Source organism: Mesoplodon bidens (genome assembly GCF_964165515.1).
Source record: "Mesoplodon bidens genome assembly, chromosome: 16".
Lineage (NCBI taxonomy): Eukaryota > Metazoa > Chordata > Mammalia > Artiodactyla > Ziphiidae > Mesoplodon > Mesoplodon bidens.
In genome coordinates, this window is record NC_138173.1 from 76,718,400 (window position 1) to 76,785,690 (window position 67,291).

At 60.2% G+C, this 67,291-nt stretch overlaps 5 protein-coding genes and 1 long non-coding RNA gene across 7 annotated transcripts in view; 2 read left to right on the plus strand and 4 right to left on the minus strand.

The window, feature by feature from the left end:
* The window catches only part of LOC308630374, a 6,832-nt gene extending 6,084 nt beyond the window's left edge, over window positions 1-748 (minus strand). Inside the window, exon 1 of the long non-coding RNA XR_014017834.1 lies at window positions 1-748. This exon is cut by the window's left edge and continues 3,600 nt beyond it. This is a non-coding gene — a long non-coding RNA (uncharacterized lncRNA).
* A 1,854-nt stretch (window positions 749-2,602) lies between these two features.
* Window positions 2,603-9,422, minus strand: JRK (Jrk helix-turn-helix protein). The gene is made up of 2 exons (XM_081258590.1): window positions 9,372-9,422; window positions 2,603-5,708 (listed from the first exon to the last, which is right to left on the minus strand). Exon 2 carries the CDS (start codon window positions 5,333-5,335, stop codon window positions 3,749-3,751), a length of 1,587 nt encoding a protein of 528 aa, XP_081114716.1. The 5' UTR covers window positions 5,336-5,708; window positions 9,372-9,422; the 3' UTR covers window positions 2,603-3,748.
* Window positions 9,423-10,212: 790 nt separating this feature from the next.
* Window positions 10,213-18,203, plus strand: PSCA (prostate stem cell antigen). Of its 2 annotated transcripts, XM_081258847.1 has the most exons (4): window positions 10,213-10,278; window positions 10,405-11,177; window positions 16,848-16,955; window positions 17,211-18,203. In XM_081258847.1, exons 2-4 carry the CDS (start codon window positions 11,051-11,053, stop codon window positions 17,423-17,425), a joined length of 450 nt encoding a protein of 149 aa, XP_081114973.1. In that variant the 5' UTR covers window positions 10,213-10,278; window positions 10,405-11,050; the 3' UTR covers window positions 17,426-18,203. The 2 variants fall into 2 exon arrangements, with proteins under 2 accessions (XP_081114973.1, XP_081114974.1); XM_081258848.1 differs by lacking the exons at window positions 10,213-10,278; window positions 10,405-11,177 and adding an exon at window positions 14,242-15,787.
* Window positions 18,204-23,256: 5,053 nt separating this feature from the next.
* THEM6 (thioesterase superfamily member 6) lies at window positions 23,257-26,277 on the plus strand. The gene is made up of 2 exons (XM_081258703.1): window positions 23,257-23,866; window positions 26,070-26,277. Exons 1-2 carry the CDS (start codon window positions 23,354-23,356, stop codon window positions 26,181-26,183), a joined length of 627 nt encoding a protein of 208 aa, XP_081114829.1. The 5' UTR covers window positions 23,257-23,353; the 3' UTR covers window positions 26,184-26,277.
* Window positions 26,278-38,857: 12,580 nt separating this feature from the next.
* On the minus strand, window positions 38,858-41,778 carry LYNX1 (Ly6/neurotoxin 1). Its single transcript, XM_081258532.1, has 4 exons — window positions 41,691-41,778; window positions 40,452-40,653; window positions 40,136-40,237; window positions 38,858-39,932 (listed from the first exon to the last, which is right to left on the minus strand). Exons 2-4 carry the CDS (start codon window positions 40,501-40,503, stop codon window positions 39,742-39,744), a joined length of 345 nt encoding a protein of 114 aa, XP_081114658.1. The 5' UTR covers window positions 40,504-40,653; window positions 41,691-41,778; the 3' UTR covers window positions 38,858-39,741.
* A 5,825-nt stretch (window positions 41,779-47,603) lies between these two features.
* On the minus strand, window positions 47,604-48,994 carry LY6D (lymphocyte antigen 6 family member D; the record flags this gene model as incomplete). The annotated part of the gene is made up of 3 exons (XM_081258627.1): window positions 47,604-47,839; window positions 48,055-48,153; window positions 48,943-48,994. 3 exons carry the CDS (start codon window positions 48,992-48,994, stop codon window positions 47,604-47,606), a joined length of 387 nt encoding a protein of 128 aa, XP_081114753.1.
* Window positions 48,995-67,291: the final 18,297 nt, after the last annotated feature.

The following is a 67,291-nucleotide window of genomic DNA, read 5'->3' on the forward strand; positions in this document are numbered from 1 at the left end:
GACGTCCGGTTTCTGACAGCAGCCTTGGGCTTGCACTTCTCCACACTGCAGCAAACGAAGTCAGCCCCTTAGCAGAGGGGCTAGGAGCTCTGTCCCACGGCCCACTCCTCCCCGGGAAGAGCCTCTGAGCACAGCTCTGGGGCTGGGGGTGAGTGACAGCCCTGCTTCCGGAGCTGAGTGGTAGGTGGAAGGGGCAGCAATCCAGGCCTCCCGGGCCTGCCACACAGGTGGAGCACCCTCACCCACAACCTGGGCTCCCCTCAGCAACGTGCCCCGCGTCCTCACAGACACGGCGTCTGCGACCCGGGAACGCAACTGCCGGACAGGGTGGCCGCCCCAGCAGCCCTTCTCGGGAGACCTGTGCTCCCTGGAAGCAGGACAGGGACTTTGTCTGACCACCCTCTGGCCTCAAGCTGAGCCCAACGCCCAGCACGCGGCAGGTGCTGAGCAACGCTACGCATGGCTGAAACAGAAGCACGTTTACGAACCAAGAAAACCCACTGAAGCTGGTGCCTGTGGATGCCTCCTCCCTGGGGCTGCCCAGGCGGGTCCTGTTTGCCCAAAATTCTGCTGCCCCTGTGCCACAGCCTCCCAGGAACAGAAGCAGCGTGTGTCCCTGCCACCGACCTCCATCCCTCCAGAAACATCTGGCTACGGTGGCCCCGAGCTGCCTCCAAAGGGCTCTGCCTTCCGACCTGGGTAATCCTGGCCAAAAAAGGTCCAAGCAGAGGCTGGAACTGCCTGCCTTCCTTTCTTCATTCAACTGCCCACCACCCACCCACCCTCCAATCCCCCTACCCCACCACCTGGCCCACCAGAGGTGTGAGTGCTACCACGTGGACACGCCCAGGGCAGGGCCTCAGCTGCCTCCCCCCGCCCCCGCCCCCCCGCAGGAAACACTGGTGAGGCGGGGCGGTTCACCCCAGACCCCTACGCAGGCTCAGCCTTCCCCAACTGGATGACCTCCAGGACCTCCCACACCGTGGGTCTAACCTGGGGTGCCTGCAGACCCCCCAGCACTGGGGAGCAGGCACTGCAGGCAGCGGATCCAAAGCAAAAGAGACTGTGAAGGACCACCGACCCACCCAGCCCCCTGGCAGATGCCTGCATTCCATCTACAACCTGCGAGTCCAGCCTCTGCTCGGGGCAACCCCGGCGGAGGCTGCCTGTCCTGAGTCGGGGGCCCCAGGCCTCCCAGCAGACTCTGGTCTCCTCTCCCTGGATCCCGGCACTGCGGGCAGTGCCCAGGAACGGTCCCTTATCCACCACAGGCAGGGCTGACAACTGCTGCCCGTCCAGCTCCGGGGACGCCCCGATTCCTCCCGCGTTGGGAAGGAGAGGCTGAGGACACGGTGAGGCCGCAGGCGGCTTCCTCCCAGCTCGGGGTCTGCCAGGTCGTGTTGACCACCGAGAAGGGGGAAGGTCAAGGTGGGCAAACAGACCGGAAGGGGCCCGCAGAGTCCCGACAGGGACGACTCCAGGCTTATCCCAGGGCACCGGTGCTGCCTGCCTGGGGTGCGAGGAGTGTGCGCCACTCCCGCTGTGCCTGAGCTCGCGGCCCCTGCAGGGTGAGCAGGGGGCTTGGAAGAGGCTCTGCCAGCGGGACAGAGACCCCACTGCCCCTGGGGGCTTCAGGAGAGGAGACAGTGGGGCCGATGCACGGGCGGATGAGGCGGCCTTCCCACCCAGCTCCGATTTCGCACCCAGTCCAGTGGGGCCCCCAAGACCGTTCAGGAAGGATTCTGAGACCAGAACATTCTGACCCCTTGAGCCTCTCAGAAACTGGATGGTGAGTGAAGAGCAAAGCCCCAGGGGTGGGCACCCCGGGGCGGGGCAGAGGCGGGGGCAGCCACGGGCAGCTGGGCGCTGCCAGGCTCTGGTCCTCCCCGTGCACGCGCACCTCACGCTGCACCCCGAGAAACCTCGCACCGCCTGGGATCTCCAGCACTGAGGCCATGAGGAGGGGGCGTGCTGGCTCGTTAGGGGAGAGGGAAGCAGGCAGGGCCGAGTCCTGCCTCCTGAAGAACGCAGCACAGGGGGCGCGTCTGGTCCTGGAAGGAGGACAGACGCCCTCAGCCGGTCGGCTGTGAGGGCAGGACAGGAGTCTGGCCTGGGGTCTACAGTCTGGTGGGGACAGTGCACCCCCGGGAGGTCCAGGAGAGCCGGTTCCCCCCGCCCCCGCCCCCAGCACAGTCCTGCTGCTCCAGAACCGCTGGGCTGCAGTCAGGGGCTGACAGTGGGGAGGGAGCCTCTCCGCGTGTCCGTCCATCTCCACGCTGCCGCCCCTGACATCTAACCCTGTCAACACCTCAAGCAGCTGCAATTCAACCGCACAGGGGACACACAGGAGTCCAAAAGTGGCACAAAAGGACACGGTGCACAGATGTCGCCCCAAACACGGGAAGGAAACCGGTGTGACAACACAGCAGGGGGCAATCTGGCCCACAGAATCAGCAGCGACACTTTGAAAATGATCTCTGCTTCTTTCACAATCTTCATACGCGCATTTAAGGCAGGAAACACACGGTCCACAGAGCAGTGCCAGGCCAGCCATGCCTGTCACCTCCATTGTCTGGAAAGATGTAAGAACACCAGCGAAACCGACGGCGAACCAAGCCCTCACCTCCGCTCGGCTCTCACAGGAACAACACAGGAATGAAAACTATGTGCCCATTCAGCTACCCAGGAAGGGGATGCAACTGACAGCGAAGCAGTGAAGAGCACAGAAAAGCACACCCATTTCACGTACATTCAGAGAGGGCGACCACTGCCGATAAGGGGCTCTCTGTCCTACGGCTGTGCTGATGAGCGACATGGCCGGGAATCAGCTGCAACACAGGAAACACAGCCGCGTCATCCCGCAATCGGCCTTTACGAGACCACCAGCACAGCCAGCTTTCCCCGCGTGAATCACTGCGGGGCCAACAGCTGAAAATAGGAGTTCAAATACTGCTAGACAGCTCAGCTGTGTGTTTTACTGTTTTTGTTATAGCGTCTAAGGCTAATTTCTGAACATTTGGTCAAAGTTTATTAATGCAGAGGCTGTAAGTGTGAAATTCTGGGGAACGAGGCCTGGAGGTTGGACTCGGAGCCAAGATGCTCGAATCACTGGCAGTGCCCTGTAGCCCCACATCGGGGTGGTGGGCACCCCAGCCGCCCGCTCCTGCTGGCTTTAACGGAGCAATTCTACCACATCAAGTCGGCGTGCAGCCTGCTGCATCTTGGGGTCCGAGCCTGAGAGGTGGGGTGTGCTGGCAACACGGAGAAACTCTGAGAGACTTGTGCTGCCACGTGAGCTCACGACTGAAGGGGGACACGTGGCCTGTAAAGCCACAGGCAGGGGCCACGCCGACTCTTATTCTCATTGAGTCCCACCCTCGGTGACCTGCCCGACTCAGGGCTGTGGCCCCCAGACCAGCAGACTGAGTCCCGGTGGAGGGGAGCGGTGGGCCACAGGAAGTGCCAGCCCCGTCAAGTGGCAGCGGGTACCACCATCGGTCGGCTGAAGGAGGCTCTTCCCCACCTGGACAGAGAGACATCTCCACCCTCGGACACAGCAAGGCTCAGCCAGTGAACACGAGGCTGGCTTCCGGCCACCAGAGGCTCCGGTACGTTGCGGGTCTGGGTGGGCCCTTCAGGAAGACCCCCTGGCGCCCATGTGGCAGGACAGGCCACACGGCAAAACCCCGACGGGGCGGACCGTCCTGAGGGACGTGACCCCTGAGACCGCAGGTCGGGCCCCACTGCCTCAGGCCTCACCCGCTGTGGACGAGCCAGGAAGAGGGGAGCGAGGTGGGGCGCCGCGAGGCCCAGTGTGCTCCCAGGGCGCCTCGAGCTTGACTGCGGCCCTGAGGGCCCTGCGCCGCTGTGCCTGCTGCCGCCTGCTGAACACGGAGCGCAGCGCGCGCAGCTGGTCCACCTCCTGTGCCGAGAAGCAGGGCTGCCCCTCCGCAAAGCGCACCACAGCGTCGAAGGATGCAGCCGCCCGCTCCCAGGCCTCCTCGTCACCCACCCCGGCCTCAGCCAGCTTGGGACTCCCCGTGGCCGCGCTCCCAAGGTGGGCCGGGGCGCCTGCTCCGAGCCCGGGAATGTGCACGAAGGTCTGGTCGGGAGGCTTCGTCCTGAGGCGCTCGGGCTCCTCCTCTGAAGACGAGCCTTCGACGAGCGTGACCTCGGGCCACAGCTTCCTCCAGGCCCGGCTGAAGACGGAGCCCGGCACTGCGTTCCAGGCGCAGGCCACGTCGAGCACGGCGTCGTGCACGCTGCAGCGGGGGGTGAAGGCCTGCAGCGTGCCGCGAGGGGTGACGAAGTTCCTCATGAAATCCCTGCGAATGCCCTGGTCCATGGGCTGGATCAGGGAGGTGACGGTGGCGGGCAGGAAGATGGTGAAAATGTTCTCCGAAACCAACTCGGCCTCCCGCGGGTGGGCGCGGGAGCCGTCCAGCAGGAGGATGGCCTTGCTGTCTTCGGGCAGAGCCACGGCTCGGAAGTGCTCCTTCACCGCGGGCACAAAGATGTGATGGAACCAGTCAGTAAAAATCTCCTTGTCCACCCACGCATTACCTTGGGCCTTGTACACGACAGGCAGGTGCTGGATGCCCTGGACCGCCTTGGGGCCACCGCATTTCCCGACCACCAAGGGTTTGATCCTGTGGGAGCCCGTGGCGTTGGCGCACATGAGGACGGTCAGCCTGTCCTTGTTCTGCTTGGGGCCGGGCACGGCCCCGCCCTCCGGGCTGGGACTGGGCGAGCTGCGCCAGAAGAGGCCGGTCTCGTCGGCGTTGTACACCTGCTCGGGGGACAGGCCGTGCTCGGCGGTTAAGCTCCGGAAGAAGCCGCAGAACTGCTCTGCAGCCTGGTGGTCGGCCACCTGTTTCTCGCTGGACGCGTCCAGCTTCTTGATGCCGTGTCTGGCCTTAAAACGCCAGAGCCAGCCGCCAGAAAACACGCAGGGCTCGGTCAGCTGCATCTGCTCGTAGAAGTCCTTGGCCTTTTCAATGAGCATGGGGCCCGAGACGGGCACGCCCTCGGCGCGCTTCACCAGGAACCACTCGTACAGCACGCGGTCCAGGTGCTCGAGCTTGGGCGTGTGCAGCGTGCGCCGGTGTGCCAGGGCCTTGTCCGAGTCGGAGTTGGCGAAGAAGCGGAGCAGCTGGGCCTTGTGGGCCCTGATGTCGTACAGCGTGGACATGCCCACGTTGTACTCCTGCATCAGCGCCTTCCTGCTCTCCCCCTTCTCCAGGCGCCGGCAGATGTCCATCTTCTCCTTCAGGGTCAGCACCACCCTCTTGCGCTTCTCCCCCGGGCTCCTCCCGGCAGCCGGCTTGGAGGCCATGAGGAGGGGGCTCGTCCCGGCCGACAGGGGTCGCACCTGAGCCAGTACTGGAGGCCTTTCCACCCCTCCCTCCCCTCCCACCACCCTCGCCCACCGGCGTCCTGCTGATGCTGATGCTGATGCGGTGCCGCCGCGACCCAAGGCCCCTTCTCGGCTCCGGCAGCTTCCTGGGCCTCTCTGCAGGGGGGACCAGCGTCAGCCACCCGAGGCTTCCACGGCTGGAACCTCCAGCCTTCTTTGCAGGGACGGTGGCAGCTTCTCCCTTCAAACACGGACCGGAGGGTAAAGGGGCCCCGGGAGCTGGTTTACGGCAAATCGAGCTTTCACCGTCTGAGCCGTGGGTGCCTCTCTCACGTACATGGTGCTTTAGCAGCTGGAAAGCAAAAGGGGGAAGAAAGAAAAACGTTACGGAGCCCTGCCTCGGCCACTGTAGGCACATCCTCGTTACTTTCGACGTGCTGGGGAGTGGCAGGGGGCGGTGTCGTAGAGGCGACGAATGCGCGAGCTGGCCGGCAGGTGGCGCAGGGAAGAGGCCTGCCCGGCGTAGGGGGGCTGCCTGGCGCGCTGGGCACACTGGCTCTTCTCAGCTTCCATAGTGACCTCTGAGTCGCTCCCTACGGCTCCAAATTAAAAGTGGCTCTCTTGGAAGCAACCTGGCCTCCCGGGAAAAACGCCAAGGGCGATGCCACTGAACGAAGCAAGGAAGCCATAGGCGCTGGGCGACCTGAGAGCCACGTCCCACCTGCAGAACCAACCTTCCCGCTGTAGCTGCTCACAGCCACCTGACCTATCCACCTTCGCGAAGCCCTTGTTCCTTTTTTTTTTTTTTTTTTTCTTTTTGCGGTATGCGGGCCTCTCACTGCTGTGGCCTCTCCCGTTGCGGAGCATAGGCTCCGGACGCACAGGCCCAGCGGCCACGGCTCACGGGCCCAGCCGCTCCACGGCATATGGGATCCTCCCAGACCAGGGCACGAACCCGTATCCCCTGCATCGGCAGGCGGACTCTCAACCACTGCGCCACCAGGGAGGCCCGCCCTTGTTCCTTTGAGGCAGGCAGCCGAGGCAGGGGATGGAGGCGCTGCAGGGGGCAGGGATTCCTCTAGACTTCCGGGGATGAGGAGCCTGCAAACCTCTTCTGAAACAAGGTCCCCTCAAACCCTCTCTTTGAAAGCAGGGCCCAAACTGCTTCTAGAAAACCAGGCCTTGGTAGGCCTCGGGCTCCTCCCAGAGCTGGGAGGGGCTGCCAGTCTCTCAGCTACTGGTCAGCGACAGCGACATGCTCAGACGCCAAGGACGCCTCTGGACGCAAAGTCACGCGTGAGCGTGCAAACACTCACACGCACCCTCCCTCCCTTACACACACACAGGACACTGGAAAGGGCCAGGCCAGAGCGGGCTTCCTGAATACTTGTTGACCGAGAACACCCTATGAATAAATTACTAATTCATGCTGGAAACAAAAATACGAGAACTGTCTTCTGGCCCCACTGGGAGCAGTGTGGTCTCTCTGCATCAGTTAGGTATCCTTGTAAGTAGTAAACTTCGTGTTGAAGTTGACATACACGTCTTTGGTTAAAGCTAGTAAGAGAACATAAAGGAAAAGTGACTTATATAAACCCCACAGCTCTGGTCTAACTTGTCTTTCATCATCATCCATCTTTCATCCTCATAAAGATCTGGGTCATTATGGTCCCTTCCAGCTGGTCACATCTATCCCTTTATGACAATTTCCCCAAATGCCCCCCACCCCTCCCTGCTCCGTGGAGCAGACATGTAGGACTTAGCAGATGGTCCTGGCTGACCTGGGCAGCCTGTGAGAATCACAGCCCTGTCACATGTCACCTGGTAAAACGCCAACTTCCTCCAGCCCCTGAGGAGTGAAGAGCTGTTATCCCCACACTGACCAGCCCTGGCTGGTCTGCTCGGGCCGTGTGGCGAGTCTGCCACGAGTCCTGTCTTCTCCCTCCCGGCCAGCTGTGTCCCGTGGCTTCCCTCTGACCCGGGAGGTACTGCCAGTCACCGAGGCACCACCACAGGCAGCTGACGGCATCCGCCGCCAGGTCCCAGCGTGGAAAGACAGCAACTCCCACCTCACCTCCCTCCCAAACCCTCACACTCAGCTCTGTCGGACCTCACGCCACGGGTGAGGCCACAGGACTACTCACGTGTGCAACATAAAAAGGTAGCCCCTTGAGACCACAGCTCAACAGAAATGAAGTTTATTCAGATGTAGCAAGAGTCCCAAAGACAAATCCTAGGCACGTCAGCAGCCAGCCCAAGGTATGTCCTTTAACCCTTCTGAGTCAGTCTCCTGGTCTGCAAAGTGCAGGTGCTGGGCCTGCTGGGACCTATTTTCATCCTACTGGGTTGGCTATAAAGTTTGTTCAGGCTTTTCCATAAGATGTTACGGAAAATCCCGAATGACCTTTCCGGCCAACGCAATATTTACTGGGTGACGGTGTGATTGTGCACTGCTTGGCCCTGTGGAGAGCAGAGGGAAGTAAAGGCCATAATCCATCCTTAAGGAAACATTTAATATAAAACCACCGTAAAGGGGCTTCCCTGGTGGCGCAGTGGTTGAGAGTCCGCCTGCCGATGCAGGGGACACGGGTTTGTGCCCGGGTCCGGGAGGATCCCGCATGCCGTGGAGCGGCTAGGCCCTTGAGCCATGGCCGCTGGGCCTGCGCGTCCGGAGCCTGTGCTCCGCAACAGGAGAGGCCACAACAGTGAGAGGCCCGCTTACCGCAAAAAAATAATAAAAATAAAAAAAATAAAACCACCGTAAAAACCAGGAGGAAATAGGGGACCCCTGGTCACTTGCGAGGGACTGACTCTAAGCACAAAAGGAGGGCTTCCCTGGTGGCGCAGTGGTTGGGAGTCCGCCTGCCGATGCAGGGGACACGGGTTCGTGCCCCGGTCCGGGAAGATCCCACATGCCGCGGAGCAGCTGTGCCCGTGAGCCATGGCCGCTGAGCCTGCGCGTCCGGAGCCTGTGCTCCGCAACGGGAGAGGCCACAACAGTGAGAGACCACGTACCGCAAAAAAAAAAAAAAAAAAAAAAAAAAAGCACAAAAGGAAGGAGGAAGGGCCAGACGTGGCGCCGGGAGGAGGCTCAGCGCCAGACACGGGCTCACTGTGGACGCCTCCTCACGTCTGAGCCTTATACAGGGGAGATGGGAACACCGGTCCCGATGGAGAGACAAAAATTTCCTTCAAAAGTGAAATTCAGATATTACTTCTGAAACAATTTCTTAAACCAAAAGGAAACAACACGGCCAAAAAATTAAGACGGTTTGAAGCCTTGCCACTGATATCCTCTTGGGCCATAGGGGACGGTAGGAGGGGGCAGAGTTGGGGCAGGAGAGAGAAGAGTGGGGCACCACCTGCATTCTGCCCCTTCCCGCAGGCGGGGAGATGCTCTTCCTTAGAGGAGAGCCTGAGGAATTTAGGAGGAGGATGTGAGAAACCACGATTCCTCGGCAGTACCCAGTAATGTGCAAGGGCGTGTGTGGGGAGCGGGGCGACTATCAGAAAAATACTCCAGACACAAGTGTTCCGGCCTGAGGAAGGGCTGGATTAAGTCTTGAGGGGCAAGAGGGACTGGGGAGGGGTCCTGGGTCAGGGGCGGACATGGGGGTGCGCAACCTGCAAAGAGGGGAAGCGGGCAGTTAGTTACCCACGCAGACCCCTCCTTCGTGGGCGCAGGTGCGGGGCCGTGGGCAGCCCGAAGCAGGGGGACGGCTCGGGTTAGGGGAGAGGCTTGTTTTGATAGCGTTTCTAACGCCGGGGGCCACGTCTGGGGCAGAAAGGCAAAAACCAAAAAGAAAAGAAAGCAGCCAGGTCTCAGGCCGGCTCCTTCCTGGCGAAGGGACCTCGGGGGCTGGTCCTTACTCGGGGGGAAGCCCCGGCCAGGCTCGGAGGGAGGCTGCGGAGAGACCAGCTCGGCTTCGGGGGCCCGGGGGAGGCTCCGCACCAGCAGCTCGGCCCCTGCCCCAGCGGCCCGCCCGGCCCCCCCGCAGGCCTGGACCCCACTCACCTGCGGACCCGGAGCCGCCACCGCCGGCCGGAAGCGCCCCCGCCCCCCGCCGGTCCGCGCCGCTCCGCCTTCCCCCAGCCACTTCCGGGACGCTCTAGGCGGCCCGGGGGACTCGGCGTTTCTGTGGCTCCGCGGGTGGCGGCGGGCGCGCGGTGACCGTAGGCTCGGGTTCGGAGATGGGTGCATCTCTGCGCCGAAAAGGCGGGGGCTCTTGTCTTGGGCAGGGGTGGCAGCAGGGCAGGGTGGGCCCGGCGCCCCCGGCCGGGAGGCCTCGGGTGGGGACGTTCCTGATGGAGGAAGGCAGTGCTTGAGCCCCTCCCTTTGCGAAGTCCACCGGCCAACGCTGTTTTCCTCCTCCCTGGCCTCATCCACCCCTAATTTAGATGATTTGGGTGATGAGATTTGAAACTGCTGAGCTGGGGAGACCTGGATGAGATTCAGACTTGAGTTGATGCTGTAATGAGTTGAGATTTGGGGGATCTTCGGACGGGGTGCATGTATTTTGAATGAGGGGCAGAGGACGTCCAAGCTCGAATCCCCAGAACCTGTGACTGGGTCACCTCACATGGCATCAGGGACTGATGACATCAGGGCATCAGGGACTTTGCAGATGCAATTGAGTTACGATGTCTGAGATGGGAGATTATCCCGATTATGAGGATGGACCCGGCGTCATCACAGGGTCCTCATAAGAGGGAGGAAGGAGGCACAGAGCCGGAGAAGGATGAGAGGATGCAGGCAGAGGGAGAAAAGACGATGCACAGCAGACGCAGGATGGAGTGTGCGCCTAGAGGGTGGAGGAAGGGGCCACCAGCCAAGGAATGCAGAGCTGCAGGAGGATCAGCTCTGTGGACACCTTGATCTTTAGCTCCGTAGGGCCGGCGTCAGACTTCTGACCTCCAGAACTGTAAGATGATAAATGTGTGCTGTTTTAAGCCCAGTTTATGGTCATCTGTTGCAGCAGCAACAGGGCACTAGGACAGATTTTCGTAGTTCTCTCCCTCTTCGTTCACCTTCTTCCCTTGGCTCCCAGGACGCGACCACCCCTGGCCCTCCTTCCTCACCCTCCCCTGCTGATTCGCAACGGGCCAGCTTCACCCCTCGGCTCTCTCCTCTCTGTCCACGCCCCCTCCTGGGATCTCCTCCAGTCTCGTGCTGTGCCTACCAGCAAAGGCAGGCAGCTCCCAAATGTATGCCTCCTGCCAGGACCCCGCCTGCAAACTCTAGCCGCCTGTGCCCTACCCAGCGTCCCGACCGACGTACGTAGCCTTCTAACCCTCGAGCCGGCATTTCTACACCTGGGCTCGCACCCCTCCCCCGGCCGGGCTCCAGCTTCACACCACCCACCGCAGTGAGTGGCGGCTCCACGTCTCCATCGCCCCGGCCAAAAACGCGGAGTCGTCCCTGACTCTCTGTCCCCCCACCCCCACGCTCTGCCCTCCACGTCCAGGCAGCGTCTGGCCTCTGCTCACTCCCCCCAGGCCGCCCTGAACCCGCTGTTGCCTCCCCTGGCCCTGGCTTCTGCCCTTGCCCCCGGCGGACTGGAGGGCCCTTAGCCAGCGGGGTCTCCGGGGATGGTGAGGTTGACCCCAGGAAGGCCGCCTTCATCCCCGCGTGGCACTCTGCTGCCACCTGGTGGGCACCGGATCTCTTGCGCCCCCTAGAACCTGCTGGGGCCGATGCTCCCACGATCACGCTGGGAGCCTCGGGCCTCGTTTTCAGGACTGAGTCCACTCCGGCAGAGAGGAAGGGATCGGGAAGAGACAAGGAGAAGGAAGACCACCCCCGGGTGTCACATGAAGCCTGGTATGGAGGGCCCCTCCCCCAAGTATCCCCCCAATGCACAGAGTCAGGCCCCCCACCAGGCCAGACTGTCCACAGCCCAAAGGCCTTGGAGACGGTCTGGCTGAGCGGACGCCCCCTTGCCGCCCCTTCCCATGGCATCCCACGTGCCCCAGAAAGGTCCTCCTGGGCCACCAGGACTGGCGAGGTCCTGCTCTCACTGTCTTCCAAGCCCATGGGGCTCTGAGTGCTGTGGTCCCTCTGTCCATGGCCCTTGGCCTGGGCCACGCTGGGCACCCAGCCCAGGTTCCAGACCCTCGGGTGGAGAGATGTCCGGTCCCCCGAGAGCCAGGGCGAGGGTTTCTCACAGCAGAGGGGACTTTACTTGGGGGCTGGGGGTGTGGCCGGAGCTCCTGGCTCCCCGACTTCACTCGGGGAGGGAGGAGTGGACAGGAGAAGGGGGGCCAGCTAGGGACTCAGTCCTAAGAGGCACCGAGGCCCTGAGGACTCGGGAACACACAGGAGGGGCACCTCTGCTACCAGGGCTCTCTGGGGACAGAGACCCCTGAGCCCAGGACGGACGGTGTGGGGCTGGCGCACCGATCAGGTGGATGGGGTCTCAGTGCCCCGCGTGCACACTCAGCTGTGGGACATGCATTTACACACGCCCTCCACGGGCACTGCTCACCCAGGAACACACCCTCACACATGCATTCGACACGGTCGCTCCTACATGCAGTTCTCACACACACACAGAGACACCCTCACAGAGCTGGAGCTTGCAAGGCACGGCTTTAATTCGGAGAACCTGCAATGGGGAGCCCGGCACTGTGGACTCCCCCCGGTCTATCAGGGATCTGGCAATGCACCAGTTACCCTCCTGGCGAGGCATCTGCACTTTTCTAAAGGAGCATGTCTACGGGCGGGCGGGGAAGAGAATTCAGTTGCGGTTTGGCAGGAATACCCCAGCTTTATTGTGTTAAATTAATTCTGCATAAAATAATGAATTCACCCAAAACTGATGTCCGTGAAAGTGTGGAACCACGTGGCAGCCCCAGGAGGTGGCCGTGGCCCGTTGGTAAGGAACCCCTGTGAGGTGGGTCTACCCTGCACAGCCCGCCTCCCCCCAGTGCCCCGCCCCAGCACCAGTCCTAGCAGCCCCGGCTTCACACTGGCAGGATCAGGGAAATCCCTGAGCTATGTGAACAGGCAGGATTTCCCGGGAACCCAACCGGTCTGGGTGGGCAGGTGGAGGGCCAAGAGAGAACAGGAAAATCTGGAGTCCTAGGAGGTGGCCGCAGAGCAGAGGTAAGGAAGGGGGCTAAGGGCAAGTCACATCGAAGCCACACCTCGACCCCAGTCCTGTATGAGGGACTGCAGGGAGTCACAGCCCCGCAGGCCTTCCCGGAAAGCTGGGTCCCACCAAAGGATCCAGGCTCAATTCAGGCTCACTGCGTGCCCGGTGCATACGTGACGGCATGGGGCTCAGCACGGGACCAGGGTCGGGGCTTAGACGTTGACCCCAGTGAGAGCTCAGTTTGGGGCCCAGGTCTGAGCTCAGACTGTGATTAGGAGTGGAATTTAATAACTCCACAGGGCCTCACAGCCGTGGTCTTCTATATTTGAGTCATGTCCATTAGGTCATCTATCTTGGTCAGCTTGGGCTGTCGTAACAAAATACCAAAGTCTGGGTGACGTAAACAAGAGAATTTGTTTCTCTCCCAGTTCTGGAGCCCGGCAGTCTGCGATCAGGGTTCCTGGGTGGGCAGGTTCTGGTGGGGACTCTGTTCCTGGTTTGCAGGTGGCTGTCTCACACTGTATCCTCGCGGGGCAGAGAGAGAGCTGGTGCCACATCTTCTCAGGTCACCGAATCCCATCGTGAGGGCCCCAGCCTCATGACCTCATCCAACCCTGAGGCCCCCTCTCTGAAAACCATCAGGTTGCGGGTTAGGGCTTCAACATATGAATTAGGGGAGGGCACAGTTCAGCCTATAGCACTGCGCCCTTGGCCCTCAAAATTCATGTCCTTCTCACATGCACGGTGCATTCCCGTCATCCCAATAAGCCCAGGAGTCTTAACTCATTACAGGGTCCACACTAACCCCTAAAGCCCAAAGTCTCCTCCAGACCCTCTCTACATAGACATGGCCGGGTATGATTCATCCCGGCAAATTCCTCTCTGGCTGTGGATCTGTGCAACCAAATTACGTGCCTCCAAAACACAGCAGTGGGGGGCCTCCCTGGTGGCGCAGTGGTTGAGAGTCCGCCTGCCGATGCAGGGGATACGGGTTCGTGCCCCGGTCTGGGAGGATCCCATATGCCGCGGAGCGGCTGGGCCCGTGAGCCATGGCCGCTGGGCCTGCGCATCCGGAGCCTGTGCTCCGCAACGGGAGAGGCCACAGCAGTGAGAGGCCCGCATACCGCAAAAAAAAAAAAAAAAAAAAAAAAAAAAAAAAACACAGCAGTGGGACAGGCTGAGGACAGAGATTCCCACCCAAAGGGAAAAGTTGTAAGGGAGAGTGGCGGGTCCCAACCCCAGCAAAGCAGCGCCATCGCTGGGGCTCCAGGCGGTCCTGCCTGCGTCAGCCGAGGACTCTGTGGTGCTGTGCTGTGCACGGCAGGGTGTGGAGCGGCATTCTCGGCCTGCACCCCTGGACCCCAGGAGCACCCCCGTTAGGGCAACTGAAAATGTCTTCAGGCCCCGCCAAACGTCCCCTGGGCCACGGAAACGCCCCCATCTGAGAACCACTGCCTTACAGTAACCACTTCATATCAAATCACATCAACGAACACACGGGCAACTGTCAATATTTGAAGAATGAGTGCTCCAGGCTGGTGCTAGGTGCTGGGTGCCTTGAACACAAAACAGATAAGAAAGGCCCCAGCCCAGGGCACCGCAGCTCCCAGTGAACTGGGGTGGGGGAGGGGCGCAGACGGGCAGCCCCACAAGGGAACGGTGAAGGCACAAACATTTTACTTCCCACGTGAGGCAGCTGAGCTGAGGGGGCGGGGGGCGGGGGGGCGTGTTCAGAGAGAAAGTACCAGGCGTGTGGCGTGGGCAAGGAAGGTGCGCCGGTGCAGGGGACACGCTCACCTCTGTGTGACCTTGAGCAAGTTCCTCCCTCTCTGGGCCCCAGGCTCCAAGGGACAGAGCCCGGCCTGGGGGGACTCGGGGTACACCCCAGGAGTGCTGTGAATCCCGGGAGCGCTGGGTCTCAGGGCACCCCTGGCCCACGCCGCCCTGTCACCGTGCTCCCGGCTGCCCCCCACTGCGAGGCATCCACTGCCCCTCGGCCTTCCCCGCGGCCCAGGGAGCCCCTTCCCCTAGTGCTGCTGCGCCTGGCAACATCCTTTCCACCCCTGACGTGCCCTGGGCCTTTTTCTGGGGTGTAAATCAAGGAGGGGAGTGAGATGTGCTCCACGAGGCCATCCACACACAGGGCCGGGAAGATCTGAGGAAATGAAAGGCCCTCTCCCGCTATGGGAGGAGCTCGTCGCCCCCAGACACACCCTGGGGCCAGGAGGCAGTGGGTGCAGCCTGTGCCTGCCACCACCTGGCCGACCTTCCAAGAGGTCCCAGGGAGACCGGGCACAAAGGGAGGGTCAGGTTGAGAGGGCAACAGGGACCACTCATGGCCCCCAGGGCAACAGCAGCCGGGAGCCACTGGCCCTCCCCTGTGCAGAGGAATGACAGGAAGGGCCAGTCCCAGAGGCTGGCTGGAGCTGGCTGGTGACATGGATGCAGCTGCTGCCATGGTGGCCCAGGCGTCAGGTGTGGCAGAACAGGTGGCCTGACTGCTGAGCCTCTCACCCTCAGGTCTTGGCCAGTGGAAGCCTTTATAGGATCCTTATGGGACCCAGGACACAAACAGGGAGGAGAGGGGGCCTGGGTCTGGATGGAGAATGTCTAGCCCAGTGCCAAGCTCTTGTCACCTCCTCGTCCTGCAGAGGCCGCTGACACGGCACTTCCTGGACTCTCTTGCAGCTAAAGTGCCACGGTGTGGTGGGGTATTGAGTAAGGTCATGAGGGTGAGGCCCGCAGCTCCAGCCCGTATGCTGTGCTCCACACCCTTGCGCCCTGGCAGCCTCCCCAGAAGGTCCCCACCAGGCCCCCTCTCTGCAGCCCACATTTCCTTCCTGCTGATTGTGCCTTCTGGTCAAGGCCTGTCACCCCAGTGGGACTCAGCCACAGGGGTCAGCATGGCTCCCACACAGAGCACAGTGGGGCCGAGGGAGGGGCCCTCAACCTGGGCTCAAAGACAGAAGGAGTGACTGAATCTGGGGAATACGGTCTCCTTTCTCTGGCCTCAGTGCCCCTCTGAGGTGGTGGAGATGTGGTCTGGGGCCTCGTCCTGGGGTGGCTGAGAAATGGCCCCTGCCCCCCTGCCCGAAGCAGAAAGAAGGCCAAAGGGAGTGGGAGGGTGCAGCCCGGTGGGGGCTGGAGATTGGGACCTGCCCTGCCCCGGGGCCCTGCGGCCAGGAAGCCACTGGTGTTGACCGTGGGCGGCCACCCCCCCCTCCCCCAGCCAGCAGAGCCATATAAAGCCGCCCGAGGTCTGCTCCCCGCTGCCCGCCCGCCACCATGAAGGCTGTCCTCCTTGTCCTGCTAGCCGCTGTCTTGGCCCTGCAGCCAGGTGAGACCGCAGGGGGCCACGGGGCAGGGTGGGGGGAGCAGGGGCGGGAGGGATGATCGAGGACGGCCAGAGGGGAAGAGAGGAAGGAGGGGGGGGCAGGCTGGGCGGAAGGACACGACGCAGAGGCGGGGAGAAGGGGCCTTGACCCCACCCAGCTCCCCCTGGGGCAGCTGTTAGTGCGGCCAGGATACCGGCTCATCTCCTAGCTGTCCCCCGAGGCGGGAGCAGGCCGGGCAGCACGGGGGTCTCTCCTCTAGCGCCGTGGGGCCAGCCTGACTGCTGGAGGGATGCACAGAGAGCCTGTGGGGTGGGCGGGGGGCACAGGGGCAAAGAGCCTCACGTGAAGAAGGGCCACAGAGGGACGGAGGGACGAGTGACCGGATCCGTCTCCCCAGGCCCAGCCCCGGCTTCTGACGGGAGCAGCAGGGCTAGGCTGAGGGCCTGCACTGCTCCAGTCGGGACTCGGGCCTGGCGGGGACTCTCCCGGCCCAGGGCCCCGGATGATCAGTAAAGCTCTCAGAGCCTCAGCTCCCTCTTCTGGAAAGCAGGGATCATGGTGGTGCCCGCGAGAACACACGGGTCGGCCGGCGTGTGTGGTGCCCGAGCACAGGCTGGCCACGGGGAACGTGTTGGCACTGGGGTGACGTGGATCCCAGCTTCATCACTGTTTTACCCAGAGGAGGCCTAATCATCATGACAGCTGGGGCCACTGCCCCCAGGGACAGAGCAGGGCCGGGCCAGGGGTGCACCTACGGGCTCACAGCTCTGGGTCGGGGGGAGGGGGATGCTGAGAGGGAGTGTGAAGGGTCCTGTCCATCCTGCCCTTACCTGCCTGGTGTGCGTCCCTCTCAGGAGCATGGGCATCGTAACAGGGCCTGACAAGCAAGGGGGTGGGTGTGGCGCCCTCCCTGTGAGGGGCCCCCAGTTTGTGGCTCTTGTGCACCAGACAGTGCTCTCTACTCTGTGTGTCCTGTGAGAAAAAGAGGTTCCCCCCATACCCCCGCAGCATGGCAGGGCAGGCTGGGCAGCCTCTGAGCTCCACCCCACCCCCACCTCGCAGGCACCGCCCTGCAGTGTTACTCCTGCCAGGCCGAGGTCAGCAACAAGGACTGCCAGCATGTGCAGAACTGCAGCCACTCTGAGACCCAATGCTGGACTGAGCGCATCCGTAAGTGGCCCTGCTGTGCCCGCGGGCCTCCCTGTGCCCCTGCCCTGCCCCCTGCACCTTCCCTCCACGGGTGGGGGTTCAAAGGGCCTGGGATTAGGCCTCTGAGCTGAACTCTTCATCCACCTGTCCACCTGTCCACCTGCCCACTTGTTCTCCTGTCCACACATAAACATAGATGCTCAGCTTCCCATCTATATTTGGTGGGTGAGTATCCAGGGCCCGGCCCTCGCCCAGTGGTCCCCATGCCTCGCCCAGGTGCTGTTGATGTCCTGATCTACATCAGCAAGGGCTGCAGCTCGCACTGTGTGGAGGGCTCAGAGAACTACAACCTGGGAGAGAAAAACGTCACATGCTGCTCTACTGACCTGTGCAACGCCACCGGGGCCCACGCCCCGCAGCCGGCCATTGTCACCCTGACGCTGCTCGCCACTCTTGGCGTGCTGCTGTTCTGGGACCCCGGGCAGCTGTAGGATCCAGGAGGACCCTGTTGTGTCCCATGCTGGGCAGTGGTGCCCAGGGGCCCGGGGGGCACTCCTCACACACGCCCAGTCCAGTCATGGCCCCTTTTGAACCCTAACTCAGGTCGGGCGATGCCCCTCTGCCCTTTCCAGCCCTCCCTGGCTCCCTCCAGGACTCCTGCCCAGCTCCCACTGCCCAGCAGGCTGCGCTCTGTGATGTGGAACAGCGTGCAGATGGCCCATCAGACCCCTTCCCAATATTCCGACCCACCCCTTAACCTTCATTCAGGCACCTCTTCCTCCAGGAAGCCTTCCCTGCCTGCCCCCTCCACGAGCTGAGCCAGGTCCTGCCCGTGGTGTCCCCCGCACACAGCATGAAGCAGGCTCTCAGGAGGGTCCCGAAAAGGCTGAGAGGAAACGTTCCGAGTAGAATTAGGGTCAGGGGTGTGAGGTCCTGGGAGCCCCAAGAGATGAAGCTTGGAGGGGTGACCAGCTCCCCATGTTCATAGGGGTCCTGGGGCATCAACCCCAGCACACAGTAGGCCCTTAATAAAGGCCCATGGGCTTGGTTGCAGAGAGCCTGTCCTTGCATGCCCGCAGACTGAGGTCAAGGTTGGGATCCAGGGCTGTGAAGGGTTGCCACCTGGGGCCACGTCTGTGGCTGTGGCTGTGCCCTTGGCTCCAGCCAGGGCAGGAGCAAATGTCTGACACCTGGAAGGGAGGACATCGCTGCAAGGCCACGTCCCTGGGACCTCCTGGCTCTTGCTGTGTGGCCTCGCACATGTTGCTCAACCTCTCTGAGCCTCAGGTGCTCACTGGGACCCATCTCTGCTGTGAGGACTGACCCAGAGACTTCAAGGCATGGAGACATTTCTGGGTGGGAGGGGCTGCTGCTGCTGCATGAGGCCGCCAGAACCCCTGCCCCATCCTCCCCCTTCAGCTTGAGGACAGCACCTCTGTCTGTTTCTCCAATTTCTTATTTTGTTTGTTGTAAGGGCTTCACACCCAGAGCAAAAAATTCAGACTGTACAAGAGGGTCTCCAGTGCTGAGCCAGTTCCCCAACCCAGACCGCGGGCCCCTCCCCTCTCTAGGACGGTCCCATCGCATGCTTGGGGCTCCTTCCAGGGTAACTAACTGTGAGGCCTGGGGGAGTCCCAGGGGACACGGCCCCTGCCTGGCCTTTTTCATACCTGGGAAAGTTCTTTTGAAAACCCAGCTAGCCCCTGCCCTCGGGCGCCAGGGCTCAGGGAGGGCCGGGCCCTGGGTGAGACCTGCCTGCACAGGATGGTGCTTCCAGCCCACACCAGGCGCTGGGTGGTGGATTAGGCAGGATTAGAACCCGGGTACTGGAGAGACCCTCTAGGTTGGCACAGCAGCAGGTGGGGTGGGGTCACGCTCACCAGAGTCCAGGCCAGGGCACAGGGAGCCCCAGGCAGCCCAGTGTTGCGGGTGGTGACGTCGGGAGGGCAGAGGAGACCAGAGGTCCCCGCACTCACAGCCCATGACAACCCTCACCTTAGCGCCTCCCTGTGGAGGGATGCTCCGCCCTGGGGCTGAGGCTCATGGAGGTGAGGTGCCCTGGGCCCCAGTGGTTTGAATTCTTTGGGTCAACATGAGAGGAGAGAGACGGCGGGTGGGAGGCCTGACGACGCTCCCCATGCCCTGTAACCCGGGACCTCCTCTCGCCTCCTGAGCCGTCCCTGAGGTCACACAGCCTTGAGCCCCCAGAACAGGGACAGGCCCCGGGAGGCGCAGCAGCCTCCGCTCCCGACCCAGCACCTCGGGGCAGAAGTCTCCCCCTCCCGCAGGATGGAGGGCTGACGGGGGCCCGGCCTCTCCAAGGGTGAGGACAGCATGGGGGCCACCTGCAGGGGCAGCCCAGGGTCCCTGAGCCGGCCCAACGCAGGGTCTGGACTGGGATCCCCGCCCGCTCCACCCCACACCATTTCATCGTCAGAAGCTATGGGAAAGCAAGAAAGAGGAAGCGCAGAACCCTCTCCCCAAGCCCCAGGATGGTATCCGTCCCCATTTTCACCCTCATGGTGAGGCTTCTTGTGCAAGAATAAGGAGCATCCTGTGAGTTTACACACCTGGTCACACTCTCTTCAGGAAACCGCTTTTTTTTTAAACCTCTATCTCTCGTTGGTAAGGACTAGACACCCTGTGGTGGCTGAGGTGACCCTCCAGGCAGACCGACGTGTTTCTGTTTTTAAGATGCCACTTGCTGAGCATCTTCCGTGGGAGAGATACTGCCCTGGTCTGTCTGCATCTATAGTAATAGGTGACGACAAGAGCAGACACGGTGTCGCGCTCACCACGGGCCGGCACTCCTCTGCCGGCACTCCTCTGCCGCCTCCCACGCAGTCATCCATTCATTCCTCCCCCCTTGGGGGCAGGGCCGTGCAGAGGAGGAAGCCGAGGCAGAGAGAGGTGAGGCAACTTGCCCAGGATCACACAGTTAGAACTGGTGAGGCTGCATTCCAACCCCGGTAGAAAGAGGCTCAGAGAGGTGAAGGAGCTGACCTGGGGTCACAGAGGGCTCCTGCCCACCCCAAATCAGGCCCCTGAGTGGGCATCTCCCGCCCTGGCCCCAGCTCCCAGCCACACCCAGTCCCCTGAGGACTCTGGCTCCGCCGGACCGTCTCTCCGGCGGCCCCTCCGGGGCTGAGGTTGATGACTGGTCTGGCTCCCTGGGGATGTCCCGACCCTCCCCACTGGACTCCAGCTGCGGCAGGGAGTCAAGCTAGATGGGAAGGAGAGTGGGTCTCCAGTAGGTGCTGTGCAGTCCTGGAGTACCCCCGGGGGCCCCTCCTGAGTCAGAAGAGATGCAGAGTTCTTGCCCAAGCGCCCACAGCTGCAGGGCGCAGAGCTGGGATCCCATCCATCCACCCCACAAAAGCTGTGGGGTGTTGGGGCAGCCCTCAGGTGAGCAGTTCGCCTGTGCCCAATGCTTGGAGCACCACCGTGGCCCGCTGCCTGAATGTCAGCACATGCCCTGGGGGCCCAGGCCTGCCTCTCCAGGGACGCTGGCTCGGGGACTCGCCCTGGGCAGACAGCACCCAGAAAAGAACCCCAGCACAGGAGTAATCGAGTCGGTCTCCCCCAGGGCTGCGATAGAGCTACCCTCTGTTAGGGAGACCGCCCCTTTTTACGGAACTGAGTTTCAGGTCCACGATGGGCCGGCCCCGCAGCTCGCACTGCGGACAAACAGGTCTGCGCCCTCGCGACCCTGCTTCTGGCCCGCCCGCAGGCTAGCCCTTCGTGGCACTGTAGTGGTGACCACGGCGTGCGCGGACCCATGCGAGCCCTCGGACGTGGACAGGCTGGGCCAAAAGGGCCCGCAGAGATGCTGCCTGCAGGATCCGTGCCCCGCGCGGAGCACTGCCGGGGTCCGGGGGCGACTCTGGGGGCGGGGCTGGGCGGGGCCGAGGTTGGGTCCCGGTCCAGGGGCTGCCCGCCGCGTTCCAGCCACTCGCACTGCTGCTCCTGTTTTGCCGGGCGGCATCCTGAGCCCCTGCTCCTCTGGGGTCTGGAGCCTCGAATCCAAGCAGGCAGCCGCTAGAACTTAGGCTGCGGGCCTGCCTCTGGCGGTGACGCCCGGTGCTACCCAGACACGAGAGTCCTTGAGGAGCCAAGGGGACCCAGAAGTACCCCTCCGCTGCTCCTCCACCCTGCTGGATACTCCAAGCCAGGGCCGCGGGAAGGGATCAAGGTTCCGCGCCCAGGACTCCTTCCAGCCTCCCAATAAACTGCCAGTGACCCATCACAAGATGCCTGCGTCCACTGTGTGGGACTGAAGCGGCCCGATCGTGGGGGGAGGGGGGCAGAGAGGGCGCTGGTTCTTACAGCATTCACGTTTTGAGCGCCCTCGGTGCACCGGGCATCCCGCTGGCCCTGGGATTTGGCAATCAACGAGACAGACCAGGCCCTGGCCTCCCGGCCTCAAGGTCCAGCAGGGAGAGAGCACCCCCTGCCTACGGATCATATCTGTGAGTAAAAGTGGAGTGAGACCAGGGCTCTGGGGATCTAGCCCAGTCCGGGATTCAGGAAAGGGGTAGATGGGGCAGGGAGGGTCCCCTGGCAGAGACAACAGCGCGCGTGTGTGTGTGTGTGTGTGTGTGTGTGTGTGTGGTGTTGGGTGGCCTCCTGGATAGCAGAAGCTCAGAAGGAAGCCAGGTGGGCGGGGCGATGGGGGGAGCACAGGCTGTGAGGAAGTTGGGGGCAGGGGTTCTCATTCACCAAACTTCACTGACATCTCCAGAACCAGGTCTCTAGCTTCGGGGCCCTCCCCTGGGGGGACGGGACAAGGTGGGTGACAAGGAGGCTGTGTTCTCAGAGGAGCAGCCACGCGGGGCTCCAAGAACATGTCATTCTTCTATTCGCCCTGAGAAGCTAGCTCACCCGCGGACAGACAGCTCAGAGCCAAGCCAGGGCAGGGAGAGCATTACAGGGACACGTGTGAGCAATGTGCGGGAAGGGCCTTCTTACCGCCAGGGCTTCCTAGGGCAGCTGGGCCTGCCCTGATAGGAAACGAGTTCCCTGTCCCTGGGAGTATCCAAGCAGATCCAGGGACCCAGGAAAACCCAGACCCCACTCTGCCCAGCTGCTGGCCCCAGAAGCAAAGCCAGAAAAGCAAAAAACTCAGCCTCTGCCCTGACATTGAACGTGGTGGCATGGGAGGCCGCCCAGCCCCAGCGTGGACTGTGGAACAGGACTACCCCAGAATCTCCTTCTTCAGGGGCTTTCAAGAACCCCGCCACCCGAGCCCAGGCTGGGTGTGGACTGGATGAAAGCCCAGTTGCCTCAGTCCAGCTGCTGTCAGATGCGTTCTCAGAGCCTCAGGACCTCAGCGATCACTCCTTAAACCCACCCATCCCGGGACTCCAGTACTGACCTAAGGAGGCGGCCTCCGGGGTCACTGGCAAACGCTGTCGTTGGAGAGGCCTGGAGGCCGGCCGGGCCTTCTCTGGGCCTTCCCTCCCGGCCTCGCAGAAAAGAGGGACAGGACGCCTACTGTGCGTGGCAGTCCGCCAGGCCAGGCGTCCCAAGTGCCTAAGGCAAGGCCTTTGAATCGATTGCTGAGTCATTTACATTTACTGACTCCTCCCTCTCCATCCAGGACGTTATTTGCTCCCTCTTCAAAAAATGCAAAGGGTGGGAATGCTTGGAAATGAGGTTGCGGTTATCAGGACCTTTGGGGAGGAAGGGGTGAATGTGGGGGGAGGGGTAATGAGGTTACAGGCTGAGACTGAAAAGGTGTATTGGGGCCAGACTGAGATACTCCCTGAACCCGCCGCATATGGGGCTGTCGCCCTGCGAAAGTGGGGAGCCAGCCCCTGGTGGTTCTGGAGTGGAGGAGGGTCGGTTTCCAGCAGCCTCCAAGCAGCGCCGCTAGGGACTGGCCTATGTCCCTGTGTCCTGCCAAATTCCACAGCCTAGGCCGGGGAAGTGCTGGAGACTCTGACCCTCCCAGATCAGAGGCGGAATCTCCGGGGTCACTCCAAGTCTTCAAGAGCCAGGGAAAGGCGCGAGGTGCTCGCGCTCCCAGAGGGCGGGCAACGCTGCGGAACACCCGGAACGCTCCTGCGCCTGCAGCGCGGGGCGTCACCGCCAGATGCCGCTGTGGTGCTCGGCGCGCCGCCCTGTGCCCCGCCCGCTCCGGGGAAAGCAAAAGTGGCGCGGGCTGCCGGGGTGGGACGGACCACTGAGAGCGGGGAGGGGGGGCCCGGGGCAGGGGGCGGGGCTCCGCGCAGGCCTCCGGCGCGTCTTCCCCCTTTGCCAGCCTCGCGAGATGGTTCGCTCCGGCCGCGCTGCGCTCAACGGTTCCCAGGCTGGCCGGCAGAGCTGGGGCATCAGGGCTGCAACGCCGCGCGCACTGTCGGCACCAGCGCCGAGGGCTCCGCAGCACCCCTGCGCCCGCCGCTGCCGCCGCCGCCGCGATGCTGGGGCTGCTCATGGCGGTACTGGCCCTGGCGCTCGCCTACTTCGCGCTGCTGGACGGCTGGTACCTGGTGCGCGTGCCGTGCGCCGTACTGCGCGCGCGCCTGCTGCAGCCCCGCGTCCGTGACCTGCTGGCTGAGCAGAGCTACTCGGGCCGCGTGCTGCCTTCGGACTTGGACCTGCTGCTGCACATGAACAACGCGCGCTACCTGCGCGAGGCCGACGTGGCGCGCGCCGCGCACCTGGCCCGCTGCGGCGTGCTCGGGGCTCTGCGCGCGCTCGGGGCGCGCGCCGTGCTGGCCGCTTCGTGCGCGCGCTACCGCCGCTCGCTGCGTCTGCTCGAGCCGTTCGAGGTGCGCACCCGCCTGCTGGGCTGGGACGACCGCGCCTTCTACTTGGAGGCGCGCTTCATCAGCCTGCGCGACGGCTTCGTATGCGCGCTGCTGCGCTCCCGCCAGCACGTGCTGGGCACCTCGCCGGAGCGCGTCGTGCAGCACCTGTGCAAGCGCAGGGTAAGCGTACCCCGCCCCGAGCGCACTCCTCCCGCTGGACCCTGAGGACTCCTGGTCCCTGCCCTCCGCCCCTGGGGAAGGCCTGCCGCCTACCCCTTTTGGGGTGCCCCTGTCCGGCCGAGTACCGCTCCAGCCCTTTTCTTTGGACCCAGGGCCTTCTTCACTGATGCCATTCCTCTTGGGACCTCTCAGGGTCCCCTCATCAACTCTCCGTAGTCGGACTCAGCATGCTCCCCTCCTGCCATCCCTTATTAACCCCTCAAGGCTCCCTGCCCCACGCTACGCCTTTTCCAGAACAGGGAAGGCCAGACCAGGCGTCTCCCAAAGAGTCTAAGTGTGGCTTGGATTGCGGAGCCGGCCTCACTGGTCCTTGGTTCTGAATGTAGCATGGAAGCTGGGTGGGGCTGGGGTGGGGAGATGGGGGCTGAGGGCGTTAGTGAGAGGAGGTTGCTGGGAGTTCTCAAGGACCTGAGACCCCCTTCACCCAGCTTAGACCTGAGGGGCTGGGTCACCATCACCTGGGTTAGGGGTGAGCCCTGAGCCCTATAGAGCTGCAAGCCCTTCTGCCTTTTCCAGTTGGAGAAAAGAAGCCTGCAGCACCTGCCTGGGGCTCAAGGCCCCTCCCCAGGGCCTGCTCCTCCCAGCACAGCCTGCTGCTGCATCATGGCCCCTGGGCCCTGGGGATGCTGCTGCGGTGCTGGTTGCCAGGGCAGGCTCCTGCTTCAGGCACGTTCCTAAAAACATGCTTGGAGCCTCCATGCCAAAGCCAGGGCCCGCTGGGCCCCTAGGTGCCCTCAGGCAGGGTGCTGCCCTCTCTGGCCCTGGACAGGAGCAGAGGAGGGACACAGCCGCACGTTAGTGACAAGAGGCCCTTCCTTTATATGGAGGTGGGGAAGCTGAGCCTCGGGGGCAATGCGAACCGCTTGAGGCTGCACAGTGGGCCACAGGCCAGTCCCCTGGTGTTCTGTCTCTCTGAGTCAGGGACGCCCCCAAAGGGCCGGGATGCCTCCCACCCCTCACCCACAGAGGTGCTCTGTATGTCCCTTCACGCGTCAGGAGGCTGGGAAGGATAGCCATCGAGGCTTTAAATCGACGGGCTGAGAGCTGCGAGCAGAAGGCGGAGGAGAGGGAGCCAGGGCCACTGTCCTGCAGGGGAGGGGGGTAAGGCGGGGGCTGATGGGTGAGACCCACATGAGAGGCGGCGGGGGGGCCCATACCATGGCAGGCGAGGACACTCAGCCACAGATAGCCAGGGGTCACCCAGCCTGATCCCCTGGGTCGGGAGGGTCCCGGGTGCAGTCCTGGGTTTAGTGTGGAACAGGCTGAGCCCAGTGCCCAGAGATCTGCATGCTGAAAGGCTGGTGTGGTGCAGCACGGCCTTGCAGGGAGGGCTGGGCTACAGCCAAGTCTGGATCTGGTGATTCCAGCTGGGCTGGGAGGAGGATACTTCCAAGAGCCAGGCCTGGACGTTGAGCAGAGCCAGGCCCAGCTCTGCCCAGACTTACCCTGTGACCCGGCTCTGAGCACCTCTGCCCAGCCTCCCTGGTGCCCTGAGGTGGGTGGGCATTCACCCTCATCCCTGAGAGTCCCGCAAGTCCTTGGACCCCTCCAGCCTGGCCCAGCCCCTTGCCCCGTGACAAAATGGTGGCCGAGTTTGCAGGGAGGCGGCTGGTGTGGCTGAGCAGGAGGGCGCAGGAACGCGGTGCTGAGCTGGGAGGTGGCGTCCAGCTCCTGTTGGCGCGCTGAGAGGGGGCCTCAGGCCTGGCCCTGTCCTGGGCTCTCCCGGCAGAGCCGCTCCGACGCCGCTTCTGCCCCTCCATCCCCTGCCCTGCCCCTGGCCGCTCTGGGTCTCCCGTCTCCTGTCGCCCCCTCCAACCAGCCGGCCTCAAGAGGCGTTTGCCCCGGACCTGGGAATGTGCAGTGGGCTTAGTCGCGACCCAGTGGGGGAGACAGGCCTGGTGAGGGGCGTGGTGCCCTGAGAGCGGGGGAGACACAGGCCTGGTGAGGGGCGTGGCACCCTGAGAGCTGGATGGGGAGGAGCCCGCACTGCGGGCGCCCGGGAGGGGCTGGGGCTGGGGAACCGTGTGAGCCGAGGTCCAGAGGTGTGAAGGCAGCAGCCTGGCTGTCCCCCCAACCCCCGGCCCTGCTGGTCCCCACGGCAGCGGGTGGCTGGTGGGAGTCTCACCCTCGTCTTCCCCTGCAGGTGGAGCCCCCTGAGCTGCCAGCCGACCTGCAGCACTGGATCGCCTACAACGAGGCCAGCAGCCAGCTGCTCCGGGCCGAGAGCGGGCTCGGCAATGTTGTAAAGGACCAGTGAGCACCACAGCCTACCCGCCCTGCCCACCAGCCTTGACTTGGGGGCAGTTGCCCACCCTTCCCCGCCTGCCAGGAGGCAGAGTGCACAGAATGGGCTGGCCTTGGGACCGGCCCAGCCCCCTTCACACGCTCAAGGCCCTCCCCCGCCCCCATTATTGATGCCCCTCTACGCCCCATCCCACGCGGAGCACGGGGTGCGGGTGACACAGGCACCCAGACCAGCTCTGCGCTCAGGATGATGACGACGGGCAAACTGGGAGGCCCAGGGCCCTTGGCATGCAGGCAGCGGGGTTTGGGGGTGGCCCACCCAGCAGGTGCAGCCCCGTGTCCGTGTGTCGAGTTGGGGGAGAGTGCCGGAGCAGGGGACTGGCTAGAGTTGCCCTGAGCACCAGAGCCTGGAGTCCGAGCTGCCGTGGGGGTGAGGCCGAAGCAGTCCTGGAGGCAGGGCTGGGCGGGCCTGGGGGCCTGATTCGGGCATGGCAAGGAGCTGGGAAGGATCCGAGCAGCATTTCAAGGCAGATCCCTCTGGCTGCGAGCGACGGAAGGGGGGGCCCAGGGCAGAGTCTGGCAGACCAGGGGTCAGGGAGACTGACCCAAGGGCACTCAGGAGGGAGGCCTGGCCACCGGGCTCCTGGGATGGGGCAGGTCCTGCAGCAGAGGCTCGTGGCCCTGGAGAGTGCTGGGGCCGGTGCCAGTCAGATGGCGCAGGGGCGCCAGTGGAGGGGTGAGCTGTCGTAGCTGGGGGTGTCCTAGTCGGGGCCTGCTGCTGGGGAGGGATTGGGGCGTGGGGTTCTGCCTGGGTGCCCTCACCCATCTGCACCCTTCAGTGCCCATAGGACTGTGCTGTGTGACGCTGGGGGGGGTGTCCTGCCCTCTCTGGGCCTACAGCACCTCTTGTCTGCCCTCCTGCTGGGGCTGTCCCTGCCTGACTTTCTGCCCCGCTGTTGACTTTTTTCCTTCCTGTGCAGAGCTGCTTCCCTCAGTGGGCTGAGGCTGGAGAGGGTCTTCTTGGTTTTGCTTGAGTGGCTCTGTCCTGGCAGCTGCTCTTGGGGCTCCCTGATGGTGTCACCGGCCAAGGGCTCCCACTCCTGCCCAGTCTCCCGCCTTGCAGCTGGGGAAGGGAGGCCTGGAGAGAAGCAGGCACTGGCCCGGAGCCTCCAGGAGCGCTGAGGGCAAAGCAGGTGGGCCTTGTCCCTGGCTGGCTGGGGACAGAGGTCAGGGCTCTGGGTGTGGGATTGCTGCTTTCCCGTGGGGGGGAGGGGCTGCCCAGGGCAGGGTGCCTGCTCACCTGTGCCCCTGAAGCTGCCCGCTCCGGCCCACGGGGCAGGCCAGAGCAGCTGGGGCCCAGGACTGCCCCCTTGCCACCCAGTCCACGACCCGCTGCCAGCTGGAGCCAGGAGCACAGCCACACCCCTCATGCCTCCCCTGTCCCCACAGTGTCATCTGCCTCACAGCCACCGTGGGAACACTGCAGTATTTCTGTTTTATTTAAAGAAAGCCCGAGAGTAAAGGGTCTTAAACGTGAGCTTGCTGGGGAGTCCTCATTTCCGAAGCCCTGGTCCCCCAGGGGTGTTTTCTGGCGTGGGGGGCTGTCGGGCTTGTTGGGTGAGGTTGGGGACCACGCTGGCAGGCAGGGATGCTGTCCCCATTCCACAGAACATGGGGTCGAGGCCAGAAAGGAGTTGCCCCAAGCCCCTCCAGCCCTGGTCCTCTCGTCTGCAGTTTTCCACAGGGACTTGGGAGGTCATGCCCCAGACTCTGGGTCTGGGCCCCCAGGCTCCTGGGGTCACTGCGCAGGGTGTGGGTGCCAGGGGGTCAGACGTCAGTGGGCCTTGATGCGTGGGGGCCAGGGGGAGCATAGGGGCTGTTCCGCAGGCTGCTCCAAGAGGGCAGGGAGTGGGACCCCTGGGATGTAAGGCAGGTGAGTGATGGAGGTGTGGGTGGTGTCCATGCTCTGACCACATGCCCAGGAGGGCCCGGCACCGGGACCTGGAAAAGAAGGGCAGTTGGAAGCAGCTGGGTTTGCAGGAGGCGTTCAGCGACGGGGCAGGGGAGCTGGAGAGGCAGGGAGCAGGTCAGCGGTGTGCTGCCAGGGTGGTCGGCTGGGGCCTCGGCCCTTTCCACCTTTCCGGGCAGCCTGAGGGCCTTGGGGACTGACGGGCCGTGCCTCATGCCTGTCCTGAGCCAGTGGCCACGTGGGGGGCAGTTGGGCACCCGCACAGAATGTCTGTTTCTCTTCGTGTAAGAGGTGTTTGCACAGGTCCTGAGAGGTCGGGGGCAGGGGAGGTTGGGGGATCGTATTCGGTGTCTGAGCTGAGCATTGCCAGACAGGACAAGTTCCGGGGTGGGACCACAGATAGGAAATGGTGCACGCGATGATCTGGGCCTGGGCAGGTCCAGCCAGTGGTCCGTTGTGCAGCACTCGTGGTGATTTGCTCCGGATGCCCCGCGGGATGAGGCCACTCCTCCCCTAGCGACTCCACAGCCAGGCTAAAATTGTTCCCTTTGCAGGAAGGACAGGGAGGAAGGAGGGAGGGAGGGAGGCCCGGCTGCTTGGACCCAAAGCCTTTTCTGGAATTGACGAAGGTGGCGACTGCTCTCTGCCCACGGGCTGCCTGGCCTGGAGGCAGCTCTGCCCCTGGGACCCCGGCCCCGCCCTACCCGGCCCCACTGCCCCATCTCCAGGGAGCGGAGCGTGGTCTTGCACATGGTGCTGTGGGCACTGCAGGTCGTGGTGACTCAGCTGGACACGCTGGTGGGCTCAGGACAGGTGTAACATCGCAAGGCCAACAGTGGGGAAGGAGTGGAGAGGGATGGGTCAGGCAGGCCCCAGTCCTCCCAAGCCCTCTGACCAGAAGGCCCAGGTTTGAGGGGGACAGCTCCACCCCGGGTCCAGTCGCCCACCGACCAAAACTCAGGGAAGATTCAAGAGCTTCGAGCTGGGGTCCCTGAGGCCTGAGGCCGATAATGCCCCTGGAGGAGCCAAGGCCAGGCAGGGATGAAGCAGCTTTGGGAGCACGGGGGGGGCACTGGGGCCCCTGCAGTAAAGGGCCTGGCAGGGGCAGGCGGGTCACCCCTGGTGTCCTCATCAGCAAAATGCAGGACCTGAAGGGCTGCAGAGGGGATCAGGGATCAGGTAAGGAGGTATGTGGCGTGCAGGGTGGGCCGGGCTGGGCCCGGTGTGCCCGCTGGTGGAAGCTTAACAAGGGAGGGGAGAAGAGCCACAGCCCAGTGAGGCCCAGGCCGGTCAGGGCACAGGCTGGTGGGGTGGTGGGGGCGCTTAGGGCACACAGGCTCCTCTTCCCTCCAGCCCCAGTGCCCCACCCCTACCATGGCAGCCCGGGCCGCCCGTGTGCACAGTGAGGCCCCTCCACCCCCGCTGACTCTTGCTGTGTCTCTCAGGATGACCTCAGTTTTCCCCTCTGGGAAATGGGCAGAACCATCTGGCTAGGGCCCACCCAACCGAGCTCCTTTTCTGGTTGGGTGTGGGCCCCCCAAGGGCCTGGGATGTCTCTCAGACCCCGAGTCTCCCAGTATGTCTGGTTTGCTTCCCTCTTCTCCACCTCCTGCTCCCCCAACCCCCAGGGCCTCCCTGGTGTCCACAAGTCCCCTCCTGAGACCTGCCCCCACACCACGGCCCGGGAGCAGGGAGCATGATTCTGACCCTGCCCGCCCGCCCCAGCGGAAAGCCCTTCTCTGGCGCCTCATGCGCCCCTCTGGCGGCCCCGCACCCCTCACCAAGCTCACAGCTGGCGGCCAGCGCCAGCAGCGCCAGCCGTGTGCCCCCCAGAGCCTGGTCCCTGCAGCGCGCGGTCCTGGGCCTGCCGCGCAGGGATGGTGAACACCCGCTGCAGCCACCAGACCGGTCAGCTGAGCAGATCAGGGGACTGGTTTTCCCGTGGGTGGCAGAGGTACGGAGACCCGCCCCCCCGCCCACTGGGGCCCACCCGCCTCCAGCTGGACACCCGCTCCTCCCTCATGCCTCCACCTCCCGCAGTCTGGGCCCCTCCCCGCACCCTCACGACCCCCCCTTAGGACTGGGGTTTCCTCACTCGCCTCTGCAACTCCCTCGGTGGGGCTCTCTACCTTGTCCCCCCACCCCAACCTGAGACATCCCTGCACCTGAGGAAGACCCCCCAGGCTACCTGGAAGGGAGCAGCAGAGGGTGAGGGCTCTCCTGCACCCTGACTCCTGCCTCAGTCAGGCACCTGTCTGGCCTGGGGTCCCCACTCCTTTCTCCAGGGTGGATTCCTGGTCTAGTGGTTCCACGTTCGAATCCTCCCAGGGCACCCCAGGCCCCAGCACCCAGCTTCTTTGAGGTGGTCATGTGGAACGCAGTGATGGGGAATGGCCGCCAGGACAACCAGCCAAAATGTGCTCACAGGCTTAAGGGGACAAAGACAGGAAAAGTGCTGGGTCAACAGGAAGGTCCTGGATAGTGGGAGGGGGAACGGGCAGGGTCGTCTTGGGATGCTAATCCTGACATCCCCTGGAGGGGCAGGCACACCTGGGTCAGGGCCGAGGGGGCTGCCCCTCAGGCAGGGCTCCCCTGGCCCAACTGCAGGTCACGAAGTGGACAGGCAGGCCCTTGCCCCGGCTCAGATGGGGAAGATGTGGATTTGGGCCCTAGATTCAAGCGGCTCCAGGCACTGCTCCCCCTCCCCGCCCCAGGGCGGCCTGCACCTCAGCCTCGCCAGGTGTGCCCCACCTGTGACCCTGTCACCCCCTCCTCCAGGCCCCATGCTGCCGGAACACTCGCTGGGAGCGTAGGGGCGGGTTGTTGACAGGGCTGCGCGCAGACGCACTTGGGGCTCTGCTGCGGCCTCGTTCAACCCTCCGTCTTCTACCGAAGGCTCCAGATCTCACTCCCCAGTTCGACCCCCCGTCTTCTACCGAAGGCTCCAGATCTCACTCCCCAGTTCGACCCTCCGTCTTCTACCGAAGGCTCCAGATCTCACTCCCCAGTTCGACCCTCCGTCTTCTACCGAAGGCTCCAGATCTCACTCCCCAGACTCCGCCCCCACTCTTCCTGCACCAGGGATGCCCTCCCCACCCCTGCCTCTCGTGGTTGAAGTTCTGTCTTGGGACCGCCTGCCTCGCCCCGCCGCCACCCCACGGCCTTTTCTAGCCTCCGGGCATCAGCTCCATTTGGCATCTGGTCTTTGACCCCGAGACTGGGAGGGCCTATGTCCCCCTGGGCACTGGGTCGGGGGACACCTAGCCTTCCTTAACACCCAGAATGTGTCAGACACTCCGCCTGCTGGATCTTATTTTCCTCACTACAGCCAGCGATGGTACCCAGTGCTAATGCCTGGATTTTGGATGCAGGATGGGAGGCTCTAGCAGCGAGCTGACAGGCTGGTCATCCAGGGAGGGCTGGGCAAAAGCCAAGACAGCAGCTGGGCGTGTCTGATTCTGCTCTTCACCAGGCTGCCAGGCTTGATGCTGGGCGCAGCTGGTCCTGGTGGTGCAGACACCACACGCGCAGCCGAGGTTCCTCCTCGGGTTGAGCCCGCTTCCTTTGCTGTGCCTGGCCCACCGCCCTCCTGCCCTCAGACCCAGGGCCCCCACCTGTTCTTTCCTTCCGGAACATGCCTGGCCCTTGGGCATTAGTTCCTCCTAGAGTTTCTGCATGACCCCTGCTGGGGAGACACAGGCTGAACCTTTCTGCCAAGTTGCTACCTACTTAGGGTGAGGAGGAATGTGCCCCAGCCAGCACCTGGGCTGCTCTGCTTAGGATGCCTCCCTGATAAGAGGTCTACATCCCTCTCTCTGTTTCTCCAGGAGCCTCCGGATCAGAGATCAGCATGCCACCAGGCTCAGGGCTTAGCCTGTGACCAGGCTCAGGGCTCAGAGTGTGACCAGGGCCAGGGCTCAGAATGGGACCAGCATCAGGGCTCAGAGTGTGACCAGGCTCAGGGCTCAGAGTGGGACCAGCATCAGGGCTTAGCCTGTGACCAGGGTCAGGGCTCCGCTGCTCTGTCTGCCTGGCATGGCCTCCTACCCAGCCTGCCTGTGGGGTTGTCTCCTCAGAGCAGGCTCTGTGGATCCCCAAGTAGGCCAAGGGGTTTCCCTACCTGGGTTTCCACTTACCTGTGCCCCTCTTGTGTCCGGCAGAGCAGACTGAGGGCCCTTAAACCCATGTTTCTAAGATGTGAAGAAACTGCGCAGACAGTGTGAAGGGCTCCTGGGGCTGTGGCTGCTGCCTGTTTCTTCTAACTGCAGCACCCAGTGGGACGCCCTAATGGATTCTTCCCTGTCCTAGTGGGCACTCAGGCTGCTCAGTCTGTGCTCAAAACACTGCTGTGAGCCTCCTCCTCTGCAGTCTTCACGGCCTTTAGCCACAGGCAATGGGACACACACACGGGGGCCAGATCAGTCCCTCGAGCACCGTGCCGTCTCCCTCACGGGCAGGGCCCTCCTGGTCCAGTGGTTAGGGCTTCTTACCCCACGTCCCTCCCGTCCCAGGTGTCTGGGTGACCTCTCGGGAGCCTGCACTCAACAACACTCCAGGGACATCTTACAGCTTCACAGACGGCACCTCCAAGAGGCTGCGCGATACCCGCAAGGGCACACAGCGGGCGGGGTCCCTGCCGCCTTGGCATCATTGTCCTGCCATTTTTTTGCTCAAGGATTTAAAATGCTACTTCCTTCATTTTGCTCCTCTCTGGGAGTGTGGTTGAATGTCTTTTTCTCTGAATGTGGATTTGTAGTTTTCTTTATATAGGAAAGGAATCCACCTCTTTTTCACATATAGCAAATGTTTCCCACCTTGTCTTCTAGTTTTGTTTATGGCATTTTTCACGCATTTCTTTTTAGATTTTTATGTCATCATGAATCTTTCTCAATCGAATTTTGAGTCTTGTTTTTCCTAAAATGATTTTTCTTTTTTTTCTTTTTAACAGCTTTATTGGGTGTATTTCCCATACCATGCAGTTCACCCTTGTGAAATGTTTTTGGCATATTTAGAGATATGTGCAACCATCAGAGTCGGTTTTTGAATACTTTCATCGTCTCAAAAAGAAACCCCTACCCTTTGGCCGTCACCCCCAAACCCCCTGATGGGAGCCCCTGGGGGCGGAGGGTCAGCCCCCCACCTGGGTGGACATGGTCCCCTCTCTCAGGCCTTCTGGGCTGAGGCCAGTGGGTTCTCTCCCTGTCCTGCTCCTGACTTACTGTACGCCTGGGTCAGGCTCTGCCCCTCTGAGCCTGGCTCTCCCCACCTGGGCCAGGAGGGTGTGGCCAGCCCACTCTGCACCCCCTACCCATGGGTGGCAATAGTGATACAGTGGCTGGAGCCTGCTGGGCATCTGGACTTGTGGGAGCATCCTCCAAAGCCCTTGCACTGGTGACACTGCAAGGCTTGGACTGCAGCCACAGGCATAGGGACAGACAGATGGACACACAGACAGGGACAGAGCTGAGGGCACCTCCTGCACAATGGCACCCTCTCTTTCCACTCAGTGACGCCTCAGTGGACACTCAGCACCCGGCGGGGCTCCCATGATCCCCTGGCCATAGGCTGAACCGGGGGAGGGAGAGGAGACCGCCCAACCCCCGTGACCCAGCCCTGGCTGTGATGAGGGCTTTCTCTGCATTGAGCTCAGATCCCCCTGTCTTCCTGTCCTCATCCATACACCCTGATGACGCAGGGGCCGTTCTTGGGGGTCATTGGTGAGGCCTGGGCCCCGAGCCTCACAGTCTTTTCCCACAGGGCAGAGACCCCCCTTCCCCAGGGTCCCTGCAAGGGGATACAGTGGGCAGATCCCAGAAACAGTTGGGAGGGGGTGGGCTGGGGCTGTTCAGATGCTTCCTCTGTCCATCTCATTTAGGGCCATGGGGCTGGTGAGGCGGGTGCTGACCCAGATGGGAAAACAGGTGAGGGCTGGGGGAGTGGGCTGGCTGGGATTGGATTGGGGGGCCCAGCTGGTCTTGTTAAAGCATCTGGGTGGGTGGAGATGCCACCCCAACTCGGGGGTCGGTGGGGAGATGATGAGGCCAGGTGTGGGCAGCCCCATTTGGGGGCATGTCCCCGAGGAGCCCTCGAGCAGGCCTCAGGGGCAGAGGCAGCCAGCGACAGTGGATGTGGGTGGAGCCAGAGAAGACTGCAGAGATGGGAGTGGGAAAACTGCCTCCAGAATAAGGCCAGACCGGAAAGGGGAGAGGCCTGGATCCTCCCTGGGGGAGAGGAAGGAGGAAGGCAGGAGAGGGTGGACCCAGGAGCAGGCCAGGCCATCAAATTCAGGTGGGTGGGGTCACTGCTGGACTGGGAAGGCCTGTGGGGGTGGGGGAAGGAGGGGTCAAGCCAGGGGCAGGGTGCTGAGTGGTCCGCAGCTCCTGCAGGGACGAGGACAGGGTGAGGGCTCAGCTGTTGGGCCCGCAGGTCCGGGGAGGGGCTGGGCAGAGGGTAGGAGCTGGTGGATGGGAGGGCCAGTGCCTCAGGAAAGGGGGTGCGGGGGCAGGAAGTGGGCTCCCCCAAGGTGGGAGTCACAGCTCAGTGGTGGCCGAGATCGGAGGGACAGGCTTAGAGCAAGTGGGGAGGGCTGGAAAGGAGGTGGCCCTGATCCCTGGACTCACCCGGCTCCAGGTTCAAGGCAGCGGCCAGCAGGAGCCCAAGGAGCAGCCTCATGTCCTCCTGGGGGAGGCTTGGCTCCCAGGGCACCTGGGCTGCCGTCTTAAACCAGCTGCTGCTCTGCCCTGCCCCACAGGCCAGCACAGCCGAGGAACTGGACTGGGGCCTGGGCAGCACGGGGGTCCAGCCTGGTCCCCAGGCTCGATGGCTGTGTGGCCTCCGGAGAGCCTCATTTAATTCCATAAACCTCTTTCCTGGTCCTCAAATGATACGACTGGGGATCACGTAAGGTGGCGTGACACACGATGAACCCTCAGCACACAGCCTCTGGCCTCCCAGGTGAACAGGAATGAGGGTCTGGCTCAGGCCTGGGGGCCTAGCCCCTGGCCCTAAACATGCAAACAAAGCTTAGGGCCCCGAAACCAGAAGCTTCACCAGCACGGCACCCTGCGGTGAGTTAGCTGAGCAGCTGCCCCCCGAAGAGCCACAAAACACGGTCCTCAGCTTTCCCATCTGTCAAATGGGCCTCCCTCCAGAAGTGGTGGTTCTGCACTGCCTGCCCCCTGGGAGTGACAAGGGACCCTGGTCATGATCGCGACTGTATTGCAGGGCCCAGGACCTGTGGGTGTTTGCCAAGTGCTGTGGGGCGGGGAGCAGAAAGGCCCTTGGTATTAAGAGAGGCCCCATGATGGGTGAGAGCCCAGAGGGACCCTCCTGAGAGCAGGAGCCAGACTTTGTGGGAGCGCTGCGCTAGCCAAGCCATTCTGCCAAAATGGGAGGCGCCGTGGGGGCGGTGTGGGTGGCTTCTGAAGGGGGCCAGCCCTGCTGGCCCAGAGGCCCTTGTCTGCCCTGGCAGCCCGAGTGGCTTTTGTCCATCCCTCTATCTGGTGGGCCCCTGTGGGTAGTCAGTCTCAGACCCCGCTCCCAGGCACAGAGGAAGAGCCGGTGTCAGGAGCTAGAGAGCTGGGTGGGGGGTGGGTTCCTGGGGTCCTACCTCCCCCACCAGCCCCGTCAGCCTTCCCCAGGGGGCCGCTGGGTGAGGTGATAGGTCTGCCTCGCTCCCAGGGAACCAGAACGGGGGCCGCTCCCGTGAACCTTGGGAGTCCTCCTGCCTCTCCTGCCTGGCTCCCTCCCCTCCCATGGGTCATCCCCTGCCCTGGGCCAGGGCTGGTTCCGAGGTCAAGACTGGGCAACCCAGGGTGGGCGGGAGTCTAGGACAGACAGAGCCAGCAGGACCAGCAAACCAGACCACTGGGTGGAGGTGAGCGCAGGAGGGGTGGCTGGTGAGACAGAAAGTCGACACACATATTCATCCGTTTATTCAATAGCTCCAGGAGGTGCAAACGAGACCTCTCTGGGAGGCCGTGTGAGGGAGGGGGGCCATGGCCTGAAGTCGATGCCCATGCTGGGTAGGGTCAGGAAGTGGATGGGAAAGGCACCATCCATCCGTCCGTCTGTCCGTTCATCCATCTGTCCACCCGGTGCCTCCTGTGTGCCAGGCCCCAGACTGGGCAGTTACGCCCCAGCCTGGTGAGCACTATTGTCCCCATTTTATCAGCAAGACAACAGAGGCTCAGAGGTGTGAACGACAAGCTCCAGATCGGCCTGAGGGATAGGATCCAACAAAATTTGGGGAAGGGGGAGAGATGAAAGAGACCTCTCACTTTCTTTTTGCCTTTGTCAGAGGTTTAGAATCATGAAAATAAATACACGTTCATCACCACAAATCAGATGTTACAAAGGGAGGTGAGAAGCAGCTGTCCAGCCTCCCCTCTGCACGTCCGTCTGCACCGGGGCCGCAGCTGTGTTCCAGGCAGATGGACGGCACAGGAGTCCACGGAGGTGCCACCACACAGTCAAGCAGCCGCTCCTGAGACAGGCAGGCTGCTTCCAGATCTGAAACGCCGCGAAGAGCCGCGGGGAAGAGCCTGGGCCTCTCCGCCTGCTGAGCGGCCTCGTTTCCGTTGGGGACCCTCGATCCTGACGCAGGTGGGGAAGGGGTCTGGGCCGGGTGAGCTCGGAGTGCCTGGCGCCCCTCTGCCCTCGTCTGCGCTATTCCGCCCCTGGCCCAGCACCCAGACACAGGGCTGGACGCCCTGACTCTTTCACGGCTTCTCACACCTGGTGCTGATTTTCTCCTTCCTTCCTAACCCTAAGCTGTTACAATGATTTCACATGCTAAAATCTCTTAAATTTATAAACCCACCTTCTCAGCTTCCCCTTCCTCTCCCAGCTGATGGGAGAAGTGACTGCAGGGTGGGGCAGGGGTGCAGTGGGGGCGGGGGACAAGAAGTCCCACCTGGCTTGGGCAACTACTTCACCTCTCTGTGCCTCAGTTTCCTTATCTGTGAAAGGGACATGATAACGGCTCCTACCTTGCAGGGTTGTCTTGCAGTGCTTAGAGCCACGACTGCAGGGAAACGGGCAGATGTTAGTTACTAACCTCATGGACAGTCGGGACAAGTTGACTTGTTTGATTTCCAAGGGCCCTACTGGTACGGTCCCCTGATTTTGCAGTGCCACGCGCTTCCCACTAGGGGGCCCGGCCAGGGCGTGAGCATAACACATTAGGTGTGTCTGTGCTGAGTTTTGACCACAGCCGGGCCAGGCAGAACCCAGTCTGTGGAGATGGGATGGGCAGCATGGTCCCCGGTGCTGGGGGCGGTGCCATGGGTATTGGGATGGGACCAGGTCAGGGTGGAGGAGACGGAGGCAAGAGACAGGTGTGAGAAGCTCCCCCAACACCAAGCACACACAGCTGCTGGATCCCTGCTCTCAGTGACCCCAGAGCCCACAGGGGGCCAGGACGGGAGGGAGGGAGGGAAGGAGGACCCGATCTAGCCGAGGAGCCACCGGACCCAGGACAAAGTGCTTGCACAAGCAGGGCAGTGACAGTGCTTCCCAGGCCTCTCCTGCTGAGTCAGAAGGGCAGTCTGCCCAGGACTGCCCTCCCTCCCAGGAAGCATCTGGAGCTGCAGTGGCCCCGCAGCCAACTCTGCAGGGAGTGTGGTCACTTCCCTGAGATGGACCGCTCCTGGGAGTCTTTGGGTGGAGGAGCTGGGGGTGGGGTCTGGCTTCCCCCCAGCCTCCCCCAGGGAGGGGCTCACACCACACTGGGCATCAGGGGGAGGGGCCACCTGGCTGGCTGTCTGGGGTTCAGTCCTTCTGCTTCTTGGCCCTCTGGGAAGCCTGACCCAGGCCTGCCTAAGGACCTCCTACCGGGGCTCCCCCAGGGCAACCGGATCCCCTGAGGTCTGGCGGTCCCAGAGCGAAGCTCTCAAGAGGGAATTTCCAGCACAGGTCCCCCTGACAGGAGCCATGCTTAGGGGCCAAGGGCTTCTGAGTTCCAGGGACAATACCCCACGTGGGCACCTGCCACCATCCTGCACACTTGGGCCGTGCCAACCTGAAGGGGCTCCTTGGCCCTCCCCGGACACTGGAGCTGGGGGCACTGATCAGCTGAGGAGGCCTCAGGCGCTGTGTGACCCCCGGCACAACGCTGCACGTCCTGACTGGCCTCACTGGAAGGAGGGCCCGGCTCCCCGGGCCACCCGGATACAGAACAGCAGACACTGGGCAGACCCGGGCTTCCCCAAGCTGGCCAAGGGTGGGGCTCACCTAGGGTGGGTGCCTTTTAAATGATGCCCTTTCTTGGGTCTCTGGGGGTCCCAAGGCCCAGCTTGACTGGGGGCACCTGAGAGCCACTCCCTGAGCTGAGGCTGGAGCGCTCCGGCCGGAGCGGAGCTCCCGCCCTCCCCGTGGGCAGAGTCAGAGGTCGAGGGGCCCGCGAAACCCTTCGGGGCCAAGGCCGGCGCACCCGGCACTCGTTCAGTCTGGATCCTGCTGCCGCCCGGATGGCAGTCAAGCCGCTGCGAGGGGCGAGGGGATCCCGGCTGCGCGGGGAGGGAGCGCGGCCCTTTGCACCCTTCTTTCCCGATCCGTCCTCCCCTCCTCCCCCGGACCTCCCCTCTCCTTCTCCCCTCCCCTCTTTTCCTGACCCCAGTCCCCCTCCCTTCCCCGACCCCTCCTCCCCTCCTTCCCCGGACCCTGCCTTCCCTTCCCCTCCCCTCCCCTCCGGCGGACCGAGCCCACCCCTGCCCGGCGCGGCCCCAAGCGTCCACCAGAGGGCGCCCCGCTCCGGTTCAAGGATGCACCACCCCCGCCCCCGCCCCAGCGAATCCTCGGCACTCCGGGAAAGTTCGCCGCCCCAAACCCCCGCCCCCCGTGAAGAGGCGCACTCCGCCAGGGCCTGCTTAGGGCTGAAGGCCAGGCTTCGGGTGGCCACCGCTTTGCTCCCTTCCCTCCTGGCCCAAAATAGTCCTGGGATCAGCTCTCAAGCTCGACCAAATATAGCCTGGCCTCTCCAGGCTCAGGCCTTGCGCAGGGGCCCAGCGCCAGGTCTGGAGGGGCCTCAGGGGCCTCTTCAGGCTGAGCCACTTCCTCCCCTGCCCAGGGCTGCCTAGACACGAGGGGACGGCCGACGGGGGGGTGGGCACAGGTCTTCCCCGATCGGCCTGCCATGCCACACCTGCCCTGGACAGCTCTCTTGGGGCCCTGGAGAGCCTTCTTCCTAGGACTGTTCTCCACCCCCTGGGTCCCTAATCTCCCCTCCCCCTCCAGCACACTTACAGGGCAGACGCAGAGGTCCCCTTCACATCAGTGTTCACCGGCCAACTGAAGATCCCCCATAAACAGCACACCGTGCCCACACCCCCATCCTTGGACAGAGGAGGGGGCTGAGCTGCCCCGTCAAAGCCAGATGCCTTGGGAGGTGTGGTCCCACATCGGCCTTCTTAAAACAACAGGTCATGACCTGGAAGCAGACCCCCAGGTGGCTGGGGGAGGTCAAGAGTCCTCTTGCAGACACTCCTGGATGTGGCTGGGGGGGTCTGGGGAGGGCAGAGGGGGAGTGTGCAGGGGAAGTGGGTGGGACCGTGCTGCTCAGCACTTTGCCCTTGAGTGAGTCTGTGGAGGGCGGGACGGGGCTTTAGAGCAGACCCCAGAGAGTGGCCAGGAGTACAAGGGCCAGGGTTGCAGGGGCCGCGAGGCCAGCGCCGTTACACAGGTCGTACTGGCAGCAGGAAGTGGTGGACGCGTGCTTGGAGTAGCCATCGTACACGGTCTCAAAGCAGCTGGGCACACATGACTTGCTCACCTTCATCCTGGTCGGGGTGTAGTCTGCAGAGGGATGGGGAGGTGGGCCAGGACGCTGAGGGGGCCAACCCCAGCACGCAGGGCCATTAGGCCAGGTTCCCCTAAGCCAGGAGCTCCCAGAAAGGATCCTGGGGCAGGTGGGAGCCTCCCTCCTCAGCTCCCTCACACTCCCCCACCCACCGCCGTGCTCCCCAGGCAGGGCTGTGAGGGGCATCCCAGCAACTCACAAGTGCGTGTGGTCATGCAGTAGGTGACCATGGCCGGGCAGCGCATGGGGTTGAAGCAGTTTTCGCCATTGTAGGCGCACACGTGGCAGTCCAGAGCCTGGGCTGGGGGCCGGGGGCCGGGGCCGGAGGGAGATCGGAGTCAGAGAACAGCAAGAGGCCCCCTCCTCCAGCCCATCAGCCCCCTGGTCCCGTCAGCTTCCCCAGGTCAGAACAGCTGGGAGGAGAGGCGGTCACTGGGATTTCCACCCCCACCCCCTCCAGCCTGCCTGCCCCCAAAGGTGGGTCTGTCCATCCCTCTGTTCTCCATCCATCTTACCCACAGGTAGGCCCACCAAGGCCACCAGGAACAGGGCGAGCAGGGGCACCATGGCCGGAGGTGAGAGAGCAGAGTGGGAGCAGGGAAGTGGAGAGCAGCTGGTCCTCGATTCAACTCAGGCCAGGGCTGGGGCAGGGCACAGACGGGGTGGGACAACCCCCTGCCCTCTGGGAGCTCCTGGTCGACTGGAGGCGCTATAGCCCTGCACAGAGGGGGATGAGGACAGGTGGTCACAGCAGGGCCTGAGGGACCCACAGGCTTGGGCAGAGGAGCCCCCCAACTCAGCCTGGGAGTCAGGGAAGACTTCCTGGAGGAGAAGACATGAATGAGATGAGAAGGAAGCAGGGGTGGGGAGCCAAGGGGAGGCCAGAAGGCTGGAGGGGCCTTGAATGCCAGGCCAAACCCACAGTCTACCAGGGATGGTTGATGCAGGGGCCCAGGAGCTTGGCACCCAGCCCTCTCCCACCCAGGGCCCTGGGGCCCTGGGGGTGGGTCTATCCTCACTGATCCCCCTACCCTTTGCCCCTGGCGTGTCCCCGCGTAGGCCCCCCGACTTCCTGACACTTTCAGGGCCCAGCTAGGGACCCCTCTCTCGGAAGACCTCCAGAGCCCTGCCTGAGGTTTTGAGTCAGTACTGCAGAGCTCAGAGCTCAGGCCTTGCGCAGGGGCCCAGCGCCGGGTCTGGAGGGGCCTCAGGGGCCTCTTTAGGCTGAGCCACTTCCTCCCCTGCCAAGGGCTGCCTAGACACGAGGGGACGGCCGACGGGGGAGGTGGGGGTGGGGCACAGGGCTTCCCAGATCTGCAGCGGAAGGCTTCGGGGCTCTGTCCAGCTTGTGGGGGAATGCGCTTTGAATGCACTCCAGGAGGGCACTTGGGCAAGACAAGAACTTCCCAGTCTGGACCTGCTGTTTGGAGCGGAGATGCCCACTCTCTCGGAAAGGGTCTGGGGGGGTGTATGGAGTACGACTCCCCTCCCCGCGCGGATAGTCCAGCCCCGGGTCCCCGAGTTAGACCCTCCCCTTCCCGAGAACAACAAATCCATCTTCCATGACCCATTTTCCGGGCGTGCACCTCGGGATGTCAAAGGTCTGAGCAAGGCCGGGCCTGCGGCTCCTGCTCTTCCCGCCCCCTCCCGGAGAGCCCCACCCCCAAGACTGCGGTCCCAAGTTCGGGCGGCTGTCGGGGTGATCTCAACCATGACCTTCACCACAATGAGCCCCCGGTGCGCCTAGGACTCACCCCTCGCCGGCCCTTCCAGCCCGTGTCTGACAGTGCGTCCGTCCTTGAGCCCCGCAGTGACCACGCCGCGCCGCCGCCCCACGGCAGAGCCGCCCATCGCGCGTGACCTCACCGCAGGCCCCGCCCCGCCCCGCCCCGCCCGCGAGTTAGTCCTTCCCGCGGGGACTGGGCCCCACCGCCCTCCGCGGAGAGCCAACCGTGCCCAGACCTAGGCCCCCGCAGTGACACCCGCGCTACCGTCAGACGCACGCGCCCCTCGGGATGGGGCCACGGGCCATCTCCACGGGGACGGAATCTTCTGCCCCTCCCTCCCTCTCCCTGCTTCCGCCCGCCGCCCTTTGCCCACTCACCCCCGTGTTGCTAGTCAGCCCCGCACCCCAGCAGCAGCCCGCGCCCCTTCTTCCTTTAGCCCAGTTGTACCGGGATGTTAGCGGAGCTGCAGCGAGTGCGGGGGGGGGGGCGCGGTGCTGACTTCTGGATCCGGCTTCTGGGTCCCCACGTGGCCCCGCTTTACCTGCTGTGTGACCTCTGCAAGTTACCTAGCATCTCTGGGCCTCGGTCCCCACACCAGGTCCCTCTTAACAAAGAGTAAAAGCAAGCCTTGAAAGGAGCCCATTGTTTCATGGACCCCCTTCCACGGTAATAATAATGTTTAAGGCAAATTTTAAGATGTTCATGGGCCCTAAATTTTTTTCTAATGCGAGGGAAAAAATGCAACATTTTCTTTGACCCTCAATTTTATTTTTCTTTAAAAGCGTTGAACCACTTTGGGGACCGTAGGCCCTGAGCCTCCAGAGCGAAGTGGGCACTCTCCCTGGACGGACTGGGATGGTTGGTCACCCTATTTGCCAAATAGTCCCTGAGATGCCACAGGGTGCCAGGAGTTGGAGATAAAACGGGCAAACATTCGCAAATATTCTCACGGTCATGAAGCTCACACTCTAATGGGGCATAAAATAAACACGTGGGTCAAAACCCAAGTATGCTGTGGGCTTCAGCATCAGATCATGATGAATAAACAGCAACTGGATTTTCTGCCTGCCTTTAAACAACTGAAAAATGGGACAAAATAAATGAAGCCATGGTTCTCAGAAGAGGTCGTACAGCAGGCAGCAGGGGCCATGACCCTGGAGGTGGGGGAGACAAAAGAGCTGCTGGCCACAGCGCAGGGAGGGGAAACCCAGACAGAGCCCGGGACTCTCTGAGGAGAGGAGAGTTCAGAGAAGCCAAAGCAGCTGGATCTCACAGGGCAGAGAGGAGAGAGCTGTTCCCTCTCCAACCCACAGGGCTGGGGAGGTCAGCAGAGGGTGCCTGTGTCTTCAGCTGAGGCCCATCAGTGCACACATTTGAGGAACCAACCCCAAGATGTGGAAGGAGCAGGCACAAGGGTTCCCAGAGCTCACACAGGCTGGAGGAGAAACCTTGTGTCAACTGAAAAAAATACAAACCCGCACAACCTAAAAGTCTTGAGTTAATATTTTATTTGGGGACCCTACTGAGGACTATAGCCCAGGAGACAGCCTCTCAGCTCTGAGGAACTGATCCAAAGAAGTAAGGGAGGAGCCAGGACATATAGGAGTTCTTGCTGGGAAAAAACAAACAAACAAATGTACTCAAACATCAAAAGATCACTGCTAGTCACAAAAAGCAGACATCGCAAGTTAATGATTTTAGTGCTTTTCTCTGTTCGGGAAGATGCAAGAGTCTGGGCTCATTGAAATTATTCCTTTGATGTGCATCTTAGCTATCTAGGGGGAGTATCCTGTTTTCCTCTATCCTGAATTCCCCTCAGGGAAACTATAAACTCATGGAACCCAGAAATTCAATGAACCTCAAGCACAAGAAATTGAAGAAAACTATACCAAAGCACATAGTGATCAATTGCTTGAAAGCAGTGATAGGGGCTTCCCTGGTGGTGCAGTGGTTAAGAATCTGCCTGCCAGTGCAGGGGACACAGGCTTGAGCCCTGGTCCGGGAAGATCCCACATGCCGTGGAGCAACTGGGCCTGTGCTCCACAGCCGCTGAGCCTATGTTCTAGAGCCCGCGAACCACAACTACTGAGCCCGCGCACCTGGAGCTCGTGCTCCACAATTAGAGAAGCTACTGCAATGAGAAGCCCACGCACCGCAACGAAGAGTAGCCCCCGCTCGCTGTAACCAGAGAAAGCCTGCACACAGCAGCAAAGACCCAACACAGCCAAAAAAAAAATAAATTAATTAATTAAAAAAAAAACCACAGTGATAAAGAGAAACCACTAAAAGCAGACATTGTGTGACGCACAAGAAGAGAAGGACGCCAACAGGTTTCTTGTCAGAAACAGTACAAGCCAACACAGTGAAGCAACGTTTGAAATACCAAAACACAAAACCAAAACAAACAACTTGGAATTATATGCCCCCCCAAAACATCTCTGTAAAGTGAAGGGGAAATAAAGATATTTTCAGACATGCAAAGGCAAAAAGAATTCTTTTCTAGAATTAAAAAAAAAAATAAAGAAAGAGCAAGAAAAGAAAAATCAAAGAGCTCTACTTAATAAAGTAACAAAGGAGATAAAATGGAATCACAGAGAGTAATCTGGTCATTGACAAGAAGGCAGAAAAAGAGGGGAAAGGAAAAAGAACAAGTGGGACTGAGAAAAGACAGAAGGCAGGAGGAGAGAGTTAAACCCATGACACCTCTAATCACACTGAATGGTCCAAACTCACCAACTAGGAAGCAGAGGTTGTCAGATTAAATAAAAAGAGAAAGAGCCATGTCTCTGCTGCCCTCAAGAAGTCCACTGTACATGTAAGTTCACGTGTAGGTTAAAAGGCAAAGCACGGAGGAAGAGACACCAGGCTCACAGTAATTAAAAGAAAGCAGGAGTGACCACATTCATATCAGACAAAGTGGATTTTAGAGCAAAAGATATAGCCAGGAATAAAGAAGGGCATTACATAATGATAAAAGGGTCGGTTCATTAAGGGGACATAGCAATCCTAAATGTTTATGCACCTAACAACTGAGTTTCAAAACACACAAAGCCAAAAAACCTGATAGAACAAAAAGGAGAAAAAAAATTCATGATTCCAGCCAGAGATTTCAACGCTCCTTTCTTAGAGAATTTTTTTTTTTTTTTTGGCTGCATTGGGTCTTCGTTGCTGCACACGGGCTTTCTCTAGTTGTGGTGAGCAGGGGGCTACTCTTCGTTGCAGTGCGCGGGTTTCTCATTGCAGTGGCTTCTCTTGTTGCAGAACACGGGCTCTAGGTGCACAGGCTCAGTAGTTGCGGTGCACGGGCTTAGTTGCTCCGCGGCATGTGGGATCTTCCTGGACCAGGGCTCGAACCCGTGTCCCCTGCATTGGCAGGTGGATTCTTAACCACTGCACCACCAGGGAAGCTCAACATTCCTTTCTTAATAGCTCATAGAAGTCAACAGAAAATGAATAACGATAAAGGAGACTTGAATAACACTACCAGCCCACATGAGCTACTTGATAAGTACAGAAGGAGAGCCTGTTCCTTTCAAGAACACACAGAATACTGATCAAGTTAGACCTATTGTGGGCCATAAAATAAATCTCAACAAATTTACAGGGATTGAAATCCTACAAATTATTTTCTTGGGCTACAGTGGAATTAAATCAAGAAATCAAGAACAGAAAAATAAGATCACCAAATATTTAGAAGCTGGGCAACATATTTCTAAATAACCGGTGGGCTAAAGGAAAAATTTTAAAGGAAATTAGAAAGTATTTCCAACTGAATGAAAATGAAAACACAATATATCAAAGTTAGTGGATGCAGCTAAAGCAGTGTTTAGAAGGAAAGTTTTGGCACTAACGCTTGTATGAGAAAAAATAAAGCTCTTGACACAATGGCCTATGATCCCACTTTCAGAAACTAGAACAAGAGTAAATCAAACCCCAAGTAAGCAAAATAAAGTAAATGATAAAAATAAGAGCAAAAAAATCAAGGAAATTGAAGTAGAAAATCAATAGAGAAAATCCATCAACCCAAAAGCTGATCTTTGAGAATATCAATACAATTTTTAACCCCCTAGCCAGACTCTTCAGAAGGAAAAGAGACAAGACAGATCGCTAATATCAGGAATGACAAAGGGAGCCTTGTGACAGCCCATAACGGCATCACAAAAATAACAAGGGAACTTTATGAATGACATTGTTACCAAAAGTGGGGTCTGCCTGCTCGCTGCTCAAAAGCCAATAAAGAGGCCAGGTTGGTGAAAAGGAAAGTTAGGTTTATTTCCGAGGCTGGCGACCAGGGCGGGGGGAACTCCTGTCCAAAGGCCGACCCCCCCCCCAAAAAAATCAGTGGGCTAGAGCTTTTACAGACGGAGGGAGGGGGCTCCATGCAGAAACACCACAGGCAGCTCTGACACTCACCTTGAAATTGGCCATCAGTGGTCTGATCAGCAGTCATCTTGATTGCTTTAGATACAGTTAATCTTCATTCCCAGGGTTGGTTTGTTCCCATTTCTTTGAGGCCAGTTCTCAGAATTGTGGCAGCTTATGTCATGGCTACAGCCTGGTCATCATGTAGTTAACTTCTTCCACCTGGTGGGGATTTCTAACCTGGGGCCCAGGTGGCCTCGGTATCCCTTCAGGGATGGCTGCTCTGCAGAGCCTTCCCTGACCCCGTGTGGCGGCCTCCTCCTCCCTCTGCCCCCTGAAGTTTGCTGAGGCACCCCTGGCTTCCAGATGGGGGGGTGGGGGGTCTTCTCTGGAGTTTGGCACCAGGAGACACTTTGCTCCCTGGCTCCAGCTGGCCCAGCTCAGAGCGCCCTCCCCTCTCCAGAGGCGGATGTCCCTGCCCCCGACCTCTTGATTCAAATCCCAGCCACACGGCCGGCCTGCTGTGGGATATCCCGAGGACTCGGGATGGTCCGCGCCCTGTGCGTCCCCGCCCGTCTGACGTCCGACCTCAGTGGCCCCGCGTGTCTGATCCGGCCTTTCCACTCCCTGCCCCGGGTGCCGGGTGCCGAGGGCACAGAGTGGGCTCTGAGGGAGGGGAGAGGCATGCCCCCCTTGGCAGCTCCTCCCAAGGCCCGGCTCTCCGGTGGCCACCGCGTGGGGGCGGGGGCGCTGGTCCTCGGAATATTCCCGCCGCAGCAGGAGCTACGGTCGGATCGCAGCCCACGGGAGCGCGGAGCGGGAGAGACCTGCCGCGGGCAGAGGGTGTTGCTCAAGGTCACCTGGTAGGACAAGGTGGGACCCGGGCGAGCCTGGGCAGGCGGGGCTTGGCCGTGAGGGGTGGGGGAAGGGCTGGCAGGGTGCGCGGGGCGGCCCTGCAAGGGAGGGGCTCCACCGCGTGGTCTCAGGCAGGCTGGCGGCGGCCTGGTGAAGAGCTATGGCCTCGCATCCCTGCTCCACCTACAAACTTCTGCCGGCGCGCCTACTCAGGCCTCCCCCAGGAGGGCCCTCCTTGTCTGGGGCTGCAGAGGAGGTGCCTGGGGAGGGTCGTGTCCCCTCCGGGGGTGAAGGGTGACGGTGGCCCTCCAGGCATCATGCACGCTGCCAAGACTGGCCCTGGGTGACAAACCCTGGGACTTGGGGGCCTGGTTGTGTGGATGGCTCCCCCCCACCTCCTCTACCCCCGTAACGAGCACAGACACGACCACACTGGTTTGCAACCATTTATTCCTGTGCAGGGCTTTGGGTAGAAAAATAAACGGAAACCAGACAGAATGAATCTGAAGCCTGCAGGGAGCCGAATGCCTCCTGTCCCCCTCCTCCCCGCGCTGCTCAGGGAGGGGCGTCTTCTTGTGCTGGGGGAGGGGCGGCTTCAAGCCAGCAGCTCTTCGTGCCGCACCCGCCGCCCTGCCCTAGACCGTCCAGGGGAGTCCCCAGCCAGGGTGTCTGAGCCCCCATTCTGGTCAGGGAGAGGAGGGGGTGGGGCCCCGGTCCCGAGGGTCACAGGCCGGGGGCCCAGGTGAGGGCGAGGAGGCCCAGGGCCAGCGCCAGGCCGAGGGGGGCGCTGGTGAGCAGGGCGCGGGCGGGCGCAGCGCTGTGCTGACTCTCGTTGCACAGGTCGGCCTGGCAGCACAGGGTGGTCGAGGACCACGTGCTGACTTGGCCCTGCAGGCTGTGCATGGGCATGCACGACTCCGCGCAGTCCTTCTTCACCAGGTTCCCAGATAGGGGCTCCACTGGGGACGGGTGGGCGAGGTCAGGCCCGGCAGCGCCTCCCACCCCCAGGGCCTCCCAAGTGCCAGTTCCCAGCTTCCATCGCCACCGGGACCGGACGGTCACCGAGATCACGCCCACCATCCTCCCCAGGGATGATCCTCCAAGCCCTGGGACACCGAGACAGAGCCCTGGAGTGTCCTGCAGGGGTCCCTTTCCCCTCCCCCAGATCGCTCACCCTTGGTCACGGTCCTGCAGAAGTTTGAGTTGACTGGGCAGGTCTGAGGATTCTCACAGTTGGTGGAGCTTGTGCATACGTGACACCGGAGAGCCTGGGCTGGGGGCGAGGGTGTAGGGGTTTCAGCAGGCCCCAGGGAGACCTCCCAGGGAGACAGGGAGGCCTGGGTTTACTGCCGGAAAAGACTCCTCCTGGACAGAGCCGTCTGTCACCCCTGCCCTAGGCCAGTCCCCTCCGAGGTCCCTGGGCCCCGCCAGGGTTCAGGTCTTGCACGCAGCCTCAGGAGGCGGGAGGTGGCAGTCCCCGTCTGTTGGGGCCCTGGCACCCCACACGGAGGAGCTGTCCCGTGCCGGGCATCCCTAGAGGACCAGTGAGGAGGTGGCCAGCATGGGGTGCACTGAAGACCCTTCCCCAGGGGCATCAGAGGCTCTGGGATTTGCTAATAGTGGCTCACAGGACCTGGCTGCAGTCCCCACCCTGGGGGCTGTCTCCTGGTGGCAGCCCACGGTGAGGACCTGAGGCTGCGTTGGGGTCCCGGAGGCTGTCAGGTTGGCCATGCTGAGCCTGTGGGTTGGGGGGGAGGGTGACCCAGGAGGGCCCTGGGCCCTGGAGAGGGGGGTCAGGGGCTGAACCCTGGGTATCTGTCTTTCCCCAGGAGAGGCATCTCAAGACAACTCCCAGCATCGCTCCCTCTTAGAATGTCTGATTCTCGGGGTTGATTCTCTGATTCTGAAATATTGTTAAGTCTGTGATCCCACAAAGTTAAGATGCGGGGTTCACTTTGTTCTAGGGTTCACAACGCCAAGGTTCTCTGTGCCTAGAGGTGAGCAACTCCAGGCTTCCAGGGTCCGGCTCCCCACTACCCCCAGCCCCCAGCCAGCCCCTCACCTGGCCCAGAAGCCACAGCCAGGGCAACAAGGAACAGCAGGGTTGTCTTCATCTTGGGCGTTCCCCGGAGCAGTGGGAGCCCCTCCTCTCCGGAGGCCTTATAGCTGGGACAGGTGCTGGTGGGAGGGAGGGGTGGGGACCTGCCTCTCCCTGCCTGGCCCACGCCCTCCAGTGAGGCACACCCCTGCCCTGCCAGCTGGAGGGATCTCTGCCCCAGCTCCACCCCCCACCCCCCCACCTCCCCACCCCTCCACCCCCCCACCGCCCCACCGCCTGCCCCTCTCTGGGCTGTGGACAGCGGCCTCAGCTGGCTCTGCAGCCCGCCTCCTCTCTCTGTCCTCTGCCCAGCTCTGGTCACTTTGTCTTTTTTTTTTTTTTTTGCGGTACGCGGGCCTCTCTCTGTTGTGGCCTCTCCCACTGCGGAGCACAGGCTCCGGACGCGCAGGCTCAGCGGCCATGGCTCACGGGCCCAGCCGCTCCGCGGCATGTGGGATCTTCCCGGACCGGGGCACGAACCCGTGTCCCCTGCATCGGCAGGCGGACCCTCAACCACTGTGCCACCAGGGAAGCCCGGTCACTTTGTCTCTGACCTTCCACTTTGTCTCTGACTTCCACCCTCAGATAGGGTCACAGAGTCCCAAACCTGTGTGGGTGCCCTGGGTGTGCCCAGTGCTGTGCTTGTGGCCGAGGGGTGTGGTGCAGGAGGAGGCTCAGGCCCTGCATTCTTGGGCTCCCGGGGGCTCTGGGTTGCTAGGTTGACCCCCAGGGGTCCTGGGAAAAGACCCTAGGGAAGTGAAGTGTTCACTAAGATGTCTGGACCTGGGGGAGAAGGGGAAAGAGAAGCCCTCGGGGCAGGGACGTGGATGCCAGATGTGCCTGCGGAGAGGTGAGCACCAACTGGGTGAGAGGGATGTGAAGTCCAGGGGGCCTGGGGCTTCGGAGGAGGGGCAGGGGCTGGACTGCTGGGGAGGGGGTGGTGTGGAGGCAAAGACTCAACCCCCCATCGTCTCCACCGCCCCTGCCTCCCATCTTTCCAGGCCCCAGGACCCCTCCTCACCAAGTGCTCCCTCCGCCGTGCTCCAGCCCGACCCTCCTCCAGCAGCTGCCTGCATCCTGCCTTGTGACAGTTGCTCTGTGTCTGCTTTGGTCCTGAAAGGCAGTGTGTGCTCTTCCAGGCCAGGCCTAGGGTCCCGCCTGGTGCGGGGTTCAGCTGGGGGCTGCCAGGCAGGTCCCGCCCCACCTTCCCCCTCCGGCCGTGCTCACAGCGGGGACTCGGACCTCTGCGCATAGGCTCCCCCTTCCCTTGTCCCTCTCCCCGCAGGTTTCCCCGTCTGCTTGCTGGCCCTGGGACCCCACTACTTCTCCGATGTGCCCGGCAGACCCTGCTGGGAGGTGCGGGTGGGACCTGCAGAGGCAGGCTGTGATGACGCTGAGTGGGGCCGGGGCACCGATGGAGGTCGGCCCTGGGCCGCTGCCAACAGCCGAACCTGCCGGTGGACACGCCCCTGAGGGTCTGGTGGGGCAGCGCCTGCTGTGGGGATCTGGGCCAGCCTAAGGCTCTTTGGAGCAGCGGCTCAGGCCGGTCAGGTCTGGGCTCCAGACCCCTGGCCTTTCCTCCTGGCAGGCCCCCGGGCAAGCTGGCTCCTGAGCTGGGCCTCACCTCCTCCCTGCCGAGTCAAGGGTGCATATCGTGATGCTGGGGGTCCAAAGAGGTGTGCCCACCCTGAAGCAGTCACTAGACCTGCAGGACCTACACGATGGTGGAGGGGTGGTGTTGCGGTGCCTTCCAGGATCCTGGGAGGCACAGGGAGAGGGCAGGCAGGAGCCCCCGAGACAGCCCCCCATCAGCCTCCTGAGCCCGCGAAGGCTGCCTGTCCTACTGGTTGGTCCCTGGGGCTTGTTTAAGGCAGCTGGGGTCTGGATTGACAAGGCAGGTGACGTGGGGGTCCCTGGGCCCTGATCCAGAGAAAGTCACTCTGAGCTCCGAGGCCTCCCTCGGAGTGGGAGGGAGGGTGCCCAGGAGGCCCTGGGAAGCAGGGCACAGGGCTCAGTGACAGGGCAAGGGGTGGCGGATGGCAGGTGGGGAGTGGGGACTACTTGGGCCAAGGGTCATGGAAGCTGCTGGAAAAATAGGTTTGGGGGATTGGATTTCCTGTCGGGCCCGGTGGCGCTGCAGGATCGAGGGATGTCGGGCCGACTGGGAGTGGAGGCCTGGGCGTGAGGGCGCTGGGCAGGGGGCTCCCCGCATGTGGGGCTGGAGGGGGCCCTGTACCCCCAATCCACCTCCGTGAGGCACCTCAGGCTTTTACGTGGCTGTGTGCCCTGGTGGCAGGGCTAGACACTGGAGCAGAGGCGGCAGCTGGTCCTGTTCTGTGGGAAGGAGGCCTTTGCCCCGGCAGGGCTGCCCACGAGGACGCGAGCTGCCTCCCCTGGGGCTTCCTAGCAGAAACATCAACCCCAGATACACTTTACTTGTGGGAGAAAGTGGGTGATTCCAATGACAGGAGCTCTCAGAGAACTGGGAGTTATCAGGATGGTGCAGTCGGGGAGGGCTTCCTGCAGGCAGTGCTCTGGCCACCACGGTCTTGGAGGCCGGGTTCAGGGGAGAGAGGAGCCCTGAAGCTCGTCCCCTACCAACCCCTTTCACTGGTGAGGAAATAAGGACCAGAGAGGACCGGGATGGCACCAGGTCATCTGGGAGTGGGGCAGAAACTGGCACTTGTTTCTGTCACCACTGACCCCTCCTTCCCTCCGCCCTCACATGCTGGAGAGAGCAGCTGCTTTCCGGAACCCGAGCCCTCCTATCGGCCTGGGTCCCTAGACCTGACAGTACCAGCAGGTGTGACACCCCGGAGAGGCCTTGGAGGGAATACTACCCCCTACACCCACCCGCTAGCCCTGCCTGCTCCCTGAACTCAGCTGGCCAGGAAGCCAGACGCCAAGACAAGCCCAGGTCTCTGCCTGCAGCTGAGGTTCTCCTGCCCGGGCCCGCTCCCTGCACCTTGCCTTCCTGCCCTCTCCCCCTCGTCTCAGCCTGGGCATGGGAGAGGGGCCAGGGCCACTGGGGTTACACAGAGCAGGAGTGTGGCCCAGAGAGGGAAGCGCCTGGCTCAGCGTGGCACAGCAGGCACCCCAGGCCTTCCAAAAGGCCCCCAGGCCTGCCCCGGGCTGAGGGTGGGCGCCTCCAAGCCTCAGGCTGAGACAGGCTTCTTCAGCTCAGGTCACCAAAAGGGCAGCCCTGGCCCCAGCTACACCCCCAAACTTCCCTCCACATCAAGGCACCCCATTCACCCCCTCTTCATTCCTTCAACAGAGTTTTAGAAGGACTCAGCACGTGCCAGGCACAGAGGGTGTAACAGAGACTGAACGAGGAGAGACAGGGTCCAGGCTTCAGGGCCCCCCGACTAGCTGGGGAGATGTCGAGGGGGTGGACATGTGAGGCTCTGTGTGTACCCCACGTGAGCATGATGATCAGGGAGGCCGAGGGACCCAGGGGGGCTCTCCCCAGGGTGGAGTGGGGAAGGACATCCTGGCAAGGGAGCCAGGGTCTGGCTCAGGGGCCGTGCATGGCCTTGGGGGTCATGCTCCCTTTCTGTCTCTCTCTTCTTCCCCAGCTGGGGTGAGGTGACTTCCCCTGAGTCAGGCAGTGGAGTGATGCAGGGTCTCCCTCGGGCCTGCTCTGTTCCTGTAAGTCACACACCTGCTCGCATACGGGGCCTCCCTCAGCTGACATGCAGAGGGCAGGGCCTTGCCCAGGGTCACCCAGTCAGTGAGTGGGAGACAGAGTTGGGCCTGGCCCCCCAGCATGGGGCTGTAACCCTCACCCTGGCCTCTCCACTCCTCCCTCCTGGCGCAGGAGAGTTGCCTTTATACCCAGGGCCGCGGGCCTAGATGTAGGTCTCTCTCACCAACTGCCCAGGGCCTGACGTGGCCCCATCCATCCTAGATCATCCCCTGGGACCCTGGCCACCAGCTGCACTTCTCCAGAGACACCTTCTCCCCATCGCTGGGCGAGGCTTCTGGATGCAGATAATATCCTTGGGCTGGGCTGGGGCTGTGGTCCAAGGCCGGCTCTGCCCCTCTGCGCTGGCCTCTCATACATGCGGGGCCCCTCTTTCCTGCTCTGCCAACCAAAAATCCAGGGAGTAGCCACATGGGCAGCCCTTCCCTGCCTTGAAGCACAGCCTGTTGCCAGGAGTGGCTGGGCAGGAGCCCTAGGGCCAAGAGAGACCAATCCCCCTGAGAGAGGCCTCACAGGACGCCTGCTCACAGCAGCTCCTAGAAACAGCACTGGGCACCTCTCCACGAAGCCCCACATGGGCCCTGACTGTCAGCTTCTCTGGCTGTGTCGCTGAGAGGACACTGGGACTTGGGGATCTGGGTGATGAGGGCGAAGCCCTCGGGTGTGAGCCGCATCCTTCCATGAAGGCATGGGTATAGGGTCTGGGGTAGTGACCACGGGGCCCTTCTCACTGTCCACCTCACTTCTCTGTCCTCACTTGCTCCCAACACCTCCCCACCCATCCACCCATCTATCCATCATGCATGCATCCATCCACCCATCCATCTATCCATCATGCATGCATCCATCCACCCATCCATTATCCATCCATCCATCCTCCACATCCGTATATCCACTCATCTACCTATCCATCCATGTATCCACCCATCCTTTTATCCATGCATTCATCCATCTTCTATCTGTCTATCCATCTATCCATCTGTCCATCCATCCATTCAACCATCCACCATCTACCCATCTACTCATTCCTCTTACATGTCCTCTAGGAAATAACTACAGGGATGTTTCTCTATCTCCTCTCTCCTTTCTCCTCTTCCCTTTCTCATTTATACGCACACCTACCCCTGACAAGAGAAAACAGTAATTCTCAAAGACCACAGAGTGAAACCTGGTGGCACTCTGAGAGCCTTAGGTCTGCAGGTGGTTGGCAGGCAGCTCTGGAACTTGCAACACCTCACATGCAGACACTCCCTTTTTATTTAAGATTATGTTAACTGGGGAGGAGAAAGGCTTTGGGAGGACATCACTGATCCTATCCCTTAAGAGGGGAATAAATGTCTAATACAAATCATGCGCTCCGTGTCTGTCCGCCTTTGGCGCTAGTACCCCTTACACAGGGCAGTGGAAATTCCTTTTCTTGGCAACCCTGCACCCCTGTCACTTTGTCCCCTGCCCCTTGGGAACAGGAAATGACCCCTTTTTGGGTGCTGCCACTCTTTAAGCCCCACTAAAATATGGCCAGGACAACCTAGAATTTAAAAAAAAAAGTTTTTTGGAAACAGCTGATGAAACTGTGGAATTGGGACTATGTGTCGGGGAAGACTTCAGTCTGCAGTGAGGCCCCGACTTCAGACGTGGGCAGCCTCTCTGCAGACCCTGCATTTTGCAGACACGGTTCCCGGGCACAGGGCGATGGGAGCCAGCAGGGCGGCATCTGCAGCAGCCACGTGGCCTGGGAGCTGGTGGCACTCGGTCCTCACGGGGCCGGGTGTCTGCTCCTCCAGGCTTCAGGCAGCTGCTGAGCTTGGAGTCCGGAACAGCCCAGCTCCAGCGCTCTCTGCTCAGCGTGGTGGCCTCAGGGACACGGCTCTGGCACCAGTCATGGTCCAGGAGTTTGCATATTGTTGCAGCCCGCTCTGGGTGTGGGTACAGCCCTGGGGCAGGGAGGTGGGTCCCAGTCTGGGCCTGCCAGGAGCTCATGACTACAATCCCAGGGGCTCAGGGGATCAGAGGGTTTGTGCCATCATAACTTGGGACGTATGTAAGAAGGGAGCAGGGGTGGCCCCCCTGGCTGGAGGGAAGGTGACTCACAGAGGCCCAGGAGCCCCAAGGGATGTGCCCAGAGCAGAGGAAGCAGCTCTGACTGCAAAGCCCGGGGCACACGGAGGGCCTGGTGCTCCAGGACCCCTGCTGGGTGGCGGTCTGGGCTTCTAACCCAGAAGACTGCAGAGCCACCCCTGCTCCCAAGCCCTCTGAGCTCCAGCTGCCTCCCTGCCCTCCCACCCCACCCTCCCTCAAGGATTTCAGAAATAACAGGTCGAAGTCTGAGCCTTCCATGGACGGCCCCACCCCCCCGCTCCCTAAACGCTCCTCCCTAAACCAGCAGCAGAAGTGGGGGCTCCAGGGTCAGAGCCAGCCTCCCTGCCCCGCGGCCCGAGAGCCCTGCTCTGCTGGAGCATCAGGTGCCCACCCTCAGGCTTCCCGCCAGGGGTCCTCTTGAAGTCCCTCCAGCCCTCCCCTACCTCCGGGCCTTTGCACCTGCCGTCCGGCTGCCTGCCTGTGGTCAGGATCACAGCCACAGCCTCACCCTCTGAGAGGCCAGTGAGCCCTGCAGCACCCGACCTCCTCCCGAGTCCCCGTCAGAACTTGCGGGCCCACCTTTGCTTGTCGGTTTGCGGGCTACGGCCCCCAGGTCTGCTGTGTCACCGTGGTGTCTCAGTGTCCACGTGATCCCTGAGTGTCTGTTGATTTAATGACTGGGGGGCACCTGTAGGTGGGCGTAGAGAGAACTCAGGCTTGGGTGCAGACCACCACTCCCCCACCAGGAACCAGGGGGCCGGGAAAGGGTCCGGAAGGCTCTTTGTGCCTCAGTTTGCTCATCTGTAGTGAGGGAGAGTGAGTGTCTTCACCTGGAAACAGCCCCCTTGCCCCACCCCTACTTCTGAACACAGAAGCTCTTGGAGGAGGTGGCCATGTGTCGTCATGTGGCTTCCATTGTGGTTCTCCGTTGGGACTTGTAGGGGTGGGGCCTGCCCCAGAGGGAAGGTTGGTCAGACAAGAGAGGCAAGAAAGGAAATTTCCACTTTCGTTAAGAGAAGAAACCCCAAGCTTCTAAGGCTGGGTGGAGTGGTCCAACCCTGAGCTCCACCTTTGCTGCTGGGATGGCTGCCCCATACGTGCCCCATAAACACCTCTTCCTGGGCCTCTAGGCCTGGCTGTGCTGGGGGCTGGGAGGGCCCCCAAGGGAATCCTGACACCCTTATTTCAAGGCAGGGCACCCTCAGCCTATCTTGTCCTCCAGACAGCCCAAGGTGCAGACAGCGGGCAGAAGTCCCACAAGAGGGCAGGCCCCCTCCCACTGGCTTGAAACCTCTGCTGCCCTGCACTTCTTGGGACCGCTGTGCTCCCCGACGGAACGGCCACCACTGCCCTGTTACAGGAGCAGGGGACCAACAGTGGCTGGGCACACAGGCCTTGGGGCCAGAGAGGTGGCTGCCGGGAACAGGAAGGGCCTTCCTCCCTCTGGGGCAGGTAGACGGGCTCCTGAGGAAGGGCCCTGGGCAGACGTGTGGAGGAGCAAAACTTCTGGAGAGTTGGGGGCTTTGGGCCCTGGGAGGAGACTCAGAGCTCCGGGCGCCTGGCGTGCCCTGATCGGGGATGTACGATGGGCAGGGGTGGGCACAGAGCTGACCACCCATGCTGGGGGACACTGAGGCTCCGAGGGGCTACCCGGGGGATGCCGTGTCAGCCCCCAACTTGGGATTTGCTTGAAAGCATGTTTCTGCCTCTCTGGCCAAGGGGGTTCAGGACAGAAGTTGGCTTCTTAGAGAAGAGGAAAGTGCTGCATCCCCACCTGAGCATGTGCCTTGTTGAGGACCCCCCTCATAAAGTGCCACCTGCCCCTCCAAGGCACAGCGGGGCCCCCAAGACCGAGGACGAGAAAACTCACCGGACCCCACGTCTCAGACTGAGCTCAGAGCAGCCCTGCAGCTTTATTCCTTCTCTCTCAACACCCTGGGGGGTCGCCTCTGGGGGAGGTAGGGCCACCTCCCAGTCCCGATGCTGCCCCCGTGGGCAACCAGGGTACCGTGGGATAGGTCTAACTTCACCTGGCAGGGGCTGGCAGGGGTGCCAGTGGCCTTCCAGAGGCTCCGTCCCTCCCCGATTTCAGCACCCTGAGCCCCGGAGGCAAGAAAGAAGGAGGCCCCGTGGGTCTGTGATGCGTGAACGTTCTAGCTGACCAGTGGACGGGAAGGTGGGAGAGCGAGGGGAAGAGGGGCCAACTGTGGACGAACGAGCGTCCGCGTGGGCAGGGGGGTGGCCGGCGGGGCGCGTGGAAAGCCCAACCCTCAGATCTGCCTCTGCCCGCACGGGAGGCGGCTGGAGGGACCCGATGGCCACGGAGCACAGGGGTCCTGGGAGGCAGGACCTCTCGGAGCCCCAGGGGAAGCCCCTGAAGTGGGATGGCGGGTGCTGGGGAGAATCGAGGTGCCCATCCCACTCCCGGATGGTCAGGGGACCCCAGGAGCCCTGGAGAGGGCTGAGGGTGTCCCCACATCGGTGGCTCCCTGAGGGAGGGGGGCTGGTGTGGCCTGGGGGGAGCAGGGAGGAGTGACAGGGAAACAAGGGCTCTTCCTGCCAGCGCTGGGGTTTGTGGGGGGGATGCGTGGGCTGCAGACGGACCCCGTGCAGCCTGAGTCCAGGCTGAGAGTGGTCAGGAGAGAGCCAGGGCCGGCCCGTGGCAGTGGCGGGGGGACTCACCCGGCTGCCTGGAGCAGCGCCCACAGCAGCCTGGCAGAGGCGCTGAGCCTCAGGATCCCATGGCCGCCCATCAGACCCACGGCCGCGCTGCTGTTGCACTGGCTGCCCTGACAGCAGGAGACGGAGAGGACCAGGCCGTCTGAGGACACGGTGCTGCTGGGGCACATCAGGGCGCAGGACTTCATGACCAGGATGTCTCTGGGGCTGGCTGCGGAGAGAGGGCCAGGGCCCATGGGTGCCTGCTCCGTGCACACCCACCCAGCCAGCCCGCCGGGAGGTCCTGCTGCCTGGGGCCGTGGGCACTGCAGGCACAGCCCCGCTCTGGGCTCCGGGATCTCGCGTGTGAGTGTCCCAGAGAGCCTTCCGCTGTGTGCGCAGGTGGGTCTGCGGAGACCGGGCGCTCCCGTGACACCTGGGGTCAGGGAGTGACGCGGTGACTCTCCACACCCAGGCTGTCTTCCCCTCCCTCTGACACATGTGGGGGCACTTATCTGCTCTGGATTTCAGGCTCTGGAGTGAATGTCAGGCCCTGTGCTCACCCCGTCCCTTTCTGGGACTGCAAAGCCCTAGGAAATGGTGGGTACGGGATTAGAAGGACACAGGGCAGGCTGCACAGTTGCCTTTAGAGCTTCACAACCCTCCGGGGAAGGGAAAGTGCTAGCAGGGAGGCAGGGGCCCCTGGGGAGCGAGTGGGGCGCTCGGGTAAGACGCCGTCCCCCGTGGACACTGGCTCGGCTGCCACACCTGCAGCACGGGGCCGCTAAGCAGGGTTCCTGAGATGCCGCCCCTGGCAGCTCAGAGCCCAGTGGTGCTGGGTCAGCATGAGTTGCTTCCCCCAACCTGTCCTGTGCAGAGCGCACTGGAGCCTGTGAGCCTGACCGAAGGGGACTCCTGTTCGCAGCCAGCCCAGAACCCAGAGGGCTAGAGGGTCTATCTCAAGGCACCTCGATGTCCTTGTCCGGAGAAGGTGGGTAATAAGAGGGCCAACTTCCGTGGTTGTTTGGGGTTAAACGGATTCATTCACGAGTGGTGTTGACAGCAGGCTGAATAAACGTCTCTTTGGGGTTGGCATAGTTAGGAGCAATGTTTAGGGTGGTGCCATCAGAGCCACCAGTGCCAGGAAGGACATTGCCCTCTAAGGCCTTGGCCAAGCAGAGGAACAGAGCTGCCAGCTCCTGGTGGGTCGAAGCTGTGCCCTGACCTTCACCACACTTTCCTTCACCACAACCTGGTGTGAGTGGACTGGCTTTGCGAGTGGACCTGAGTTCCATTTGGTAACAGTGGTAGCAGTGACTAACCCGTCTCTGAGTTACTACTGAGAAGACACAGCAGGGGCTGGTGACACCGCCCAGTGCGGGCACATCTTCCCTGGAAGGCTCTGAGCTCCAGCTTCCTGGCCTGAGAAATGGGATATTAGGCCGGGGTTGTTGGAGGACTGACTGAGAAGATGGACTCATACCTTGGGCCTGGCGCCCAGCAGGGGCTGGCTCTTTGCTGTGAGGACCTCCGAGGGGCTGTGGTCCCAGACCCCTCCTCACCGGATCCACAGAAGCCGAGGCTCAGAGATCACCCTGTCCCCCAGGACTGCCCAGTTACCATCCCCATGGTCAGATGAGAAAACTGAGGCTTGGGGAGGCACCATGACCTATTGGAGGCACTTTGTGGGGGACGAGGGGGCGCAGAGGAATGACCGCCCTGCCACTGCCCAGGCTGAGTCGGCCAGAGGGCTCTTGTCCCTCCACTCGCTGTCCCAGGCCCCCCAGTGCCCCCCACCCGCCCGGGTCTGCCAGAACCCTCCTTCTCAGGGGCGCCTCACTGCTCCCTCCCCACTTGTCAGCCCAGGGGTCCCCCTGACCACATGGTCAGGCTGGGTCTGACTGCTGCCCCTGGAGGGGACACTCAGGGAGTGCCGCTGGGCCAGACAGGTGGATGGACAGACAGATGGGCAGTGAGGGGCAAGTGGGAGGTGGGGTGAAGGCGGAGACTGCAGGCCTGGGCAAGGCCCCGCCCCAGGGAGGGAACTGAGCCCTCAGCGTGTCTGGTCCTGTCCAGGGTGAGGGAGCTGAGGCCCTGGGTGTGAAGGGAGACCTGATGAGGGCGGTCCTGGGCATGCTGGGGGTCGCTGGGGAGAAGCTTGGTCCCTTTCACTTTGAGGCTCACTGTTTCCTAGCCACCTCCCCCCAGTAAGCCCCTCGAGGACAGGGACCTTGTGGTCCCTGCCTTGTACCAGGGCCAAAGCCAGGGGCGCACAGTAGGTGCTCAGGGGCCATCTGCCAGGTGACTGAGGGAGGAGCAGCTCCTGGCTGCGGCCCCTGCAGCTGGGGCTCTGCCAGAAGGGGGGCTTGTCCCCTAGCCCCTGACAAAGTGACATGCTGGTGTCTCTGGGCAGGGTCTTTCTCTGCCTGACAGACAGGGGAGGGTCCGGGAGGCACTGGAGGGGCCCTGTGCTCCCGCACGGTGTCCCTGGGCTGAAAGGAGACCGATGGCCAGCTGGGTGGTGGGGAGACCCCCGCATGGGTCCCAGCCCTGCCGTGCACTCATGGGGGCTCTGGCCACACACTGTGCCCCCCTTAATGAGTCCCGGCTGCTAGGGCCTCTGTCGCCACCGGGATTGACAAGGGGCTGTGGCCCAGAGGGTGGGCCCCTGGTGGGGCTGCTCGGCTGCCCCGTGCGTGGCAGAGCCCCTGCTTCCTGTGGAGCCTGGGGAACACGGCTGGGGCCCCTGCAGACGTGACCCCAACGGTGGCAGCAACCTGCAAGGGGAGAGGGCTCCTCGTTCCCTCGCAGAAACAGACAAAGCTGCCCGGCCGGCCTCTCCTGGACCACACGCAGCGCCCATAACTGACCGTCACCACGTCACACCTCTTCTCTCTGAGGGGCGGCAGCTTCCAGGGCCCCCTTGGTTTCAGGTCCCCACCCTATCCCTGCCACCCCTTCCAGGTCAACCATTCCTGCTGCACAGACCCCTACCACGCAACCTCCCGGGGCCCAGCGGCGCCCTGACCCTGCCTGTCACTGTCACCAGCAGGCCCTACTCGAGAGCTGGGGCCCCGGTTCAGCCCGCGGCTGCTCAGACCTGAAGAGGGGACCCCGGGAGGTTGGAGGACGGAGGGGCCTGCCCTGGGGGGGTGGGGGGAGCCTGGAGAAGGCAGGGTCTGGGTGTGGTTGGGCAGGGCAGGCCGGGGCCCCAGCACAGTGCGAGGTGCCCAGGTCAGGGGTCCTGCCACCCATGATGTGAGGTAGGGAGCCCAGGAGAGGCACCCCGGCCGGGCTGCCGGCCGAGGCCAGGTGTTCCAGGCATCACCCTCCTTCCGTGCCCACATCTTGCAGAATCCATGGACCACCTGCTCCCTCCCTCCCAAGTATTTTACAGGGACTCACTCAAGCCGGGAAGCCCATGCTGGGGCCTTGCTGAGACAGTGTTGTGCTGCTGACAGAGTTTCTCTTAACCCACCCTTGTATGGACGCGTGAGTGTTACAAACAAGGACGGGTAGTCCCTGCCCGCTACAGCCCCGGGGTGGGCCCCCTGCGGATTTCCTGCTGGAGGGCGTGGTGTCCCCCGAGGGTCTGGGTGGGCCGAGGAGAGGCCAGCGGGGCGTGTGGGGGCCTCCGGGCGGTGTGGGTGCTCACCAGGGCGCATAGTCACACAGTACTTGTCGGGCGGGGCGCACTCCACCAGAGGATCACAGGGCTCGAGGCCGCAGCACTGCAGGGCCTGGGCTGGGAGGAAAGGCTCAGTGTTCAACCGAGCCTCCATTTTGTCACCTGTAGGATGGAGAAGGTGTGAGTGCCCTTCTCACTGGGTGGATCTGTGCATACCGAGCTTAGGACAACAGCTCGCCACATACTGTTCTTTCATTTATTGATCACCGGCTGCCTTCTCATCCTCAGGGGATTCTACTGTGAGGCTTCCCCATAACAGGTCCTGGGTTTCTGGATGGTTTGAGAAAGCCTGTATCATTATGCAGATGGATCCCCATAGTATGTAGGGGGAGACTGGTTGCTTTTTTCACTCAGCATAATTCCCTTCAGATTCATCCAGGTTGTTGCCTGTTTCAATAGTTTGTTGCTTTTTATTGCTGAGAAGTATTCCATGACATGGATGGACCACAGCTGGTTTAACCACTTGCCCATTGAAGGACATCTCGGTCGTTTCCAGTTTTTGGCACTTTTAAATGAAGCTGCTATACACATTTATCCACAGGGTTTTCTTGTGAACATCTTCATTTCTCTGGAATACGCACTCAAGAGTGCAATTGCTAGGTCATATGGTAGTTGCATGTTGAGTTTTATAAAAAACTGTCAAACTGTTTGCCATTGTGGTGATATAATTTTACATTCTCACCAGCAATGTATGGATGATCCTGTTTCTATGCATCCTCATCAGCATTTGGTGTGGTCACTATTTTTACTTTAGCACTTTAATAGATGTATAGTGATATCTCATTGTGACTTTAATTTGCACTTTCATAAAGGATAATGCTGTTGAAAATCTTTTCATGTGCTTATTTGCCACCTACCTCTGCTTATTGGTGAAATGTCTGTTCATGCGTTCTGACCCATTTTCTTTTTTTTTAACATTTTATTTATTTATTTATTTATTTATTTTGGCTGCATCAGGTCTTAGTGGTGGCACACAGGATCTTCGTAGAGGCATGCAGGATCTTTCATTGCGGCACGAGGACTTCTCTCTAGTTGAGGTACACGAGCTCAGTAGCTGCGGCATGCAGGCTTAGTTGCTCCGAGGCATGTGGGATCTTAATTCCCTGACTAGGGATCGAACCGCATCCCCCTGCATTGGAAGGCGGATTCCTTACCACCGGACCACCAGGGAAGTCCCCTGGCCCATTTTCTAATTGGATTTTCTTCTTTTTAATTGTTGAGTTTTGAGAGTTCCTTAGAATTTTAGATGATACTTTGTTGGATACGTGCCTTGCAAATATTTTCCCCCAGTCTGTAGTTTGTCTTTTCATCTTCTTATCAGAATCTTTAGCAGGACGTAAGTTTTTAATTGTGATGAAGCCCACTTTATCAATTGTTCCTTTTATGGATTGTGCTTCTGGCATCAACTCTAAGAACTCTTTGCTTAGCCCTAGATGGTATCTTTTTCCGTATCCTTTTAGTGGTTATACGACCTGTAGATATGTCATCCTTTTCATTCCTGATATTGATAATTTGTGTCTTCTCTTAGTCATAATCATTCTTTCTAGGGATTTATCAGTTTTACTATTTTTTTCAAAGAAATAACTTTTGATTTTTTTATTATTTTGTGCATTTCTGTTTTACTAGCCTGTTTCTACTTCTTTTGGGTTTGTTATTCTTCTTCTAATTCCTTGAAATAGATACTCAGATCTCTGACTTTCAGGTTTCCCCCGTTAGTATATGATTTCAGATCACAAATTTCTCTTTATAAGCATGGCTTTAACACTATGCCACAGGTAATAATATGTCATAGACATGTTGTAATTTAATATAAATATTTTCTAATTTCCATTGTGATTTTTTTGAGTCTTAGGCTATTCAGGAATGTATTGCTTAATTGCCAAATATTTGGGAGTATTTTAATTTTTGTTCTTAGTTTCTTATTGAATGTCACTGTGGTCAAAAAACACACTCCAGATGATTTCAATCCATTGAAATTGTTGAGAATTGCTTTACACCCAGCATATGGACAAACGTTTGGTGAATATTCCATGTCCCTTGAAAAGATTGTTCACTTGTATGTAATACTCTATATATGTTATGTGGAATTAATTAAAGAAATCTCAGCTAAATTTGTAGTTGGGACAGGCCTGGAGTGGGGAGCACTCCCCCTATATGCATAGTCAATTACCCCAAGGGGAACACACAAGGGGCTACATACATTGCCACAGGAAGGAACCCCTACTTCCTCTCTAGCAGAAGGAAGACACTGCTCTCTGCAACCCGCAGCTCAGCCAGTCAGAAACTGCAGCAGCCGAACCAATGGGAAGCCTCCATCCATCGGCCTCCCAGCTCCTCCAATGGGCTGTTTGGTTATCACGACAGCCCCGCCCAACTCCCCTGTTTCCCTATAAAAGCAAGTTCCCCTTCCTCATTCTCTGGGTTTGCCTATGGTTGGCCCTGGCTGGCTTCTCTCGAGTCTAAATTCCTCTCTCAGGAATAGTTTATTTTTGCTGGTAAAATACCTGGCTGTTATATTATTGAAGTTGACAGTTACTAAGTCAAGATTGTTAGTCATGATGTGCAAATATTCTATACCTTTATTAATGTCCTGACTTGTTCTATCGTACACAGAGAAAAATATACTGAAATCTACCAATTCTTCTTTTATTTCTGTTAATGTTGGCTTTATATTTTGTGGCCGTGTTAATAGATGCATACTGTTTTAGAATTATTTCAGCCTCTTGGATTAACACTTTTGTAATTACCAAAAGCTCTCTATGATAGTAAAGCTTCTTGTGTTGGGATCACCTTTGTCTGATATTAGATACTCTACCAGATTTCTTTTGTTTACTGTTTGCAGGGTATGCCAATGACTAGTTTTTTTTTTTTTTTTTTTTTTTTTTTGGCATTTTATGTATTTTTTTATTTATTTAAAAGATTTCATTGGAGTATAGTTGATTTACAATGTTGTGTTAATTTCTGCTGTACAGCAAAGTGATCCAGTTATACATATCTATTCTTTTCCATATTCTTTTCCACTGTGGTTTATCACAGGATGTTGAGTATGGTTCCCTGTGCTATACATTGTTGTTTATCAATTCTATATATAATAGTTTGCATCTGCTAATCCCAAACTCCCAATCCTTCCCTCTCCCACCCCTCCTCCTTGGCAACCACAGGTCTGTTCTCTCTGTCTGTGAGTCTGTTTCTCTTTCATAGATATGTTCATTTGTGTCATATTTTAGATTCCAAGTATAAGTTATATCATGTGGTATATGTCTTTCTCTTTCTGACTTACTTTGCTTAGTACGATAACCTCTAGGCCCATCCATGTTGCTGCAGATGGCATCATTGCATTCTTTTTTTTTTTTTTTTTTTTTTTAAAGTTTATTTATTTATTTTTTTAATTAGTTTCTGCTTTATAACAAAGTGAATCAGTCATACATATACATCTGTTCCCACATCCCTTCCCTCATGCATCTCCCCAATGACTAGTTTTTGACCCAGCATCTGTGCCCGCCCAGGACAGCCCCCCGCCCCTGGACTCAGATCTGCAGATCCCATTGGATCTTCCTGGTGCCGCCAGGCGAGGCTGGGCCGCTAGGGGCGCCAGAGGGAGCAGTGGGGCTGGGAGGAAGGAGGACACACTCCTTTCGCCGTGCTTCCGGTTTGCGCATTGCCGCTTCCGGTTCTCTGGCGGCTGTGCGGAGTTTGGGGCATAGCTCGTTCACCTGATGCGGGCTTTTTTCTCCGCAGTTGTTTAACCAGGTTGCGGTTTCGCCGGCGTGGAAGCCTCGTTCATCGCTCTCCTCTTGGCGGGGGTCTCTGTGACCGCTCCGTGGGCTCCGCTCGATGGCGATTCTAGGTGTTAGTGGTTCCGTGATGCCGTGGTCGGCCGACTGTAGCCTGAGAGCAGTCCGGCTGCTTGTTTTTAGTTGCACCTGGGAGCCGAGAATATCTTTTGTACGCTTAAACGGTGGGGGTAGGGGGGAGCGGGGGGAAGCAACTTTTGTGAAATATATGAAATTCAGGTTTCGTCTGTCATAAGTAAAGTTTTTTTGGAACGTAGCCACGGTTGTCCACTTCCATGTTTACCGCCTCTGGCTCCGTGTATCTCGCTGCCACCTGTGTCACTCCTGTCGCAGGCAACTCTTTACACTATTGATATCGTTGGATTAAATATGCCATGTAATTCTTTAACTCTGTGTAGTGAAACCCCAAGACCTCGTTGTTATTGCTTCAGATAATGATATTCATTTACACTGTCTCACATTTACCCTTTTTCTTCCCTTCTGTCTGTGCATTTCTGTGCTTATGTTTGAGATCATTTTTCTTCTACCTCTTACAATTTTTTTGAGTGTGGTCCGCTGGGGGTAAGTTCTCTGAGATTTTTTTTCTTTGAATTTGTTGTTACCTTTGATCTTTCTTTTTATTTGTTTAGTTAGGGTGTTTTTTGTTTTTGTTTTTTTTTTTTTTTCCTGGCTGTGCTGCGAGGCATGTGGGATCTTAGTTTACACCACCAGGGATTGAACCTGCACCCCCTGCATTGGAAGCGCAGTCTTAGTCACTGGACCACCAGGGAAGTCCCTGTTACCTTTGAATTTTGAAGGATATTTGTGCTTTGTATTAACTTCTAGATTGATAGCTATTTTCTGCCAGTGGTTTGACGATGTCATTCCATTGTCTCCTGTCTTTCACTGATTATTTTCTCTTTTGGAACTCAGTTGTTAGTCTTGATGTTGCCCCTTTAAGTGTGGTGGCTATTTTCTCTGGCTGCTCTTAAGATTTTCTCTTTATCCTTGGTGTTCAGCAGTTTTACTGTGATGTGCGTGGGTATGGTTTTTCTTGATCCTGCTTCAGTTCCTTAAGAATTTCTTAAATCTGTGGGATGATATCTTTAAGCAGTTTTGGAATCGTATTAGCTCCTGTATCTTGATGAAATGTTGTGTCTGACCCATTCTCTTTCTTTTCCTCTTAGTGGATCCACATTGTCTCAGTTAGCTGCTGCTGCTGCCGCATAACCAGTGGCTACACAGCTCTCAGAGTTAAAGCATTGATATTATCATCCATGCATCTGAGGGTAGGCTGGGTTCAGTGCTTCTCACTGCAGATTTGGGGTCAGCTGAGATGTTCAGCCACATGTATTTCCCATCCTCCTGCTACAAGGGCACTAATGAGCATTTTCTCTCATGATGGTGATAGCGGCATAAGAAAGCAGCCCCTGGCAAGTTACAAGATTGAGCCCCAAGTCAAGGTCAAGGAAGTAAATCCAGCCTTTGGTTGAAGGGCCTGCAGAGTTATATGGCAACGGGTTGGTTAAGAAATGGGGTCCATGTTTACATCTGCATTCAAGTATGTTAGACTCTTCACCGTGTCCCAGATATCAAGCTCTTTGCTGTTTTCTAGTCTTTTAAAAGCGGTACTGTGTTTAGTCTGATGTTTTCTACCTACTACTCTTCTTGATTACTAAAATCTCTCTTTGGTTTTGTCTCAAATGCTGCTAATCCAACTCTTGGTCCTTTCTATCATACCCTAGATTTTTATTTCATTAATTTCTGCCACTTCATTATTTCTCATTACAAATTTCTAAGTTTTGAAATGGAATGTCTAATTCCTTAATTTTCCGATGTTCTTCTTTTCTAAGCATTTGAGTTTTAAAATGCTTATCAGTTTTCCCCTGGAAGCTGCTCTAGCTTTATCCCAGTGTTTTGTTGTGTATTGTTTTGTTTTCTGTAGACTTTGTTAACTGTCCAACTTAAAGTACTTGAAAATTTTCATCATGCTGTCTTGTTTTTGAGCAGAGTGCCTATGTTGTAATTGTTGGGTGCAGGGTACAAGATATGTTAGCTGTGTTGTTCAGTGTTTTTACTAAACTTCTGCCCTCAGGTCTGCCAGTTGTTGGGAGAGGTGTGTTTAAACATTCCACAGTGTTGCTGGTTTTGTCCATTTCTCCTGTCGTTCTAGCACTTTTTATGTATTTTGGAGCACTTCTGTTAGATAGATACACATAAGTTTTAAGTTGTTAAAAAAATTTTTTTTCCAGTGAGTTGAATATTTTGTCCTTCACGTCTCTTAGTGATTTTTGCCTTAAAGACTATTTGTCTGACGTTAATAGTATAAGTCCACGATATCTTCTTCCATTTTTTTTTTTTTTCGGTACGCGGGCCTCTCACTGTTGTGGCCTCTCCCGTTGCGGAGCA

Coding starts and splice junctions, on each gene's coding strand:
- LYNX1 (XM_081258532.1), bottom strand. CDS start 40,503: ATGGTGCCCCTGCTCGCCCTGTTCCTGGTGGCCTTGGTGGGCCTACCT. Junction 40,238..40,451: donor CTTGGTGGGCCTACCTGTGG/GTAAGATGGATG, acceptor CCCGGCCCCCAG/CCCAGGCTCTGGACTGCCAC. Junction 39,933..40,135: donor CTGCATGACCACACGCACTT/GTGAGTTGCTGG, acceptor ATCCCTCTGCAG/ACTACACCCCGACCAGGATG.
- THEM6 (XM_081258703.1), top strand. CDS start 23,354: ATGCTGGGGCTGCTCATGGCGGTACTGGCCCTGGCGCTCGCCTACTTC. Junction 23,867..26,069: donor AGCACCTGTGCAAGCGCAGG/GTAAGCGTACCC, acceptor CTTCCCCTGCAG/GTGGAGCCCCCTGAGCTGCC.
- PSCA (XM_081258847.1), top strand. CDS start 11,051: ATGCTCCCACGATCACGCTGGGAGCCTCGGGCCTCGTTTTCAGGACTG. Junction 11,178..16,847: donor CGGGTGTCACATGAAGCCTG/GTATGGAGGGCC, acceptor CCCACCTCGCAG/GCACCGCCCTGCAGTGTTAC. Junction 16,956..17,210: donor ATGCTGGACTGAGCGCATCC/GTAAGTGGCCCT, acceptor TGCCTCGCCCAG/GTGCTGTTGATGTCCTGATC.
- JRK (XM_081258590.1), bottom strand. CDS start 5,335: ATGGCCTCCAAGCCGGCTGCCGGGAGGAGCCCGGGGGAGAAGCGCAAG.